The following is a 60,948-nucleotide window of genomic DNA, read 5'->3' as shown; positions in this document are numbered from 1 at the left end:
ATCAGTGGCCCAACTTAATTGTTAGGAGATTTTTCAGAATCAGTAGATCTAGAAGGATTCAAAAAGAGGGATAATTTTACTACAGTAGAAATCAAATCAAGAGTTATCAGCCAAGCTTCTTATTGTTCAAGCTTGTTCAAGCCACTTGGTAAACTAGAGATTCCCATTAAATCTCTAGTTTCAGGGACGTGGAGTCATTTACAACCATTATAAGATTTAGGATTAAGCTTAAGAGAATAGAGTATATGCATAATATCTGTAAAATAAAATTTAAAAGTTCTTATGGTTACGAATCTTGATTTAATACAGCTTAAAAGTAAGTTGAGTACATTCTTTTTGTTTCACCCTTTAAGAGTATTTGTTATGATGTTGGTATAGGGTAAATAGGTTTCACAAATAATTTTGATAACAATCTAACATAATATATATGTAAAATAATTATATCATAATTAACAAATGCTATTTATTGAATTATATGTTTTTTTTATATAAAATTGATGTGTATAGAATAAAGGAATGTTGTTAAAGTTATTTTCTCTTTAATATAAATCTAAAAATAGGAACCGAAGGTATAGTTCAAGTTATCAAATTTTGCAGCTAAATAAATGATGAAATAATCATGCAACCACTATAATGAAATAATCATTAAACAACTATAATTAAATAATAACACTTATAAAATATTTATTTCATGATGTTAATCGGATAATTAAATTAAATTATTTAACAAATAATCAAACACTTACACAAGGATAGCATGAATAAATATTCCTTTTTTTATTTTTTGTTAGCATCTTGTTTATTTTTAATAGGAGGGGGAATACGCTTAGATTGTTGGAACAGTAATACTAAATCAAAATAGATTAAATGTATAGAAATTAAAATAAAAAATTTAGAAGAGGAACATGAAAACGTATTCCTTGATCTCATGCAAGCATTGTTGAGGATTCATCTAAAGTACAATCGGGATGATTCTTCTATGACAATGAGAATGATCATGATCGTAAAGAATATGAAGACGTTTAAGATAAACAAAAGGAATCTAGGAAAATAAACGAAATCATAAAATCTTCTCTATTTTCTTTGTTCATCTGTTTTTCTCAGAATTTTGATAAAATTTTAGTAATATTATTTTTGACAAAAAACGTTGGTAAAATAAACCAAATATATGTCATTCTTAAATCTATCTCCAAATTTAACTCATCAAACTCAAATATATTTAAATCAATTTTACTTCTCAACTTTAAAGAATAAAAAAGTTGAAGAAAAGAATCCTTCAATCCCTGTGAAGGAGAAATTAAAATTTTTTTTTCCCCTTGGGTTGTTCCATGAAGCTTGTTCTGGTTTTGTTCACCGAGGTTTGGTGAAAGAGTTGCTTTCAATCTGCACTAGAGAAACTTTTTGCCTTTAGTTACGTTTATCAACGTAGTTTGGCTCGAGATGGATTTAACATTTGGCACGGAAGAAAAAGAAAAAGACAAGAATGGATATGTTTGGTAGAGTCGACACGTGACGCGTGACGCGAGGGGAAATCTGCAATGCGTGTTGAAATGCCTGAAAGAAACGCAAGCTTCGGCCATTGAGAGGTTGACGACGCACGGCCATTGAGGGTTGGGGTTGGGGTTGGGATTGGGATTGGGATTGGGATTGGGATTGGGGTTGGGTCATACCAACTTAAGGTGATTTTGTCCGGTATTGAGGTCCTCCTGCAGCAGCTGTATGTGGACTTCCCTTTCTGCCAAACCACTCTGCACTCGCCCGCTTTTAATAACAAATTATATGAGTTAGCCTTTTTCCATATTCTCGATAGGGCTCCAAAGTCGTCGTATCTTTTTGCGTTTGCCTACCTTTCCCTCTGTTAAAACAATAGATTTAAACTAATCGGGAATCAAATATAATATACAAATAAAATTAAAAGTGAATGATCTAAAAGAATTCGGAGGCCCGATTCATTATCTTAACACGTATTTCGAACCTCTCGTGAAGGTAATATTGGAATACCACCCCAACATACATTCTGAATGTGAGGAAGATCCTCCAACATTAGCAAAATTAAGAAGAAAAATAAAATAAAATTAGATAAAGTGAAGTAGATAAAATGCTAATTAGACCATATTAGCATCATAATTTTTATATTTAAAAAATTTATATTCACATCCTTATAGTCCTAAAAATAAATAATTTTATTTATCCTAACGACGTCAATTGTATTGATGAAAAACACATGTGATATCATGTGTTGAATTGATATGAAAGTAATAAGCAAAAAAGTAATTTTAATATCCCTTTTGTTTCTGACCATCTTATCGACAAAGAAATAGATAATTTCAACATCTCAACATATTGAAAGTAAAAAGAATATTAAAAGTATCTATTTACCTATCATTTTTATGACGATCTAGCACGTAGTGTGACTTGTTGTGTTTCTACCAATGCAACTGATGACGTTAGGGTAAATTAGGTTCTTTATTTCACTTTCAAAATTATAGAGATCCTAATATAAATTTTTTTAAGTACAAGAATCACGATACTAATATGATCCAAATATAAAAGATAATATATAATTAACCTTAGATTAAAATTGAATGAAAAATAGATAATAAAATATTCTTCCAAACACCTTCATGCTCACACGAAATAAGGTTTTAATAGCCTCCATCCAAATACATGGCCCCAAGAATTTCTTACGCGTAACAAAGTTAAAAGAAAAAGGGTGATATGATAAAAATTATAGATCGATAAAATTTTGAGTTTATCTAACACCATCAAAATTAAATTAAAAATGTAACATGGAGATTTTGTTTAATTGTAGGCACACTACAGCGACAAATCGTGATGTTTGCTTGTCTTAGTTTGAGACCAAGTAATGAAGTAAGGGATTGGTTATTCTCGAGCGAGCAAGTATTTTACTTTAAATGCAGTACTAATATACCTTTTTGGCCTACAATCAACAATTCGTAGTAATGGAGTTTTAAGCTTGCAATCAACAATTGTAGTTTTTTGTTTTTTGTTTTGAAACAACTGTGGTTATAGATCATGCTTTTTATAGAACAAACTGTAGGAGAAATTGATCTTTTTTAAAACAACAATAACTGATAATGTTTTGCCCTATGGATGACAATTGTAATAATATATAAGATGTTTTATATATAATTAAACTTAACAATAATAGTTGAGATACCTAAATAGTAGTTAGTTATATAAAAAGACTATCACATTGTTTCATCAACAATATCAATTTTAGACAAAAAAAATTTATAGTCTCCAATATTCAAGAATGTCCTACTTCATCATATACACATTTTTAAAACAAAAGATTATTTTTATACAAGTTTACAGTAGCATATTATTATCAAAATAATTCTTCATTTGCTCCTCACAATGTGTAGCACCTGAATAAAACAAACAGTGAAAATCAAAATCGGATAACTTTAAAGTCGGTTTCTATAAGATGATAAAACTTTTACTAACTACACAAGTCACACAGCCATTAGATTCTCATTTGGTTGTAAAGAAGGTTCAAAGAAGATGGAAACTTAATGTATTTCCAAATCACAAGAAAATTTCTCATAACAATGGTATTTCTCAAATAATATTATTTATTAAGCAACAATGGTAATTAAGTATCATGAGCTTATTATATTATCATGAGCTACAAGTTGTGGTGCTCGTTTAAGAAATCATAATTAAGTTCCTCAGAGAAATATAATTATTATATTTCCAAAGAAGCATCGTTAGTATTAAAATATTATATTTCTAAAGGAGCACAACAATGTTTCATGAGTTTCTTTTGTAAGAATTGTGTGTTTTTAAGCCAAAAGCTGATTAGAACTTTAAAATACAGACTAGTATATTTTCATTCTCTAGTTAACCGGTGATTGTTCAATGGTGGTGAGCTATATCGTACGTAGACTTTGCCTAGATAAGCTTTCAATATACTTCATCATGCACTACCGATCATAGTTTACGGAATCTAAGATTAGATTATATTATTTGAGGGAGTCATGCCGATGAGATGGATCTACTCCTTGTCAATGTCACAAGCACCTGTAATTTCTCTCTTTGTAATTATTTTTTTTATAAATAATTTCTCTCCTTAATAAAAAAATTTCTTCTTTGTTTGGTAGAGAACCTCTCTCTTTTATTTCTCTCTATAATAATAAGATGTAGGCTCTAATACCATGTTAGATTAAATTCACAAAAAAAATCAAAGAGGAGAGAAGAGAAACCAAATAAGAAAAAGAAACCTTATTATTTGCTCCTTTCTTCTTCCTCTAACCCTCCCTCCTCCCTTTGCCTTGCTGGTATGCACCCTAATTTTATAAACCTAGGCAGAAGAGTCTTCTTCTACTTGAATTGGTTTGGCACCAACATAGACCTCCTAATCAAAGATAAGACTTGTAAACCAATTTAATTTCTAACTCATAATCGAAGTTAAATTATATCTTACGTTGATGACGACTTCCATCCATCGTGAATCTTACGGTCTTTCGGACACACTCGTCGCCCCGCGTTCGAGCGTGTTTGGCGGGCCTCAGTGTAGCTGCTCATTCCGAGTACAGTTATGCCTTTGTTACTGCTCGGCTTGACCAAGTAGCGTGCGTGGAGAGATGGAAGAAGCTATCACGTAGAAAACGAGAAAGATATTGTGCAACATAGGAACGTGCATGCATGCATGTCGAAGCCAAGTCAAAGTTGAGGTGCGAGCCCATCATCTCATTGTCATGAGGTGGATTTCTAGGAAGAGAAATATCTTTGGAAAAAGGGGTGGGTAGTTTTAGAAGAGGTTAATAACCTCTTTCATCCATACAGATAAACAGTGTGCAAATAAATCGATGGTTCTTTTCAAACTTCCATCCGTATATTCCAGATTATGTAGTGAGTGCTGAATTGGTAAGGCTCTTCTATGGTCATAAAATAATAAGTGGTAACTGACATGGAAAAAAACATTGCATCTGTTTGACTCGTATTGAAATACACAGATAAAACAAAAAAAAAAAAGAAGATTTGGATAAACGTGAGAAGTAAATAGTATAAGAGACTCGCATATGTTCTCGAACCCCTTTAGTGTACGTATGTCGTCGTTGGATTGTCAAGAAAGTTCGACTTCGGTTTTATAAAATAATAAAAAAATTAATAAAGAATATTTAAATAATCTTAGTTATATTTATAAAATCAGATCGATTATCCAAAATTGATCGGGTCATTTTTAAGATAACCATTTTTAATTTTTTTTATTTAACCATCCGATTTGATCGTAACCATAACCATGATTCTAATTTTAGTAACGTTAGGAGTTCTTTCAATGGATCATGTTTTCTTTTGTCGTGGCAGTAATGGCGATGACTAAGCTTATCAACCAACAAACATGATGTCCATATCTACTGTGGCGGTGCACAATTCAATGACAGCGCTACTTAACCCATAACCCATCGCCCGCTAACGTTCAAGTTTCATTTACTGCTGACTTAACCCGTAAAAATGATGACTTAGAAGAAAGTGAGGAAAATAATAGAAAATAAGAACAATTATTATAGAAGCTTTATTGATGAAGAAGTGAAAAAGCTTTATTGAAATAACTTTAGCTTGAATACATTAACATGTCCCTCTCTTATCTTCTATCAGAAAAAACACGGGAATGACTCAAAGAGTTTTTTTTCTATGGAATAGTTAGGGTGGGCTTATTTTGCTTCATGATTTTTTTACTTCTAGAGATGATGGTTTAGGAAAAAGAATCGTTCGAGATTATGGCTTAAGGGAAAAGAATCGTCTCTAACTGAGGATGAAGGTGGTAGTTAGCTTTAAAACACTTTAACAATTTATTATAAGATGCGTTATATATAAATAAATAAAATGCTCATAAATGGGCCCTGGTCCGTGTTCAAAGGCATCCTAAGGCCACATTACATGAACAGTATCTACTATTACTCGACCTTCATTAAGCGCTCATATATTACACATTGCAAATATTCAATTGAAGACCCACATTGCATTGAACATTCATGGTAATGTCATAAACTGAATTTAGTACAAGTCAAAGAACTGTCATAAACTGGACAATAATAGATAATACAACCTGATGCTAGTAATAACAAGTTCTTGCAATTCAATGACAAAAAAAGGTAAAGAGTTTGTTGTGATCATGATACAATACATATATGACAGTGAAAAGATAAATCCTACGAGACACACACAACGACTTACAAACTGCACACATCATTTGTTTTTTTTTGTCACAGAGCCACACAACTTATATCAGTGTTTGAAGTACTGCATAGGGAACATTACCTGTCTGAAGTAACTTTGCTAAGCGAACGCTGTGTTTGCTTAAGCCTGCAATGTGCACGATTGATTCAGTGTTTTGGCCAATGAAGTTGCCTCTGCTTTCATGTTCAACTGGTTGTAGCATGAGCCGTTGCAGTCTGTAAATCTGAAGCAGCTGGAGAGATGATCATTAACGATTCCTGCTGCTTGCATAAAAGAGTATATAATGGTTGGACCAACACAATGGAATCCTCGCCGCATCAGGTCCTTGCTTATGATCTCAGCTTTGGGACTCTTGACGGGCACTTGACGGGCATAGCGGAATCCATTGACAACTGGTTTGTGGTTGACAAAGCTCCAACAATAGTTGTTAAAGGACCCAAATTCCTCAATTACCTGCAGTTAAAAGGCATGCATCATGAGTAGATTGAGATCAAAGTTCAGGAAGGAACCTAGTTGACCTACTATGTTTACCACATTTAGCTGAAATATATATCTTTGCAATTTAAGAAGGTGTTCTTAAAATTATATACCACAACTGTACTTAAGATTCGATAATGGAGGATGGACATATAACAGAAACACTTGTCTCATCATCCTCTTGCATTATATGCTATCAAAGTCGTTGCACATAATATCGCCTCCCAGAAGACAAAATTCAAGCAAAATAGTCAACAAGTTGCACTTATCAGCTACCATATATTCTGAACGACTTTCTCGGGAACTTTTTGAATAATACCAAACAGAATACCAAAAAGGTATCTTATAGTCGACAGTTCTTCCAATATGTTGAGGTGCCATAGAGGACAAACATTGCTAGATGGTGAGGGATACTAGTTAGGTAGTTGAATACTGAAATTATGCTTGTTATGCATGGAAATCTACATGCAACTATATTACTAAAATGCAAGAGGTGGCAGTGCCAGACATGTTGAAAACAGGAAATGCTTTCTCTCTCATAAAGAAGAAACTTGGTCATGAGTTTTTGTTCTTCTTCTTCTTCTTCTTTTCCATGTATATGTGGAGGTCACTTCATTTATTTGGAGAGGCAGTGCCAGCTAAGATGCCGTCACTTGGTTGACTGTTCAATTAAAACTGTTGCAACTTATCAGGACCAATGTAAGCGGAGATACAACAATGAACAAACTAGAATGATCAGTGTTGTTGATGTTCATTTGTCGTGAAAAGTAAAATGTTTAAGGATTCTTCCACTACTATTTAATATAATAGCTATAAATAAGCAACGGAGGTTAAATTTCATCAGGAAAGAACTATGACAGTGCTAAAAGTTCAAAGCTAGATAAAGATCTTTTACCTTCAACATCTGTCTTGCATTCTCTACAACTGCTCGCATCTTCTGCTCTGATAACAAACTACCACTAGATTTAAGTGAAAGTATCTTCTTTTCAGTGAATTTAGCAACAGAGGTGGGATCAAAGTTATCAAACAACTTCCTGATGAAAGCAGTGTTAGATAAACTTAAGGCTCAAGTTTATAAAATCCCAAAGGTTCCATTTGTCTCAACTGAAGGTTTAGAAGAGAAAATCGCAAACCTAAATTTCTCTCTCATGTTCAGAATAGTTGGCCAGCTGAATTCTGACAATGCTGCTGATAAACTAAGTAGCTCAAAAAGATTTTGGTCGTCATAAGCCGGCAGTCCCCATTCTTCATCGTGAAAAGAAACATAAAGTGGCTCTGGAAGGAAGACCCAAAAATGAACATAACAAATCAAAGAGAAGTTGTATTTCCGATAAAATGAATCTAAAATAAAATGAAACACAAGTAAGACCATTATAAACATTTATGGTTCTGAATGACTGACTGAGGTCAGAGTAGCTCACTTTGTCCTTGGTTTTCAACCAACAAGTGCCAATCAGTGTGCAGTTAGGAAAACAAGTATCACTCATCAAAAAGAACTCCCAGTATTACTTCTACATGTTGCTTATCTTTGGTAATTCTTGTTTTGCTTTATATGTTTCCAACTAGTGCCAATCAGTGTGCAGTTAGGAAAACAAGTATCACCAGTCAAGAAAAAACCTCCCAGCATTACTTCTACATGTTGCTTTACTTTGGTAATTCTTGTTTTGCATTACATAAATTTCTTTTAGGTAAAAATGATTATTTGAAATATCAGTTGTCTGAAGTTGGCAGATAATTTTCAAGGAAGTCAGAATTTGTTTCAGCTTCATCTCTGCATGATTTATATAACTTATTTATCATGTTTGTTCATGTGGTTTTCGTTTCTATCAACTTTTATGAATTAATTCTTAAGGATGAGAAAATAAATGCAATTAACCGATATCAATGCCGTTGCTTCTATTAAACTGACAAGCCAATGCTGTTAAGATAGGAAGCACATAACAGGGCTCAAACTAGTGATTCTATTGCAGATTAGGAAAACTCAAAAACATATTTTCAACAGACAAAGCAAAACAAACAAGCCACCTAAGAGATGTCTTCTTGATTTTTTTCAGAATGGATCTGTAGCATCTCAATACAACTGCAACCACAAAAATTTCAGTTTGCTTGCATCAAGATTATTTTGGTACTTCTATCAGTACCATGGGTGTGAACTACATACTTTCTGAGATAATCCCATCCAAAGACACGACCACCACAACAGAGATACAAAATTTCAGTCACAAGAGGTTCATTTAGTGGTTTTAGAGAATAACATCATCTTTGTCATAATTAAGTTCATGTTGTGGTTTATCATATTAAACTATATTCAACACTTCGAAAAAAAAAAGAGAAAAGAAAAAAATCAATTAAACATTACAAATCCATTATTCTCGTTTGTGTTGTTCATCTATAAGGGTTTCAATAGATATCCTATGAATTTTGATCATTTGATGCCATCTCCTTTCATGCTAAGGAATTATGTCTAACTAAATTCTGAAGAACATAATTACTTTCAGGTAATTATTTCTGGGTTCCGGTCTCATCAAAATACTTGATGTTGAGGAAGCTACAAGCAATTCCAAAATTCAAACTATTAAGAACATAAATTCAGATCATGTCTCATCTGTTGACTTAAGCTTTTAGATGCAATGATATTGATAGAAAATTGAAGACCAGTCATATTCTCTTTTATGTTGTTCATCTACATATATAAGGGTTTCAATAGATATATCCTATGGATTTTGATCATTTGATGCCATCTCCACTCATGATAAGGAATTATGCCTAACTAAATTCTGAAGAACATAATTACTTTCAGGTAATTATTCCTGGGATCCGCTCTCATCAAAATACTTGATGTTGTTGAAGCTACAAGCAATTCCAAAATTCAAACTATTAAGAATATAAATTTAGATCATGTCTCTGTTGGGCTAGCAGCCTACAAATTCAGCCCATAGTGGGCTTTATCAGCCCACAATCCACCCCCCTTTGACCTAACCTTAGATCAAAGTTAAGGGGGGGGTGCGGGGGCTGCGTTTTTGGTGCAAAAAAAAACTGTAGCCATGAGCAGTTTTTGGCAGCAACAACTTGATTCAAGGAGGAGAAAAAAAAGACAGAAAAAATAAAGAGAAGAAAACAAGGACAACGCAGAGAGACTATTCTCAATCATCTAGCAGTGTTATCATCTCAGGTTAGATCAGATCTACAGAAGATTCTTGTTGTGATTACTTAGGGAGAATTTAGATATTGTGCACAGTGACGTGATCCTAGTATCCCAATTATTTTCTTGTGATTGTTGCTAGGATTTTGGGAAAGAGATTGAGATTTGTATATTCATTATTCTCATAGTGGATTATCTTTAGTTTACCCCATGGTTTTTACCCTTCATATTGGAGGGGTTTTCCACGTATATCTTAGTGTTCTATTTGATTGTGATTCTATTTAATTCCGCTACATGTTATGGGCTGCTAGTATTTGTTCATATACAAAAGTTTATTTCTCTTTACATCCCATCAACTGGTATCAGAGCAGGGTTTTGGTTATTTAATTTTGTATTTGAACATAGAGGTCAGTAATGTTTCTCGCATGATTAGTTTGAATGAAAACAATTGGATGATATGGAAACCAAGAATGAAAGATCTCTTGTATTGCAAAGATTTGTATGGACCTTTGCAGGGGGATAGTGCAAAACCCACAACTATGACAAATGATGAGTGGAAGAGGTTAGATCGAAAAATAGTTGGGTTTATTCGACAGTAGCTTGATGATAGTGTCTTTCACCATATTTCTACTGAAATTTCTACATATTTTTTTTAGAAAAAGTTGGAAAGTCTCTATGAAAGAAAAACAGTTGGCAACAAAGCTTTCTTGATCAGAAAACTTGTGAAACTGAAATATAGAGAGGGTGCTTCTATTGTTGAGCATTTAAATGAAATGCAGAGTATCACTAACCAGTTATCTTCTATGAAACCATTTCTTAATGATGAGTTGCAGGCATTGTTACTTCTCAGTTCATTGCTAGAAAGTTGGGAGACACTGGTGGTTTCCCTCAGTTATTCTACGCCAGATGGTGTTGTCACTATGAGTCAAGTAACAAGCAGTTTGTTGAATGAGGAGTTGAGAAGAAAGAACTCAACAACATCTCAAAATGATTCACAGGCACTTATCTCAGAGAACAGAGGAAGATCAAAGTCTAGAAGCAGTTCACGCATGGGTAGAAGCAAGTCAAGATCAAGAAAGGATATTATTTACTATAACTGTGGTGAGAAAGGACATTACAAGAACCAATGTAAGCAATCTAAGAAGAGCAAGAAAAAAGGAAAAGAAGTGGAATCTACGGAGTCAAAGGATAATATCACAACTACAATGTAAGGTGGTGATTATTTGATTTTGTCTCCTTATGATGATATTTTTTCTTGTGTGTGTCAGGATCTTGACTGGGTGATTGACACATGTGCTTCTTATCATGTTACACCACGGAGGGAGTTTTTTGCTACATATAGGTTTGGAAATTTTGGTATTGTCAAGATGGGCAACTATAGCATGACAAATATCATTGGCATGGGTGATACCCATTTAAAGACCAACATTGGCTATAAGTTAGTGCTTAAGGATGTGAGGCATGTGGTTGACCTAAGGCTGAATTTAATTTCAGTTGGAAGACTAGATGATGAAGATTATGATAGCAGATTTTACAAAGGGCAATGGAAACTCAATAAGGGTTCTCTTATTGTGGCTAGTAGAAAGAAATGTTATACCTTATACAAGTTGCAGGCCAAAGCTTGTGGTGACCAGTTAAATGCTACAGAGAAAGATTTCAGCATGGAGTTGTAGCATAGGCGATTGGGACACATGAACGAAAAGGGGCTACAAGCTCTTTCCAAGAAAGAGGTATTACCAGACCTCAAAGGTACACATTTGAACCATTGTATTGATTATTTGGCTGGTAAACAACATAGAGTTTCATTTACTAGTCCTACTTTGTCTAAAAAAATGTATGCCTTAGACCGTGTTTATACAGATGTATGTGGTCCTTTGAGGACAAAAACTCTTGGTGGATCTGTTGATGTTCCTAGTATTAGTGGTGCAATTTATTTTGTCACTTTTATAGATGATTTTTCAGGAAAGTTTGGGCCTATGCTTTGAAGACCAAAGATTAAGTTATTAATGTCTTCAAATAATTTTATGCTAGGGTTAAAAGGGAGACAAAAAGACAATTGAAATGTATAAGATCAAATAATGGTGGTGAGTATATAGGATTATTTAATGATTATTGCAGGTCACATGGTATCCAACATGAGATGACAGTTCCTGATACACCACAGCATAATGTTATTACAAAGAGGATGAATCGCACCATCATGGAAAAGATTAGATGTATGCTTTCATAGGCCAAGCTACCCAAAAGGTTTTGGGATGAGGCTTTGATGACTGCAGTTGATGTGATCAACTTATCACCATGTACAGCCCTAGATGGTGATGTTGCAGAGCATGCATGGTCAGGGAAAAATATTTCATATAGGCATACATTTGAGAGTGTTTGGTTGTCGTGCATTTGCACATGTTCTAGATAATGAGAGGTCCAAGCTGGATGATAAGACTAAAGAATGTATTTGTCTTGGCTACTCACATGATCAGTTTGGTTATAGGCTTTGGGATTCAGAAAAGCAGAAGGTGTTTAGGAACAAAGACGTGGTCTTCTTTGAGGATCAAACCTTTGAAGATTTGAAGAAGAAGACACTAGCCAAGACTTCTGTAGAAGGATTAGCAAATTGTGACCCAGTTACCCCTCTAGTATATCAGGGTGATGAGGGAGATGTGCAGGAAGATGATGTAGAGCCTAATGTTGATATACCTGTAAGACATGTTGAGCAAGAAGTTGGAGAGCAACTTCCCACAGAACCTCAATTGAGAAGATCTTCTAGATAATGTCAACCTTCCAGAAGATACTCTACAAATGAGTATGTGATGCTTACTGATGCAGGTGAACCAGAGAGTTAACAGGAAGCAATTGAAAGTGAGCAGAAAAAGAAGTGGTTAGTTGCTACACAAGAAGAGATGGATGCTCTTCAGAAGAACCACACTTATGATTTGGTACTACAACAAAATGGAATAAAGGCCTTGAAGAACAAATGAGTTTTCAGGTTGAAAACTCAAGAATATTGTTCTCAACCAAAGTACAAAGCTAGATTAGTTGTAAAAGACTTTGGTCAAAAGAAATGTATTAACTTTGAAGAGATTTTTTCTCCCGTTGTTAAAATGTCTTCTATTCATGTTGTTCTTGGTATTGCTACTAGCCAGGACTTGGAGGTTAAGCAGTTAGATGTGAAGACAACTTTCCTTCATGGTGATTTGGAGGAGAAAATTTATATGGAGCAACCAGAAGGCTTCAAAATCAAAGATAAAGAGAACTTTGTCTACAAGTTGAAGAAGAGCTTGTATGGGCTAAAACAAGCTCCAAGACAGTGGTATAGAAAGGTATAGAAAGTTTGATTCATTTATGATAGAAAATAGATTCAAAAGAACAGCTTCAGATCATTGTGTGTACATAAAATGTTTTGGTGAGAATTTTATTATTCTCTTACTTTATGTTGATTGTTGGGAATTCATTGGGGAGCGACATCATATGCGCAGCAGAAGAACAAGAAAACAAAATCCCCGATTCCCAAAAAGATGTTCGTCGTCGTGCGAAGATTGGTGCGCAAAAATCCGCAAAACACAAAACTGCGTATAGAGATTGTGTTACCTAGGGAGATCGTATATCCCTGTTTCCTTGCAGATCCTTAGGAGAGGGTGAAGGAGGTCAAGCGTCCTCCTCTCTAGCGGTGATCCACACAGTAGGGTTGCGACGACGCTCCTCAAAACTCCAAGCCTACTCTGAGGTGGAGAGGGAGAGGAGAATAGGAAAGGCAAGCAAAGACTCTAGCCTATGAGACTGTGAATCCCTCCTATTTATAGAGATCCCGTGTTAAACCCTAATGGGTCCTTCCCTAGTAGTTATTGGATCTGCATCCAATAAGACAAGGGCTCCGTCGGATATCTCATATCCGAACCTCTACTCATCGCAATGCCTACCATATGTGTGTGACCCTCTAGGCCCAATATCGAGCTGGCCGTGAGTCATACCTGTCAGAACTCCTTCTAACTCAGTGAATTATTATCTCTGTAATAATTCACTCGACTCATCGACTACGAACGTACTAGGCCACTACGCCGTAGTCCCTAGACGATACAGGGGAATCCAATCCATTGGACCTGTCTGTCCTCAGTTACCATGTACCTATAGTCCCTCATCCATCTAATATCCCAGAGACCGTATATCGAGCATGGTGATGTCAGACCCATACGGTTTCTACTCGAGTCTCGCTCTAATCGGATTCTCCCGGAGAACTCTTTCTCTCTCAACCCGAATGACCCTGGCCAGGGATTTGTCTGAGCAAGAACACATAGGATATTCCTCTCATGACGCCGAGAGTGGATGATCCTCTATTGACACTCAATAGCCCTCGTAAGGTCGACTACCACTCCCAATGACCAGCTGTACTAGATCTGGGGACAGCCAAACCTATAAGTCTGGTATCAAAGAGTGGAGCACTCATACAGGACATCCTTGGTGTCTCAAGTCTAAGGACCAGATACACCACTAGGACTACGGAATCGCTGTCTGACAATAAGGCATCATCAACCATCCAGCATTCCGTAAGCGGATCAATCAGTGAACTCATTCTCCAATGAGCACATGTACTGTATCCCTAGTGTCCCTACACGAGCAGCTATGAGACCAACTGCATCCATCATATGGACGGGTATACAGCACACCAGTCTATCCGGTTATCACGATGTCCTTCTCGAGTAACCTATGACCGGGATTATTTAGGATATGTGTTTAAAGGTGAATCGATCTCATTATCGTGATCTCATCACGATCCGATTCCCATTGCACAAATCCAAGGACATCACAATATATATATGCATTTATGCAATAGTTATAAAGTGATATACGCCAAAATATAATAAGCAAAAAGATTCTTTATCAAGTCACACGTGCCATCACTCACGTGATTGGCTTGTTGGGCACCTATGACTAGCAATCTCCCACTTGACCTAAAGCCAATCACCTATGTGTCTGATCCCCATCAGACCCCTGTGACGCTCAAAGACAATCTGAGACAACGACTTTGTCAGTGGATCTGCAATGTTATCTTCGGATGGAACTCTTTCCACTACTACATCTCCTCGGGTTACGATCTCTCTGATAAGTTGGAACCTCCTCAGAACACTTCTGATGAGACCCGGGTTCCCTTATTTGAGTAATCGCCCCGTAGTTGTCGCAATATAAGGAAGTCGGCTCCTCGTTACTCGGCACGACTCCCAAATCTGTGATGAACTTCTTCATCCAGACTCCCTCCTTTGCTGCATCTAATGCAGCAATGTACTCCGCCTCTGTGGTCAAGTCAGCAGTGATATCTTGCTTGGAACTCTTCCAGCACACTGCTCCTCCATTCAAGGTGTACACATACCCTGAATTCGACTTGCTATCATCGACATCAGACTGAAAACTTGAGTCAGTGAAGCCTTCAATCTTAAGGCTATTACCTCCATATACTAGTAAAAGATCCTTAGTCCTTCTCAAGTACTTAAGGATACACTTTACTGCTTTCCAGTGCTCCAAGCCTGGATCCGCCTGATACCTGCTCGTGACACTCAGAGCATGCGCTATATCAGGCCTAGTACATAGCATGGCATACATGATAGACCCTATTGCTGAGGCATAAGGTATCATATTCATGTTTGCCCTTTGGAATTTTCCATGCCAAACCTTTTGACAATGGTTTCTATGTACCTAAACTAGGACAAGCCAAGCATCCTTTTAGATCTATCTCTATAGATTCTAATCCCCAAGATATAGGATGCTTCCCCTAAGTCCTTTATGGAGAAGTGTCTAGATAACCAAGTCTTTATAGTGGATAGCATTCCTACGTCATTCCCAATGATGAGGATATCATCCACATATAACACCAAAAAAGGTGATAGCGCTCCCACTTACCTTTCTGTATACACAAGGCTCATCTTCGTTCTTAACGAAGTCATAAGATCTGATTGCCTCATCAAATCTTATGTTCCAACTTCGGGAAGCTTGCTTTAGTCCATAAATGGATCTAAGCAACCTACACACCTTATCTAGGCAGTTCTTGGACACGAATCCCTCAGGTTGCATCATATACACCTCCTCCTCGAGGTTCCCATTGAGGAATACGGTTTTCACATCCATCTGCCAGATCTCATAATCATAGTGTGCTGCAATAGCCAATAGAATTCTGATGGATTTTAGCATTGCTACGGGTGAGAAGGTTTCGTCGTAGTCAACACCTTGCCTTTGACGATACCCTTTAGCCACTAGCCTTGCTTTATAGGTCTCTACCTTTCCATCTACTCCGATCTTTTTCTTAAAGATCCATTTGCAACCGATGGGTACAATACCTTCGGGCGCATCAACTAGGTTCCAAACCTTATTGGAGTACATAGAATCCATCTCAGAATTCATTGCTTCTTGCCACTTCCCGGAGTCTATACTCATAATAGCCTCCTCGTAGGTCTGAGGATCAATATCCTCAGCATCCTCTCCTCTAATATGTCCAACATATCTCTCAGGAGGATGAGATACTCTATCAGACCTGCGTAAAGTTGAAACTTGTGTATTAGGTACCTGAACAGACTCGGGCTGTAGAGTGGTGCTTTAGCTTGGTTCTCTAACTTCGCTCAACTCTATCATTCTCCCACTATCTCCGCCAAGAATGTGTTCCTTCTCAAGGAACACTGCTCTCTTAGCTACAAAGACCTTTTAGTCCTCGAGATGATAGAAATAATACCCACAAGTTTCCTTGGAGTATCCCATAAATATGCATCGCTCTGTCCTTGATTCTAACTTATCGGGGTTGTGTCTTTTAACGTGGGCTGGGCAGCCCCAAATCTTAACAACCTTAAGATCAGGCTTCTTCCCTTTCCATATCTCATATGGTGTAGACACTACCGACTTAGTTGGAACTCTGTTCAGAAGGTAAGCTGCGGTTTCTAAGGCATATCCCCAGAATAAGATGGGTAGGTCAGCGAAACTCATCATGGACCGTACCATATCTAATAAAGTACGATTTCTCCTTTCAGAGACACCATTGAGCTGAGGTGTGTAAGGAGGTGTCCATTGGGATAATATCCCATGGTCCTTGAGGAACTGAGTAAACTCTATACTTAAGTACTCACCTCCTCGATCTGATCGAAGAGTTTTGATACTCTTTCCAGTCTGGTTCTCCACCTCATTCTTATACTCTCTGAATTTCTCAAAGGCCTCGGACTTGTACTTCATTAAGTACACATATCCATACCTTGAGAAATCATCAGTAAATATAATGAAGTAGGAGTAACCTCCAATGGCATGAGTTGACATGGATCCACATACATCACTATGTATGAGTTCCAACAACTCAGTGGCTCTCTCTCCAGTTCCACTAAATGGAGAGTTGGTCAATTTTCCACGAATGCAAGGCTCACAAGTTGTATAAGACACATAGTCGAATGGATCTAGATATCCATTATTTAGCAACTTTTGAATCCTTCTTTCATGGATGTGACCTAGCCTACAATGCCACAGGTATGCATTGTTTACCTCATCTCGTTTCCTCTTAGACACATTTACATTCATGATATGTGGAGTAGTGTCTAACATAAATAAACCATTATGCAATGTTCCTTTCGTGATGATCTTATCATCTAATAATATTGAACAACTATTGTTCTCAAAAACAAATTTATATCCACTAACTGTTAAACATGAAATGGAGATAATATTTTTGATAATAGAAGGAACAAAATAACATGCATCTAATGCAATAAAAGCTCCACTAGGCAGATGTAGGGCGACCTCGCCAACAGCTAATACAGCAACTTTTGCTCCATTACCCATCTTGAGGTCCATCTCGCCTCTCTCTAGTCTCTTAGGCCTTGCCAGAACCTGCAACGAATTGCATATATGATAAGCACTACCGGTATCCAATACCTATGTGTTATCATAAGATTCTGACAAATGGAGACTGATCATGAATGTACCTGAATCTTCATCAAACTTTTGTTTCGCCCTTTCTGCAAGGTACTCTTTGCAGTTTCTCTTCCAGTGCCCATCTTTACCACAGTGGAAGCACTGGCCTTTGTCCTTTGTTGGGTCTTCCTTAGCAACCTTTGCTTTATCTTGTTTGCCCTTGCCCTTTCCTTCTTAAGGGACCTTTCTGCTTTTCTTTTCTTTCTGGTCTCACCAGTGTAGAGAACTGGCTTCTCTTTCTTAATAGTACTCTCTGCTTCCCTCAACATATTGAGGAGCTTTGAGAGAGTCACCTCAAGCTTGTTCATATTAAAATTCATTATGAACTGTGAAAAGGAATCTGGTAGGGACTGAAGCATAATGTCCACACACAAGTTATCCTCTAGGACCATTCCTAGACCTGTGAGTTTCTCTATCCACTCAATCATCTTTAGGACATGGTTCTGAACCGGTGTCCCCTCAGTCATCCTAGCGCGGAAAAGGTTCTTGGATATCTCATATCGTTGAGTCCTTCCCTGTTCCTCAAACAATTTGTGGACATGTAGGAGAATGGATCTGGCATCCATCTTTTCATGTTGTCTCTGTAACTCTGGAGTCATAGAGCCCAACATATAGCACTAAGCAAGAGTGGAGTCATCAATGTACTTCACGTAGCGAGTGATCTCATCCTCGCTTGCCCCTTCTTCGGGCGTAGGCATCACTGTATCAAGGACGTATACGATTTTCTCCGCTGTGAGAACAATTCTCAAGTTACGGAGCCAATCCGTATAATTTGGACCAGTGAGGCGGTTGACATCAAGTATGCCACGTAAGGGATTTGAAAGCGACATTTTCTGAAAATAAAGATGTAGCAGAAATGAATAACATGCAGATTTTGCAAGAAATAAACTATCAAGATATGGACTTCTATCTTAATATGCTCCCACTATTTTCCTAACGAGTCACGCGACACCCTTAGCACGTGAAACGGAAGTCTCCGGCAGACTTCTAGTGGGGATCAGGATCCAATCAGCGTCTTAGTGTAACCTCGAGGGACTCGACCAATCACACTAAGCCTAAAAGGTAGGCAACTCTTGCCGATCACAACTCCTTGTGATTCCCGTCCTGTTCGGCCTCCGAATCACCATGGCCTCGAGGGACTCGACCAACCATGATGCTCGGTTAAGTCAACACCTTCGTTACAAGATGAGTCTGATTTGATGATATACCCTCGAGGGACTCGACCAAGCATACCATGTCCTCAGGTCATCGGTGACATCTCTATGTCGTAAGCAAGATAGCGAATCGCGATATAGGTGAGTCTCGAGGGACTCGACCAACTCAACCTACACCGGGAATCGGTTCCTACTCATAACGATGGAAGGCCACGTGGGTCAATCTAATTGCCTCACGTTTACCGACTTAATATTATCGAGAGATGTTTCTATAATTTGGTCTCCTAATATGACATGTCACACATATACATATTTAATATATATCTACATCGCATGCAAATATATATATATATCTAGTATGTGTATAAGCAATCACACCAGATGATCATGGACTACAACCTAATATGATTAGGCCCGAGCCAGTAGGCCTAATCACTCACATCAAGATCTATGTGTGCAACGGTGCATCTCCATGCCCTGTGATCGTCCATCTCGTCCTCGTCGGTTTCGTCGACATCTTGATGCATCTCCATGCATCACGATCGTCCGTCTCGTGGGTCCCGCTATCGCATCCACGCTCCCGCTGCGCCTCCTCATGTGATTACAACTTAATCATAGGCACGCAGGCCCGACAATAAACGAGAAATATAATGGAGGTTCGTAGACCTCAATAACAATAATCACAAGTACACACATCACACGGTCCATGTTCATCCGTCCACACATCATACATCACATGTATAAATAATCATCATCATGTAGGACTACTAGATAATAATAAAAATAATAATCAACTAAACCTTTTAATTAATTAATATTTTCTGAAATCAGGGACATGTAGGGAATTTCTCAATTCCTAAGGGTATTTTCGTAATTTGGACAAAAGATAGAAATTGGAATTTCTTAAATTCCGAGGGGCAAAACTGTCTTTTTCCCATAAAACCCTAATTCCCTCTTACTGCTGCTGCTGCCGCCGCCGCCACCCTGCTGGCGGCGGCCTGTGCGGCGGGGCGAGGGCGCTGCCCTTGCCTGCAGGCGGCACGCCCGCTGGCGGCGATGCCGCTGCGGGTGGGCGCCCCCTTCGGGCGCCGCTGCCTCCGCAGGCGGTGCTGTACCGCCGGGCGGCCGCCCCTATGGGGGGGTTTCGCTCGCGGGAGCAGCGGCGGCAGGCGTCGCGCGTCGCTGCCCTGCGGCGGCAGGCGCCGCTGCCCTGCGGCGCCTCTGCCCGTGGGTTGCCAGCCCCGCCGGCAGCAAGCCTGCTGCAAACAGGCCGCCGGCCGGCTGCTGCAGACGCAGCCCCTGCGCTGCCCGCCTTCGGCTGCGCTTCACGCACGCAGATCGAGGGCAGCAACTGTTGCTGCCCTTTCTCGCTTTTGCGTCAACGATTTTGACGTCAATATTCTTCCTAAACACAACACACGCAGTTCAAAACCAATCATTCGCACGAACAACCTGGCTCTGATACCACTGTTGGGAATTCATTGGGGAGCGACATCATATGCGCAGCGGAAGAACAAGAAAACAAAATCCCCGATTCCCAAAAAGATGTTCGTCGTCGTGCGAAGATTGGTGCGCAAAAATCCGCAAAACACAAAACTGCGTATAGAGATTGTGTTACCTAGGGAGATCGTATATCCCTGTTTCCTTGCAGATCCTTAGGAGAGGGTGAAGGAGGTCAAGCGTCCTCCTCTCTAGCGGTGATCCACACAGCAAGGTTGCGACGACGCTCCTCAAAACTCCAGGCCTACTCTAAGGTGGAGAGGGAGAGGAGAATAGGAAAGGCAAGCAAAGACTCTAGCCTATGAGGCTGTGAATCCCTCCTATTTATAGAGATCCCGTGTCAAACCCTAATGGGTCCTTCCCTAGTGGGTATTGGATCTGCATCCAATAAGACAAGGGCTCCGTCGGATATCTCATATCCGAACCTCTACTCATCGCAATGCCTACCATATGTGTGTGACCCTCTAGGCCCAATATCGAGCTGGCCGTGAGTCATACCTATCAGAACTCCTTCTAACTCAGTGAATTATTATCTCTGTAATAATTCACTCGACTCATCGACTACGGACGTACTAGGCCACTACGCCGTAGTCCCCAGACGATACAGGGGAATCCAATCCATTGGATCTGTCTGTCCTCAGTTACCATGTACCTATAGTCCCTCATCCATCTAATATCCCAGAGACCGTATATCGAGCATGGTGCTGTCAGACCCATACGGTTTCTACTCGAGTCTCGCTCTAATCGGATTCTCCCGGAGAACTCTTTCTCTCTCAACCCGAATGACTCTGGCCAGGGATTTGTCTGAGCAAGAACACATAGGATATTCCTCTCATGACGCCGAGAGTGGATGATCCTCTATTGACACTCAATAGCCCTCGTAAGGTCGACTACCACTCCCAATGACCAGTTGTACTAGATCTGGGTACAGCCAAACCTATAAGTCTGGTATCAAAGAGTGGAGCACTCATACAGGACATCCTTGGTGTCTCAAGTCTAAGGACCAGATACACCACTAGGACTACGGAATCGCTGTCTGACAATAAGGCATCATCAACCATCCAGCATTCCGTAAGCGGATCAATCAGTGAACTCATTCTCCAATGAGCACTTGTACTGTATCCCTAGTGTCCCTACATGAGCAGCTATGAGACCAGCTGCATCCATCATATGGACAGGTATACAGCACACCAGTCTATCCGGTTATCACGATGTCCTTCTCGAGTAACCTATGACCGGGATTATTTAGGATATGTGTTTAAAGGTGAATCGATCTCATTATCGTGATCTCATCACGATCCGATTCCCATTGCACAAATCCAAGGACATCACAATATATATATGCATTTATGCAATAGTTATAAAGTGATATACACCAAAATATAATAAGCAAAAAGATTCTGTATCAAGTCACACGTGCCATCACTCACGTTATTGGCTTGCTGGGCACCTATGACTAGCATTGATGACATGCTTATTCTTGGGAAAGATATATGTACAATTGACAGGTTGAAGAAAGAACTAAGTGAGTCCTTTGCAATGAAGGACATGGGGCTAGCAAAGCAAATACTGGGCATGCAGATTTCCCGTGATAGAAAAACTAAGAAGATTTGGTTGTCACAGGAGAAATATATCGAGAAGGTATTGGAAAGGTTCAGTATGAGCAATGCAAAGCCAGTTGGTTCTCTTCTTGCAGGTCACTTCAAGTTCTACTCAGAACAGAGTCAATTAAGTGATGAGGAGAAGGAAAAAATGCAAAAGGTTCCTTATACTTCAGTAGTCGGAAGTTTAATGTATGCAATGGTATGTACGAGGCCGGATATCATATATGCAGTGAGTGTTACTAGCATATTTCTTGCAAATCCAAGTAAAGAGCATTGGGCAGCAGTGAAGTGGATATTTAGATATCTCAGAAGGAGCTTTAAGGTTTGTTTAAGCTTTGGAAGTGGATCACTTATGTTGACAGATTACACAGATGCAGATGTGACAGGAGATATAGGTACAAGGAAGTCCACTTCAGGTTATGTACTTATTTTTGCAGGGAGAGCTGTGTCATGGCAATCCAGGTTGCAAAGATGTATTGCTCTCTTCACTACAGAGGCAGAATATATTGTTGCTACAGAGGTTTGCAAAGAAATGTTATGGATGAAAGAATTCTTATAAGAATTGGGACTGAAACAGGAAAACTATGTGGTGCATTATGACAGCCAGAGTGTTATCCATTTATGTAAAAACATAACTTTTCATTCAAAGTCAAAGCATATTAGATGTCATATACCATTGGATTCGAAATGTACTTGAAGAGAAGTAGTTGCAACTTCAGAAAATTCACACAAATGACAATGGAACAAACATGTAAACAAAGACTTTACCGAAAGAAAGACAGGAGATTGTTAGGATCGGAGCGACACTAAGAGGGGGGCGGGTGAATTAGTGGAGCGGATTAAAACGTTGGTTTCAACAAATCTTTCATACGATAAAAATCGAACTTGAAAAGCTTAACTTGAACATGTGTTCGTAAAGGTGTGCAGCAAAGGTAATGAGGAAATAAAGCACATAAGAAGGTTTGCAGTAATGTAAATGGCAATAAGAAAATACAAACCAGAGATCATGCCAATTTTAAAGTGGTTCGGTCAAATGACCTACATCCACTTGCGAGGCCCTCTTCGATAAGGCTCCCACCTTCCACTAGCAAATCTCTTGAAAGGGAAGGGCAAATATCTCTCTTATAACTTTTTACAAGCGGTTCACTCTCTTACAGATTTTCAGCAAGAAAGAAGGAGGTGAACACTAGCAAATTGAAAACAAGACTTGCTAAGACTTTTCTAAGACCTTTCTCTCAATCAATTGCTTCTCAAAAAGTTGTTCTCTTAGTTGAGAATTGAGGGGTATTTATAGGCCTCAAGAGGATTCAAATTTAGGCTCCAAAATTTGAATTCTCTTTGGTTCCCGATGCTGGCGGTGCCATCGCCTGTTAGTGGCGGTGCTACCGTCTGTCAGTGTCTGACACTGACAGTGTACTGGCGGTGCCACCGCCGGACCTCTCGGGTGCTGGGCGGTGCCACCGCTCAGTCCAACGATGCCACCGCTTGGTTCTCGGGTTCTAGGCGGTGCCACCGCCTACACTATTTCAGCTCACTGGTTGGGCTCCAAACTTGGCCCAAACCAGTCCGAACTCGGGCCCAATTGGCCCCTACTTGAGTTATAGGACTAACACCTAATCCTAACCCTAATTAACATGCTAACTACGAATTTAAAGATATTTTTGTAAGCTATTACAAAGTCCGTAAGTCAAGACTTTTTTCGGCGAGCTTCCGACGAACTCTCGGAAACCATTCTACGGACTCCCGGCAAGCTCCTAGACTTCACAATTTGATCTTGGCGAGTTCTAATGAGCTTCTTCGGCAAGCTCCGATCTTTCTCGGCGAGCTCCATGAACTTCCAACGAACCTTCCGACGAGCTTCCGAAAAACCCTTCGGCAAGCTCCCTACTCATTCTCGGCTAGTTCTGGCAGCATTCCCGACGAACCTTCGGACTTTCGTCGAACTCTTGAACTCACAACAAATCCTTCACGCTTGATTCCGACACTTTGTTTCGCTTTATGTCTTCGTCGTTATCGTAGTTAATCCTGCACACACAAGCCAAAACTCTACTTCGATCTAGACAATTATTACAAAGCGAATTGACATTCTATTGCCCGGCACGTCATTGGTTGGCGCTTCATCCGATTCTTCAGCGCATCGTCCTCTCTTGCGGCTTGTTGCCCAATCGGCGGTTGACCTCCGTAACCCTGATATCCTTGGCTCAATTCCGCTCTTGGCCCGATGCCCGACGTCCGAAGCCTTTTGCCATCCAATATCCTAACGTGATCTCCTCCGGCGCAACGTCAATTCCTCCTGCGTTAACTGTCTAATCCTGATCGAGTAGCCTGCATCACTCAAAATGTAGTTAAACATCTAAACACAATCAATTAGTTTCATCATCAAAATCCGAGATTCAACAGAGATATGTCGACAACTGGTCGGCATAGCTTTACATTGAGGAGTCATGGGACAGCCTCCCTTATGGGCTGAACGGGGAGGTTGTTGGGCTGGCAGCCCATAGATTCAGCCCATAGTGGGTTTTATCAACCCACAACCCACCCTCCTTTGACCTAACCTTAGATCAAACTTGGGGGGTGCGGGGGCTACATTTTTAGTGCAGAAAAAAACTACATCCACGAGCAGCAACTTGATTCAAGGAGGAGAAGAAAAAGACAGAAAAAATAAGAAAAAAAAAGGAAAAAAAACAAGGACAACACAGAGAGACTATTCTCAATCATCTAGTAGTGTTATCATCTAGGTTAGATCAGATCTAGATTCTTGCTGTGATTACTTGGGGAGAATTTAGATATTATGTACAGTGACATGATCCTTGTATCTCAGTTATTCTCTTGTGATTGTTGCTAGGGTTTTGGGCAAGAGATTGAGATTTATATATTCATTATTCTTATAGCGGATTATCTCTAGTTTGCCCCGTGGTTTTTACCATTCACATTGGAGGGGTTTTTCATGTATATCTTGATATTCTATTTGATTGTGATTCCATTTAATTCCACTGCGTGTTATGACCCGTATTTGTTTATATATAAAAAGTTTAGTTCTCTTTATATTCCATCGGTCTTATTTATTGACTTAACTTTTAGATGCAATGATATTGATAAAAAATTTAAGACCAGTCATACGTCTCATAGTTTCTCTATTTAATTCAACATACTAGTTGGTCTACCTCTATGGTTCAAAATTCTCGTGATAATTTCTCAAAATGCAATCACCAGTAGACAAAGATACAACAAGTATGAAACTACCTTACAAGCAAAAGTAAAATAGGATCAACTATTCCCATTCCTGTTCTAGGCTTTTAGATTTAACGACATTGATACAAAATTTAAGACCAACCATACTTCTCATTATTTCACCATTTAATTTAACATGATCTCATACTAATTGGTTTACCTCTAAAGTTCAAAATTATGGTGATACCTTCTGAAAATGCAATCACCAGTAGACAAAGGTTCAACAAGTGTGAAACCACTGTATAAAATCATATCAACTATTACCCTCTTCTTTGAACCAAAATTTCCTTTGTTATAATTGTGTCGTTTGGTGCAAGACAACAGAGAGATCTAGCCTTGATTGCAACATAGCTGGAACCACTGTTAAAGACTCTCTACAGTATTTGACTGCAAAAGATGCACTCCCGTCTGTAGCATTTCTTCAAAGCACAAATTATCTCAAGCATCCGTACTATGTTGGGTTGTGACTAGCAATCATCTCCCATATGCACCCACATATTATCTTTTTCATCAATTTAAGTGGATCATTTTATAACCAAATTACCAGGCTATCATGATTCATACTTGTATTCAACACAATTGAGCTCTGATTGGATCTAAATAGAATTATGGATTTTCTTTTTTCTATAATGCATGGGTACTTCAAAATGTTTGATGTGTTCATGTCATGTTTTAGTGGGACATCAATATATGGATACCTTTTGATATGCGTCAAGAGAGATGAAGCCAGAAAATATTGCTTAAGGGGGCTATAAAGAATATTGAATATGTGTACATCTTAATACATCCAACTTAACAATTGACTGCATAAAAAAAAAAAAATTATTACATGAATGAAAAAATAAAAAAAAATCAAAATTAATTAATATCTGAAAATAAGTAGTTTGGGGAATACTTCATACTGAAGATGCTTAAAAGGGTTGCCTGGGATAATGTATGCATAGTGAAGGTACTTACAACGAAAATGTTAGGATTTCAATGTTTATAATGATTAAATTAGTTTCCATGGTCACTATGGATGTATCTATATGCAAAGCAACTTAAGCACTCATTAGACAAGAAATCAGGAAGAAATTAGAAAATATTTTTGAGAAAGTAATATTTGAATTAATTTGTCAAAATTACTTGTAAGAGCAAAAAAGATGTTATTTTTTCAAACATAACAATAATATCAGAAATTACTTTGGAGAAAGTAATATCTGAACAAATGTGTATCTATTACTGATAGTCATAAAAGAGAAAAATGAAATTACTTTTAAGCCATAACAATTAAATATCACATATAATTATATGGCACAATCATAACTATAGCTCTCTTGGCAATACAGTAGCTTTACTGTACCATGTATAATTCTTTATGTTAATGTACTAAATATGTGTGGGACACTTATATCATCTACATAAGTTTAATTTGTGTTAAATGCTTGCATCTCATATGAGCTATGGAGATAATATACATGTAATAATTGTTTTGTTCATGCTTTGTAGCATAATTTTATGAGATTTGTTGTGTCACAGAGATTGGAGTATGCCATGTTCTTGTGTGTCTATTCATTATTGATATTTGCCTATTCTATGATGCAACCACACGAGCTTTAAGGGAACAAATGGCCCACACAAAATCAGTAAATAAAATATTTCACGTAATTTAGAGAAAAGGACAAGAAGAAAGAAACATATGAATGAGCACCATTTCCTGTCCCACGACTTCCATAAATGCTGACATTCCAACATCCTAAAATCTGACAAAAATGAACAAGATAGTTTCTTACTTTTCACAATTCAAAAGACAAAAGAAAAAAAAAAAAGAAACAACAACAGGGATCGAAACAATTTCTTGGATAGGAAGAAGTAGTTATCATAATATAGCTCGCTAGTTTCACTTCCTATGCACTTCTTTAGGGAGCACCCTCCAATCCTATGTTTAACCTATCTAGGACAGCTTACCATCAAAACCACGTTAAGATTATGGGAAATAACTAAGATCCAAAGGTGTTGACCGTAGAAACTTTCTTCAGAAAGAACCATTTTGACTATTTTGCACCGACTAATTTGTTCGTCGTTTGAAGTACCTACCATTTTGAACTTCTGTTTCAGTATGACAATGTATCACTTCACCATGTACGAAGGCAAGCAGAGGAAATAAGATCCTCATACCATATTATAATTAAGCATTCTCCTATATATTTATTTTCTTAATTAGATGAAAAATTATGCAATGAACAAAGAAAGCTGAAACCACGTACCAGAGAAGGGTGTGATCCAAGTACATCTTCTCTTGCCAATCGTCCGTTCCAACTGCAACGGTGGCACCACCACCGCCTCACCGACACCTTGAAATACTACCTTCACGGGTTTCACCCTACTTTGACTCTTCCTGGTTTCATTTCTGCCAGCCTTCAACACAGACAGGCCGCAAGAAGACTCGGAAGTGCTTGATCCATCTTCCGACACGTTCCAATCCAGTTGCAACGTCTCCTTCTTCCTTGCGCACTCCATCGGCCTCGAGACCCTCGATTTTGCAGCACTGTGTCTCCGTACTTGTCTAGGATTAGAATTGGTCTTCGATTCAGACATCGATTCCATCGCTCCGGAGATCAGAGAACCGCGAACGAACCACCAGAAAACCTACCCACAAGACGTTTCGATCCCAAGGAGCCAAAACCAATACAGAATAATCTCGAAAACCTATTCGGTAAGAAAAGATTTGGGAGGAGAGGACAGATCTTGCCAACCCTAGAAGCTTGTTTAAGTTTCAACGGCGAGTGAACAGAGACGAGTGAAGGCACAGAAAGAAGGAAGAAATTTAAAAGAGTCCGCCAGGTGACCGGCTGTTTCCCGTTGACAGATGCTCGCGTACCGGTTGCCGGCACCGACCCTACCCGATTCGGTTTGAGCACCTTTCCGTCTTAGACCCTATTCTGTGTCAAAACGTCACCTATGTCATCGCGAACGAAGAAGGGCACTCTCCGGCCACCGGAGGATAGAATGATCATTTGTGGTGCGGGGACGGCTTCGTTCACCCGTCCTTGTCGGTCGCAGGTGAATCGGTTATGGGAATCGCTTGGCCCGTAAGTTCCATGTCGTTACGTATAAGCGTCTATGGTTAGCATGTGGTTCCCCACACGAACATAAGTTTGTACGAGCTTCGTCTTAGGCTCGTACACGTTTTACATAGAATATTGCAGTTAATTGTACACCCTGATCCTGGCATTAAGAATTGTGAAGGAAGTTGATTGATTGACCGGACGGCCACGAACGATGAGGATGAGGTTCGCAGCATCCGGGGGTGGGTGCTGTAAAGTAAGGAGAGTGGATGTCGCACAATGTCTGTGGGTGTCTAACGGCTACTTGTATGATGAGGGGGACCTCAGTCGCAACGACATTGCGTACAGAACACTTTTTTTTGTGGAGATGGGCCCTCCTTGGGATCACCAACGACCTAACCATTTCCTCTTCTTCTTAAGACTTTAATGAGTGACCTTTGTGCTTGATTCTTAGCTAGACATAAATATGATAGTGACAATGGAAGTTATATGCATCCCTCAGCTCTCACAAATTGTTTATTTTTGGTTAATACATTTTCTTACATCTGGTTTCTCACTTGATTTGTTATTTGATCTGCATTCTCAAGACAATTTTTATCTCTCCACCGGTGCCGGGAAGGTTGTAATGTAGTGGGCTTTCTCGTGGTGCGAGCTTGGAAAGAGCTCTCTCTCTCATCACAAGAATTGACATGATATTTTCAGCCCTCATCTATTTATCTATCTATCTTATGAACCTTCCATTTCACAAATGATAACATTTACTGAGAAAAAAAGGAAAAAAAGGAGGCTACTATACTATAGGGTGGTGGAGAGAAGGGGATGGGGATTGTGGAGGTATGAATGACTGTGAGTGAAACTCTTGATCATTGCTGTTATTACATGGACAGATAAAATGGCTTAAATTATAAGGACGTCTCACACAATCCTAAAACAAGTGAAACTTGAGATCAAATTTAAAACTGTTTAAAAATTGCTAAGCTCCTCTGTTGGAATTAATGTGACCCACTTATTATTATTATTATTATTATTATTATTATTATTATTATTATTATTATTATTATTATATTTAATAATAATTTAATAAATTATTTAAATTTATTGATTAATGAGGAACACGAATCTGATTTGAATAAGTGTGTCTATTAATTATGAATTAATATCTTTATAAAATACATCTTTTCTATCACTATGAATTATACTCTCTCCATCCATTGATTAAAATATTTTATATATATATATATATATATATATATATATATATATATATATATATATATATATATATATATATATATATATATATATATAACGTATCTCAAGTAAAAAAAAAAAAAGTAAGGAAGAGAAATCAGATTTCTGTCAATTTCATTTGTCTTTTAGGAAATTCATATTTTCCCAATGGATCAGTGTATGATATTTTAATTAAATTTTACTTCATAAAAATTATTAAGTTTAAAGATGCTTTCCTTTGTACAAGAATTTAATCATTTATATATTGGTGCCAGAGACATGATTTAGAAGTTATGTTTTCTGATTATTTAATTTTTTTATTATTAATAAAAATTATGATTTCATTATTTTATATTGATTCCGGTGCCGATCATGAAACTCACGATTCACTAGTTTTTTTATTATGAAATGGATGACTGTAGGTCATATTATGATAACGAATTAGTTCAAGATATTATAGTTTTATTTCATATATCATGAATAATGGTTTTTGTTAGGATCATGAATTCTGATTTTTGTTAGGACTAAGAGCGGTACTAAGATATTATAGTTTTATTTCATATTTCATATAGTTTTATTTAATATTTTATATAGTTATATTTTTCGATTCAATCTGTTTCGGAGAGAAGTTGAACTTGAAAGCTTTCATAAAAATGCAAGAGAAGACTAACAAGGTTTGCAGTAAAATAAATTGCACAAATGAAAAGTAACTTGGAATTTAGAGTGGTTCGGTCAAGGTGACCTACATCCACTTTCGGATTCCTCCTCCGACGAGGTCACCGGCGTCCACTAAAGGCATTCATTGAATAGGTGAAGGCCGAACACCTCTTTACAACAACTTCTCCTTTTCTCAGGTTTAGGAGATAACCCTTACAAGTATCACTCATCTTTCTTGAATGGTTACAAGGCTAAGAGATGAAGGAGGAGAACTCTAACTTTTACAAACCTTTTATGACTCAAGAATTCAAGATTAAGCTAATACTTTTTGTGCCCTTTCATGCAGAAAAGGATGAGGTTTTTATAGGCTTCAATGGCTTTAAAATTGGAGCAAAAAAGTATCACATCTCCGAAATCCGGGGTACTAGCGGTACCACCACCGTTATTGGGCGGTACTACCACCGCTAATCTGACATTGGGCGGTACCATTGTCGAACTGGGGTGGTATCACCACTGGCAGCATTGCTGTCGGTGGTACTACCACCCAGTTTGAGCGGTACCACCATCCAGAAATCCAGGGGTACTGCCTTTTAGGTGGTGCCACCACCGGCCAAGAATTCAGGGGCTGAATTGGGTGCTCATTTTGGCCCAATTCAGCCCTGTTAAGGGCCTAGTTAGCCCCTAAATAAGTTAGTGGGATTACCTCCCAATCCTAACTTAATTTATGCTCTAACTATGATAATTAAGATATAATAACAACACTTCTTATTCCGGTGCGTCAATTGCTCTTCCGACGAGCTTCCGGCATACTTCCGGTGAACATCCTATGAACTCTCGGTAATGTTCCGGCAGACTCCTGGCAAGCTCTTGGACTTCACGATGATCTTCTTGGCAAGTTCCGATGAGCTTCTTTGGCAAGCTCCTGGACTTCTCGGTTGGTTTTGGCATAACTTCCGACGAACGTCTGGACTTTCGTCGAACTCTCGAACTCCCAATGAGATCTCGATCTTGACTCCGGTACAAACCCTGCTTTATGTCTTACAGCTATCATAGTTAATCCTACACACTTTTCTCAATATATAGATTAGATCAAACAATTTATAATTGACTTTATCATCAAAATATGAGATTCAATAATCTTCCCCTTTTTGATGATGACAATCAATTGATGATGTAGTAACCTTAACTCCTCCTATCTATATGCCATACTTGAGAAAAGATATTCTTGAATTCAAGGCCTTTGAATTCAAGAAACAAACTGATAAGATAAGTTGATTAAACTTATCAATATGCACATCATGATTCCAATCATGATCTATCATTCTCAAAATACGATGCCAAGTATTTATCAAAATGATGTCAAGGCATGACATCCATTTTCAACCGGTCTAGTTGCGGTGAGGTATAGTAACTTCCTATCATACTCCTATAAGTTTTTTTATCAAAGCTCTCTCCACTTTCATCAATGTCTAACTTATTGGAGGTACTTATAGGAGTATTGATAGCCTTTGAGCTATCCATTTTAAACCTTTTTAGCAAATCTAAAGCATATTTTGTTTGACTAAGAAAAATATCATTACTTAGTTATTTGATTTGTAAACCTAAAAAGAAAGTTAATTCCCCCATCAAACTCATTTCAAATTCAAGACTCATACTCTTAGTAAATGGCTCACATAGAGATTCATTCATGGAACCGAAAATAATATCATCAATATAAATTTAAACAATGAGAAAATTATTTTCAAAATTTTTGATAAAAAATGTAGTATATGTTAGGATCAAGAGCACACTAAGAGGAGGGTGAATTAGTGCAATGAAAACTTATGCGATTTCAGAAAATATTTCATACGCTCGAAGGAAATCGATTCGAAAAGATAATTACTTTAAAAACGTAAAAAAACGTAAGAGAGTGTAAGTGTAGTGAATGCAAGATGAGGAGAAGAAGTACTTTGTTATAAAATGATTTGACACTACAAAGACTCAAGAACTCTAGTACTTTTACAACTCTTTGACACTGCAAAGACTCAAGAATGTATCAAGTTTTCATGCTCTTTCATGCATAAATGAGTGGGGTATTTATAGACCCCAATGACTTTCAAAAATGGAGCTAAGAAGTGTCTCATCTTAGATTTTCAGGATCCTAGTGGTACCACTGCCATTACTGGGCGGTACTACCGCATGACATCTGATATTGGGTGGTACTACCACTCAGTCTGGGCGGTACTACCGCCTGATAGAGCTTGAAGACCGAGCTCTAGCAGTACCACCGCCGGCAACAATAACTGCCAGCGGTACTACTGCTTGACAGGGGCGGTACTATCGCCTAGAATTCCTGGGAGATCGATTCTCCCAGGCGGTGCCACCGCCGATCGAAAATTCTAGGTTCTGGTTGGGCCTTGAATCCGGCCCAAACCAGCCCATCTTAGGGCCTAGTTGGCTCCTAATTAAGTTAATGAGATTACCTCCTAATTTTAACTTAATTTACATTCTAACTATGATAACTAAGACATGATTACTATAATTTATGTTTCGGTGCGTCAATCGCACTTCCGGCGAGCTTCCGGCGTACTTCCGGTGAATATCCGACGAACTCTCGGCAATGCTCCGGCGGACTCCCAACAAGCTCCTGGACTTTACGATGATCTTCTTGGCGAGTTCCTATGAGCTTCTATGGCAAGCTCCTGGACTTCTTGGTTGGTTCCCATAGAACTTCCGACGAACGTCCGAACTTCCAACGAACTCTCGAACTCCCAACATGATCTCGATCTTGACTCTAACACAACACATGCTTCATGTCTTATTGCCATCGTAGTTAATCCTGCATACTTTTCTCAACATATAGATTAGATAAAACAAATTACAATTGACTTCATCATCAAAATCCGAGATTCAATATTCTCTCTTTTTTTGATGATGACAAATAATTGATGACGGAGTTAACCTTAACTCCCCCTATCTATATGCCATACTTGAGAAAAGTCATTCTTGAATTCAAAGCCTTTGAGTTTAAGAGATGATAAGTTAAGTTCATTTAAACTTATCAATACACATATTATGATTCCTATCATGATCTAACATTTTCAAAATGATGTCAAGGCATGACATCCATTTTCAAGTATGATATTTCAAATATGAAAGATGACAAATATAGCAATTCATTCTATGACAAGATATCAATTTGTAAAATTACAAGTTAAGCTCTAGATATCTTATTATAATGAAGAAAAGTTAACATGCAAACTTTTCAAGTGTAAAATTACATACATTTATCATCAATAAATTGTAAACTTTTATCATCAATTTACCACATTTTGGTATTATTTCTCCCCCTTTGTCATCAACAAAAAGGAGAACGATTCAACAATAAATGCAAGTGTGGTAAAAATTCATATCATATTTCAAATTATAAAGAAATTCATATAAATCATATTTCAAGCATTTATGATATGATATTTCTCACATTAAAAGTTATAAATATTTAATGAGATGGCTTCCATCAATTTCTCCCTTTTTATTTTTCATTAAAACTTCACATGAAGGAGGAAAGTAAGGAGGAAAAACCACTGAGAACCAACTTTGAATGAAGTTAAAAACGATAAAAGAGTGTCATTAAATCATGCTTCATTTTTCATAAGGATCAAGATATTCATGTGAAATTAAATCCTTACGAGTGTTCATCTAAAAAAAATTCTTCCTTCATTAAAAAAGAATTCATGTGAAAGAATTATCATATCAAATCCATTTCTCAATTAAAAATTGACAAGAGATAAATCTATGAGAGATGCATTTGTCAATGACTTCTATGTATCAAAAATCAACTTGATATGACATAGACTCATGAAAGCTCCATTCAAGAAATACATTAAGTGAAAGATAGTCTGGAAAGAAAATATACATCAAATCCATGCATTTATAAAGTGTTTTGTCATAGCTTTTTATCATTACTTGCATGAGGCAAAATCATTAGTGCTTTGTAGTACTCAAAGATTAAGAATTCGATGTATGATTAAAACTTCTCAATATTCAATAGAAATCATGATCATGAAAGTACACATGATATTGCATCACACTCATCATCATCGAAATTTTTAGCATCAAAGCACAAAATTTCCAATATTAAAGTAAATATGTTATTGAAGCACACAACCTTATCATTATGTAAGATTCACATCATACAATTATCGGCACATAATTTAATTGAGTGATCAAAGAATTATGAAAGTCTAAAATTTAACAAATTCATGCATTCGGACATATTAACATTCCTAACTCTCTTCTAATAAAATCAAATTTTTCTTCACTTAAAAGTTTTGTAAAAATATCAACTAATTGATGTTTTGTATCGATAAACTCTAGGATTACATCATGAATAGTGACATGATCTCGTATAAAGTGATGCCTAATGTCAATATATTTTGTTCTAGAGTGTTAAATGAGATTCTTTGTTAAACATATTGCACTTGTGTTATCACATTTTATGAGGATATTTTTAAGATGAATCTTATAATCCTCTAAAGTGTTTTTCATCCACACAACTTGTGCACAGCATGCACTAGCTGCAATGTACTTGGCTTCAGTTGTAGATAGTACAACCGAATTTTGTTTCTTGGAAGTCCAAGAAACAAGTGGGTGTCCTAAAAATTGACATGTTCCTGAAGTACTTTTTCTATCTAATCTACATCCAGTAAAACCATATTAGCATAAGCAATTAGCTCAAAGTTTTCAGATTTTAGTTACCATAATCCTAGATTTATGGTTCCTTTAAGATATCTAAGTATTCTCTTAAATGCTTTAAGATGAGATATCTTAGGATTAGATTGAAACCTAGCACAAAGTCTTATACTAAACATGATATCCGATCTAGTTGCGGTAAGGTAAAATAAACTTTCTATCATACCCCCCTATAAGCTTTTTGATCAAAGCTTTCTCTACTTTCATCAATTTCTAACTTAGTGGAGGTGCTCATAGGAGTGTTGATAACCTTTGAGCTATCTATATTAAATCTTTTTAGCAAATCTAAGGCATATTTTGTTTGACTAAAAAATATACCATTACTTAGTTGTTTGATTTGTAAGCCCAAAATGAAAGTTAATTCCCTCATCAATCTCATTTCAAATTCAAGACTCATACTTTTAGCAAATGATTCACAAAGAGATTCATTCGTAGAACTGAAAATGATATCATTAACATAAATTTGAATAATAAAAAAATTATTTTTAAAATTTTTGATAAACAATGTAGTATCAACCTTGCCTTTAGAGAAATTATTTTCAATAAGAAATGAACTAAGTCTCTCATACCAAGCCCTTGGGGCTTGTTTTAAACTATAGAGAGCTTTAGTTAATTTAAATACATGATTAGGGGGACTATCATTCTCAAATCCGGGAGGTTGTTCAACATAAACTTTTTCAAAAATAAAGTCATTAAGAAAAATACTTTTAACATCCATTTGAAACAACTTAAAATTATTACTACTAGCATAGGCAAGGAGCATCCTTATGGCTTCTAATCGAGCCACAAGAGCGAAGGTTTTTTCGTAATCGATACTTTCTTCTTAGTTGAAACCTTTGGCCACTAATCTAGCATTGTTTCTAACCACGATACCAGATTCATCTTGCTTGTTTCTAAAGACCCATTTAGTACTAATAACTAAATGGTCATTTGGCCTAGGAACAAGCTTCCACACCTCATTTTTCTCAAATTGATTTAACTTATCTTACATTATAATGACCTATGAATTATCTTTCAAGGTTTCGTCAATGCATTTTGGTTCAATTTGGGAGAGAAAAGCGACGGCGGCATAAAATTTTTTAAGAGAAGAATGTGTTTGAACCCCTTTAGATGTGTCTCCTATGATTAGCTCTTTAGGATGAGTATTTACATACTTCCAATCCTTGGGTAAGGATGTTTCGGAAGTAGATGCATCCAAGTTGCTAGATGGAGAAAGGGTTTCATTTAAATTCAAAGTATTAAAATTAACATCATCATCATCAAAATCATTTTTCTTAATTTTGAAAACCTCATTGAAAATAACATGAATGGATTATTCTATAATCAAAGTTCTTTTATTAAATATATGAAATACTTTAGAAATAGAAGAATAGCTAAGAAAAATTCCTTCATCGGATTTAGCATCAAATTTTCCTAAGGCATCTTTTTCATTCAAGATAAAACACTTACACCCAAAAACTTTAAAATATGAAACATTGGGTTTTTTATTGTTCCATAACTCATAAGGAGTTTTGGTGAGTAAGAGTTTTACTAGAACCCTATTCATGACATAGCATACTGTGTTTATGGCTTCGGCCCAAAAATATTTGGGTAGGCTATGTTCATTCAACATAGTTCTTATCATTTGTAAATTTCTATTTTTTCTTCCTACTACTCCATTTTGTTAAGGATTTCTTGGAGTAGAGAAGTTGTTGTTATATCTATTAGATTCACAAAATTCTTGGAAATCATGGTTTTGAAATTCACCACCGCGATCACTTCTAATTGATGAAATCATAAAACCCTTTTCATTTTGAACAAGTTTACAAAACTTAGAGAAACACCTAACGCATTTACTTTTGTGTGTCAAAAAATAAGTCCATATGTATCTACTATAATCATCCACGATGACAAATACGTATTTGCTACCTCCTAGGCTTGATGTAGAAATTGGTCCAAACAAGTCCATATGGATTAATTGTAAAGGTCTAGAGGTGCTTATTTGGTTCTTAGGTTTGAAGCTACATTTTATTTGTTTCCTAGTTGACACACATCACACATATTATCTTTGATGAACTTGATATGAAGAATTCCTCTTACAAGTTCTTTAGATGAAATTTGAGAGATTAGTTTCATAGATGACCTAATCTCCTATGCCAAAGTCAAGAATCGTCATTTAAAACCGAAAAACACATTTCATTACAAAGATCGTTGCTATTAATAGTGTATACATTATTTTGTTTTAATGCCATCATAGATGCGTTTTTGTGTGGTTTTTCAATAATGCAAGCATTAGATTCAAATTTAACAGTATATCCTTTATCATACAATTGACTAATGCTCAAGAGGTTATGTTTTAAGTCATCAACTAACAATACATCTTCAATAAAGAAGTTGGATTTATTACCTATGGTTCCTTTGCCAATGATTTTACCCTTATTGTTGTCTTTGAAGGTGACATATCCTTCGTCTATGCTAGTGATCTTAGAGAATTTGTGTGGTTTTTCAATAATGCAAGCATTAAATTCAAATTTAACAGTATATCCTTTATCATACAATTGACTAATGCTCAAGAGGTTATGTTTTAAGTCATCAACTAACAATACATCCTCAATAAAGAAGTTGGATTTATTATCTATGGTTCCTTTGCCAATGATTTTACCCTTATTGTTGTCTTCGAAGGTGACATATCCTTCGTCTATTCTAGTGATTTTAGAGAATTGAGATGGATCTCTGGTCATATGCCTTGAGCATCCGCTATCCAGGTACCATCTCTTGCTCCTAGCTTGTGATGGTAAACATTTCTACTAAAAAGGATGATTTTTAGGTACCCATTTGACCTTAGGTACCTCAAAAATCGATCTAAATTGCTTATCATGTTGTATTGAGTTATTTAAGGTTCTTTTAGGAACCCAAATCAATTTATGTGGACTATATTTCTTGAATGGACAATGATAAGCTACACGCCCAAATTTATAACAAAAGTTACATTTCTTTTGGGGTGAAACATGCAAGGTAGGGCCTTTAACAAAGGTAGTTAGATTATAGTAAGAACTACTCATAAATCGGATTCCACCTTTTCTATGAACGTGACCCTTATTGGTAAGGATCATGTTCAAAGATTTGCTACCAACTTCAAACTTCTCTAAGGTTTTTTTAAGTAGCATATTTTCCTTTTGAAGTATTTCTAAATCATGTCATTTCATACATGGAGCTAAACTATCATTATACTTAATTTTTAATTTATCGAAATTACTAACAAGAGAATCATGCTCCTTTTTTAATAATTTATATTTTTTACTAATTGATTTGCATTCATCAAATAAATCATGAAAAGTATTTAATAGTTCATCAAATGATAAATTTACGTCTAATGAACTTGTTACCTCATCTCCAATAGCCATTAGCACATAGTGAGCAACTTGCTCGATGTTGGTTGGCTCCTCTTCTTCGGATGCGCTTGAGTTATCCCATGTTGCTTTGAGCGCCTTCTTCTTTGGTGTACTCTTCTTGGCTTGGGGACATTCACTCTTGTAGTGTCTCGGTTTCTTGCATTCGTAACAAATTACTTGATCTTTTTTGAGTTCAAATTTATTTTTAGTATCATTTTTAAATTTATTTCTTTTAATGAATTTTTTGAATCTCCTTGTTAAAAGTGCCAAGTCATCATCAAAGTCCTCATCACTTGAGTTTTCTCTCAAGTGATCTTTTTGTGTTCTCAATGCCATGTCCTTCCTGTCCTTTGGAAGGGTGTCCTCAAGCTCTTCAAGAGCTTTACATGTCATTTCATAGATCATTAGTGACCCAATTAGTTCTTTAAGAGGAAAATTATTTAAATCTTTGACCTCTTGAATAGCCATGACTTTAGGGTCCCAACACTTTAGAAGGGATCTTAAAACTTTATTAATGAGCTCAAAATCCGAGAACCTTTACCAAGTTCTTTTAGACCATTGATGACATCAGTAAATCGGGTATACATGTCTCCAATGGTCTCACTCGGTTTCATTCAAAATAACTCATAAGAATGAACTAAGAGATTAATTTTTGACTCCTTCACTCTACTAGTGCATTCATAAGTCACTTCGAGTGTGTGCCAAATATCAAAAGTCGTTTCATAAATCGACACTCGATTAAACTCGTTTTTATCTAATGCACAAAATAAGGCATTCATAGCCTTTGCGTTTAAAGTGAAAGTCTTCTTCTCCAACTCATTCCAATCGTTCATTGGAAGAGAAGACTTTTGAAATCTATTTTTTACAATATTCTAAAACTCAAAATCCATTGAAATCAAGAAAATCCTCATTCTTATCTTTCAATATATGTAATCCGTTCCATTGAACATGGACGAACATGTAATTGAATGACTCTCTTGGTTGTTGGCAAATGCTATCTCTCTTGGGTTTTAAACCAAACGAGAGTGAACCTCGCTCTGATACAAATTGTTAGGATCAAGAGCACACTAAGAGGGGGGGGGGGTGGGAAGGTGAATTAGTACAACGGAAAACTTATATAATTTCAAAAAATATTTCATACGTTCGAAGGAAATCGATTCGGAAAGATAATTACTTTAAAACATAAGAGAGCATAAGTGTAGTGAAAGCAAGATGAGGAGAAAAAGAACTTTGCTATAAAATGATTTACAGTTAAAGAAGATTGCTCAAAATGAAATGCAAACCATATTTAGAGTAGTTCGGTTAATTGTGACCTATATCCACTTTCGGCTTCCTCCTCCAACAAGGTCACCGGTGTCCACAAGAGGCCTTCCTTCAATAGGCGAAGGCCAACCACCTTTTACAGTTTTTCTCCTTTTGCTGAGTGTAGGAGACAACCCTTACAAGTTTCACTCATCTCTTGAATGATCTCAACACTTAGAAAAGGAGGAGGAGAACTCTAGCACTTTTACAACTCTTTGACACTTCAAAGACTCAAGAATGTATAAGTTTTCATACCCTTTCATGCAAAAAAAGGTGGGGTATTTATAGACCCCAACGGCTTTAAAAAATGTAGCCAAGAAGTGTCTCATCTCGGATTTCCAAGGTCCTGGCGGTACCACCGCGATTATTGGGTGGTACTACTGCCTGACATCTAACACTAGGCAATACTACTGCTTAGTCTGGGCGGTACTATTGTTGGGAAATCTTGGGGGCAACATCACATGCGCAGCGGAAGAACAAGAAAATAGAATCCCCGATTCCCAAAGAGATGTTCGTCGTCGTGCGAAGATTGGTGCGCAAAATCCGCGAAACTGAAAAACTATGTATAGAGTAGATTGTGTTACCTAGGGAGATCGTATATCCCTGTTTCCTTACAGATCTTTAGGAGAGGGTGAAGGAGGTCAAGCGTCATGCTCTCTAGTGGTGATCCACACAATAGGGCTACGACGACACTCCTCAAAACTCCAAGCCTGCTCTGAGGTGGAGAGGGGACGGAGAATAGGAGAGGCAAGCAAAGGCTCTAGCTTATGAGGCTCTGAATCCCTCCTATTTATAGAGGTCCCTTATCAAACCCTAATGGATCCTCCCCTAGTGGGCATTGGATATGCATCCAATAACCCAAGCCTTTTAGATTAGTGGATCTCTATCTAATAATCTCTCATGGGCTCTTATTGGATCTCATCCATAGGATCCAATAATTCAGGGGGTTATTGGATATCCAATAAGACAAGAGCTCCATCGGATATCTCATATCCGAACCTCTACTCATCGCAATGCCTACCATATGTGTGTGACCCTCTAGGCCCAATATCGAGCTGGCTGTGAGTCATACCTATCAGAACTCTTTCTAACTTAGTGAATTATTATCTCTGTAATAATTCACTCGACTCATTGACTACGGACGTACTAGGCCACTACGCCGTAGTCCCCAGATGATACAGGGGAATCCAATCCATTGGACCTATCTGTCCTCAGTTATCGTGTACCTATAGTCCCTCATCCATCTAATATCCTAGAGATCGTATATCGAGCATGGTACTGTCAGACCCATACGGTTTCTACTCGAGTCTCGCTCTAATCGGATTCTCCTAGAGAACTCTTTCTCTCTTAACCCGAATGACCCTGGCTAGGGATTTGTCTGAGCAAGAACACATGGGATATTCCTCTTATGACGCCGAGAGTGGACAATCCTCTATCGACACTCAATAGCCCTCGTAAGGTCGACTACCACTCCCAATGACCAATTGTACTATATCTGGGATAGCCAAACCTATAAGTCTGGTATTAAAGAGTGGAGCACTCATACAGGACATCCTTGATGTCTTAAGTCTAAGGACCAGATATACCACTAGGACTACGAAATCGCTGTATGACAATAAGACATCATCAACCATCCAGCATTCCGTAAGCGGATCAAATAGTGAACTCATTCTTCAATGAGCACCTGTATTGTATCCCTAGTGTCCCTATATGAGCAGCTATGAGACTAGCTGCATCCATCATATGGACGGATATACAGCACACCAGTCTGTCCGGTTATCACGATGTCCCTCTCGAGTAACCTATGACCGGGATTATTTAGGATATGTGTTTAAAGGTGAATCGATCTCATTTTCGTGATCTCATCATGATCCGATTCCCATTGCACAAATCCAAGGACATCACAATATATATATGCACATATGCAATAGTTATAAAGTGATATATGCCAAAATATAATGAGCAAAAAGATTCTGTATCAAGTCACACGTGCCATCACTCACATGATTGGCTTGCTGGGCACTTATGATTAGCAATCTCCCACTTGACCTAAAGCCAATCACCTATGTGTCTGATCCCCATCAGACCCCTGTGACGCTTAAAGACAATTTGAGACAAGGACTTTGTCAGTGGATCTGCAATGTTATCTTCGGATGGAACTCTTTCCACTACTATATCTCCTTGGGTTATGATCTCTCTGATAAGGTGGAACCTCTTCAGAACATGCTTAGATTTCTGATGAGACCTATGTTCCTTCGCTTGAGCAATCGCCTCGTTGTTGTCGCAATATAAGGAGATCGACTCATCGCTACCCAGCACGACTCCTAAATCTGTGATGAACTTCTTCACCCAGACTCCCTCTGTTGCATCTAATGCAGCAATGTACTCCGCCTCTGTAGTCGAGTCAGCAGTAGTATCTTGCTTGGTACTCTTCCAGCACACTGCTCCTTCATTCAAGGTGTATACATACCCTGAATTCGACTTGCTATCATCGACATCAGACTGAAAAATTGAGTTCGTGTAACCTTCAACCTTAAGGCTATTATCTCCATATACTAGTAAAAGATCCTTAGTCCTTCTCAAGTACTTAAGGATACACTTTACTGCTTTCTAGTGCTCCAAGCCTGGATCCGCCTGATACCTGCTCGTGACATTCAGAGCATGCGCTATATCAGGCCTAGTACATAGCATGACATACATGATAGACCCTATTGCTGAGGCATAAGGTATCATATCCATATTCGCCCTTTCTTCTGGAGTCTTTGGGGACATACTCGTAGAAAGCGATATCCCATGTCTCATCGGTATGAGACGTATTTTGGAATTTTCAATGCCAAACCTTTTGACAATGGTTTCTATGTACCTGGACTGGAACAAGCTAAGCATCCTCTTGGATCTATCTCTATAGATTCGAATCCCCAAGATATAGGATGCTTCTCCTAAGTCCTTCATGGAGAAGTGTCTAGATAACCAAATCTTTACTGTGGATAGTATTCCTATGTCATTCCCAATGATCAAGATGTCATCCACATATAACACCAAAAAGGTGATAGCGCTCCCACTTACCTTCCCGTACACACAAGGCTCATCTTCGTTCTTAACGAAGTCATAAGATCTGATTGCCTCATTAAATCTTATGTTCTAACTTTGAGAAGCTTGCTTTAGTCCATAAATAGATTTAAGCAACCTACACACCTTATCCGGGCAATTCTTGGACACGAATCCCTGAGGTTGCATCATATACACCTCCTCCTTGAGGTTCCCATTGAGGAATGCAGTTTTCACATCCATCTGCCAGATCTCATAATCATAGTGTGCTACAATAGCCAATAGAATTCTGATGGATTTCAGCATTGCTATGGGTGAGAAGGTTTCATCGTAGTCAACACCTTGCCTTTGACGATACCCCTTAGCCACTAGCCTTGCTTTATAGGTCTCTACCTTTCCATCTACTCCAATCTTTTTCTTAAAGATCCACTTGCAACCGATGGGTACAATACCTTCGAGCGCATCAACTAGGTTCCAAACCTTGTTGGAGTACATAGAATCCATCTCAGAATTCATTGCTTCTTGCGACTTCCCGGAGTCTATACTCATAATAGCCTCCTTGTAGGTCTGAGGATCAATATCCTTAACATCCTCTCCTCTAATATGTCCTACATATCTCCCAAGAGGATGGAATACTCTATCAGACATACGTAAAGTTGAAACTTGTGTATTAGGTACCTGAATAGACTCGGGCTGTAGAGTGGTGCATGAGCTTGGTTCTCTAACCTCGCTCAACTCTATCATTCTCCCACTATCTCCGCCAAAAATGTGTTCCTTCTCAAGGAACACTGCTCTCTTAGCTACAAAGACCTTTTGGTCCTCGAGATGATAGAAATGATACTCACAAGTTTCCTTGGGGTATCCCACAAATTTGCATCACTCTGTCCTTGATTCTAACTTATCGGGGTTGTGTCTTTTAACGTGGGCAGGGTAGCCCCAAATCTTAACAACCTTAAGATCAGGCTTCTTCCATTTCCATATCTCATATGGTGTAGACACTACCGACTTAGTTGGAACTTTGTTCAGAAAGTAAGCTGCGGTTTCTAGGGCATATCCCCAAAATGAGATGGGTAGGTCAGCAAAACTCATCATGGACCATACCATGTCTAATAACGTACGATTTCTCCTTTCAGAGACACCATTGAGCTAAGGTGTATAAGGAGGTGTCCATTGGGATAATATCCTATGGTCCTTGAGGAACTGAGTAAACTATGTACTTAAGTACTCACCCCCTTGATCTGATCGAAGAGTTTTGATACTCTTTCTAGTCTGGTTCTCCACCTCATTCTTATACTCTCTGAATTTCTCAAAGGTCTCGGACTTGTACTTCATTAAGTACACATATCCATACCTTGAGAAATCATCAATAAAGGTAATGAAGTAGGAGTATCCACCAATGGCATGAGTTGACATGGGTCCACATACATTACTATGTATGTGGACCAATAGCTTAGTGGCTCTCTCTCTAGTTCCACTAAATGGAGAGTTAGTCAGTTTTCCATGAAGGCAAGGCTCGCAAGTTGCATATGACACATAGTCGAATGGATCTAGATATCCATCATTTAGCAACTTTTGAATCATTCTTTCATGGATGTGACCTAGCCTACAATGCCATAGGTATGCACTATTCATCTCATCTCGTTTCTTCTTGGACACATTTACATTCATGATATGTGGAGTAGTGTCTAGCATAAACAAACCTTTATGCAATATTCCTCTCGCCAATCTCCCATCGGCTTTGTTAGAATTTACAATAAATTGTAGATATGATAAGCAATACTGGTATCCAATACCAATGCACTATCACAAAAATCTGATAATTGGAGATTGATCATGAATGTACCTGAAGCTTCTCCAAGCTTCTATTTCGCCCTCTCTGCAAGGTACTCTTTGTAGTTCCTCTTCCAGTGCCCATCTTTGCCATAGTGGAAGCATTGGCCTTTGTCCTTTGCTGGGTCTTTCTTAGCAACCTTTGCTTTACCTGGTCTGCCCTTGCCCTTTCCCTTCTTAAGAGACCTTTCTGCTTTCCTTTTCTTTTTGGACTCACCAGTGTAGAGAACTGGCTTCTCTATCTTAATAGTACTCTCTACCTCCCTCAACATATTAAGGAGCTCTAGGAGAGTCACCTCAAGTTTGTTCATATTAAAATTCATTATGAACTGTGAAAAGGAATCTGGTAGGAACTAGAGCACAATGTCCACACACAAGTTATCCTTTAGGACCATTCCTAGACCTGTGAGTTTCTCTATCCACTCAATCATCTTTAGGACATAGTTCTGAACCGGTGTCCCCTAAGTCATCCTAATGCAGAAGAGGCTCTTGGATATCTCATATCGCTGAGTCCTTCCCTGTTCCTCAAACAATTTGCGGACATGTAGGAGAATGAATCTGCATCCATCTTTTTATGTTGTCTCTATAACTCAAGAGTCATAGAGCCCAACATATAGCACTAAGCAAGAGTGGAGTCATCAATGTACTTCACATAGCGAGTGATCTCATCCTCGCTTGCCCCTTCTTCGGACGCAGGCATCACTGTATCAAGGACGTACATGATTTTCTCCGTCGTGAAAACAATTCTCAAGTTACGGAGCCAATTCGTATAATTTGGACCAGTGAGGCGGTTGACATCAAGTATGCCACGTAAGGGATTTGAAAGCGATATTTTATGAAAATAAAGATGCAGCAGAAATGAATAACATGCAGATTTTGTAAGAAATAAACTATCAAGATATGGACTTCTATCTTAATATACTCACACTATTTTACTAATGAGTCATGCGTGTCACGCCCCTCAAAAAATATCCATGATATTAAAAATTTTCAACACATACCAATCCAGGATCCAAACTAACATTTGAGGACACTGAAAATCATTCTATCAAATTCACATCTATAAAACATGTGCAGTTTATAATCATATATCACATCACTCGATAATTCACATTTATGGCAACCCAAGCCAAACTTGACATACATGAACAATATTTATAAATCCACAAGCTAAATAAATTATACAATCAGAACTCCAATTATTCACCACAAGTTCATATCATCGTAAACTAGACTTAACATTCCGAAATTCTAAATAAGAGAGATCTTCTAACACTTTTACATAGAATATCTATTTCGATTCATCGACAACATTTCATTACATACAAAATATGCTTATACAACAATAACATAATAACCAACAAGACTTGCCCATAATTCAGAATAGCTCTCCACTGCCTCAGCCCAATTCAAACATCTCAAAGAGTGACAAGCTGACCTGAAAGATTTATATAACAACGGAGTGAGCTAAAAACAGCTCAGCAAATAACAAAGCATATATAGCACGAGAAGGGACAGTTTCAAACAAACAAGATATCACAATGCAAGATAAAATCCAAGAGATTCAAGGATATCATCTCATTAGATATAGAATCGCAAATGTCATTTCATTCATAACATATTTGGTTCATAACAAATGGAGCATAGAGTAATTGGAGCATATCAATAGCGTATGAAATGTTCCGGAGCATATCAACTACATATGGAATATTTCGAAACATAACAATAGCAAATGAGATATTTCGGAGCATATTAAAGGCGTATGAAATGTTTCGGAGCATATCAATGATAAATGAAACATTTCGGAACATATCAATGACGTATGGACCATTTCGGAGCATTTCAAAGAACGAATACGAAACAGAAGCTCAAACGTCGAATTGACGTTGTCTTCATTTCATTCTTATCCAAAGCATGTATAGAAACACATACCCAAAGCTCTGGATACCATATCAAACATACAGAAGGTGAAGTGGGACCATAACATAATATGGTACATCCATTTCTGAATGACCACCAAACATAAGTCTCCAACGTTTGGGAGCTCCATCCACCCACGTCTGAGTATCACAAGCTCACAAGCTCTATGCATAACTCCCTTCACCATTTCTGACAAAGGTTCACAATATCCCACAAACACCAGAGTACAAAGGGACAGTATGAACAATAAATAGCACATATCGGAAGCACACGCGGAACAACAAAATATACATGTGCCTTTACGAGTCAATACGAAGTAAACAATAATCTTTCACAATTATATTCAGATTTGAAAGGAAATGAAAGCAAGAGCATTCAAGGATTCCAAGCAATCACATATAACTCAATTCAAATAAGAAGGTTAGATAAATTTAATGTCCAAAGGAATGAAACTGGAATAGGCACATATCGAAAGCAAATGCAGAATAATGGGATATACATGTGCCTATATAAGTCAATACGATATAGCATAAACATTACAAAATAGTTTTCAAGAATGCAAATAACTTTAAGGACAAGAGCATAGAAGAATTCAAAGCAGTAATATAAAGCTCAATTGAATAAGAAAGCTAAAGGATATCAATTTCCAAAGGAATGAAACCAGAATATGCGAAATCGACCAAAGCTCGATTTCTAGTAGAATTCAAGAGGCACATTGAACAAATGATTCAAACTATCAATTGTGCTCCAATATACTCAAGAAAGCTATTGTGGAAAGATATTTCAATCTAGTTTCTGATGAAATAAGTTTCATATGAATTGAATTGTCCAACAGAGAGAGTTACAAATAATTTGGTAAACAAGGGTCGTAGAACAAAATCTCTATTTGGCAGAATTCATAAGGTCATATTCAACAGATAACTGGATAGGTGTTTGGACTCCAAATCTTTCAATCCATATATCAAAAGAAAGATCTACGAGTCTAGTTTCTAATGAAATCAGTTTTGAATAAATCGGAGTTTCCAACAAAGACTTATAGGCAGCTCGGTATCAAAAGGTCAGAATCTCAAAAGTTGCACAGATTCGAATCGTTACGTCTAAACAGGAGATATATCAAATGCAAGGCTAGAACAATTCAAAGTTTCTCATATTCCAAACAAATGTAGAGATAAAATTGCAGTAAGGAAAGATCAGGACACTTGCAATAGAAAAGATTAGAAAGCTTACAATAGGAAGGATTCGGAACACTTGCAAAAAAGGAAATGCAATAGGAAAGATAAGAACACTTGCATGAGGAAGATCATAATACTTGCAATAAGAAAAATTAGAACAATTATAGGAGAAACGATCGGGAAACTTGCCTTTTGAAGGTTTTGATCCAAAGATTCGAAGAAGGTGTACGCTCGAATCCTTTTTCTACTTTTCCTCCGTCCCCTCCCTGTTTCGTTTTGTGCACTCGTTTTCTTTCTTTCTTCGCAACTATACCACGTGTCGAACATCGAGGCACAGTCACCTGCTCTCTCTTACTCTCATTCCTTCTTTTTCTTTCCCAAACACAGCTGCCACAGCCACCGCCGCTGCCGCTGCCATAGTCGCAGCCCCTTCCACCGCACTACCTTCCTTCCTCCCTTCTCTCGTTCCTACTTTTTCTTTCCAAAACACAGTTGCCGCAGACGCAGCCGCCACCACCGCAGTCACAATCACAGCCACAGCCCCCTTTTTTTTTCCCTTTCCTTTCTTTCTCTTTCCCAAAAGCAGCTACTGCAGCCACCATCGCTGCCGCAGCTACCGCAGCCAACGTCGCAGTCGCAGCCGCAATCGGCGTCGCAGCCACGGCCGTAGCCACCACACCCGTAGCCTCTTCTTCCTCCCCTGCTCTGTTTCCTCTCCTTCTCTTCCAGCTGCAGCTGCCACTGCCACAGCTGCCTTCCCTTCTCCTCTTCCTCTCTTCTTCCCTTTTCCTTTCTCTTCTTCTTCCTTTCCTTCTCTTCTTTCTCAACTGCACTGCTGCAGTCGCAGCCTCAGCCACGGCTGCAGCCTCTTCTTCCTCCCCTGTTCATCTTCCTCTCCTTCTTCTCTTCCAACTGCAGCAGCCATCGCCGTAGCCGCAGCCCCTTCTTCCCCTTCTCTTCTTACTCTCCTTCCCTTCTTCCTTCCTCTTCCTCTTTCCGTGCCACAACTGCAGCTGCCACAGCCGCAGCCGCAACTACTTCTTTCCCTTCTCCTCTTCTTTATCCTTCCTTTCTTCTTCTTCTCTTCTTCTCCTTCCTCCCCTTCTTCTCCCCGACGAACAGCACCTCCTTTCCTCTGTTTCCTCCTGCAGGAAATAGAGGTGCCACCTCTTCACCCGCTTCTACTTCTTCTCTTCCTCTCTTCTTCCCTTCTTCCTTCCTCTTCCTCTTTCCCTGCCATAGCTGCAGCTGCCACAGCCGCAGCCGCAGCTACTTCTTTCCCTTCTCATCTTCCTTCTCCTTCCTTTCTTCTTCTTCTCTTCTTCTCCTTCCACCCCTCCGGTATCACTATTGAATCTCGTATTTTGATGACGAAACTACTTGATATATGTTTATGATTTAATCTGCGTTTTGAGTGACGCAGGATGCTTCAATCAGGATGAGAGAATTAAAGCAAGAAAATCATGTTGTGCCGGAGGAACATGTCAGAAGATTGGACGTCGGGCCGGTGGATCGGTCGACGTATCGACAGAAGGCTTCGGGCCGTGGACTCGGGCATCGGGCCAAGAAGAGCAGGTATTGTGCTAAGGATATCGGAGTTGCGGAGTCAACTGGCCGATTGGGCAATAGGCTGCAGGAGACGACGATGCGTCGAAGAATCGGACGAAGCATCGAGGGACCAATGACATGCTATACAACTTGGTTAATTGCTTAAGATTAATTGTCTCGATCGAAGTTTTGTTTTAAGTGTGCAGGATTAACTACGATGGTAGAAAGACATGCAGCAGGAGTTGCGCCGGAGTCAAGACAATGATCACGTTGGGAGTTCGAGAGTTCGACGGAAGTTCGGACAGTCGTCGGAGGTTCTGCGGGAACAAATCCGAGAAGTCCATAAGCTTGCCAAAGAAGCTCGTCGGAACTCGCCAAGTGAATCGTCGCAAGTCTAGGAGTTTGCCGGAAGTCCGCAGGAGCATCACCGAGGGTTCATCGGATGATCGACGGAAGTTCACCGGAAGCTCACCGGAAGAAGCGATTGACGCATCAGAGCAAGTTGCAGTAAATGTCTTAGGGAATATCGTAGTTAGCACAATGATTAAGTTGGAAATGGGAGGTGATCCCATTACTTAATCTTGAGGCAATTGGGCCCCTGAAAAACCCAAATTGGGCCGAATGGATCAACCCATTCGGACCCTGATTTCTGCTAGGCGGTTGAACCACCCAAGGCAGGAGGTTGCACCGCTTGGGCTCAGTCTCCGAGCGAGACTGGGAGGTGCAACCGCTCAAGCCAGGCGGTGGCACCGCCCGGGCTCAGTCTCCGAGCGAGACTGGGCGGTGCAACCTCCCCTGACAGGAGGTGGCACCGCTTGAGCTCGGTCTTCGAGCTCTGCCAGGCGGTGCAACCGCCTTAGTCAGGAGGTGCAACTGCCTGAGCTCGGTCTTCAAGCTCTAGCAGGAGGTGCAACCACCCCTGACAGGAGGTGGCACCGCCTAGAGGCTCAGTCTTCGAGCTCTACCAGGCGGTGCAACCGCTCCAGTCAGGAGGTGCAACCGCCTGATCCCGGAATTCCGGGAATTGACAGTTTTGAGCTTCAAATTTGAACTGGGTTGGGGCCTATAAATACCCCACCCATTCAGCACTAAAAGGGCAAGAACTTACACCGAAATCTTGATCTTTTTCTGTGATTCTTAGAGGTCAAAATTGTTGTAAAGGCCAAAAGTTCTTCTCCCTCTTTTCTTCCAAGTTCTGAGTTGTAAAGGGAGGAGAGAAAATTCTGTAAGGGTTGTCTCCTAAGCCCGTCAAAAGGAGTGAAACTGTAAAAGGGTGGTTGGCCTTCGCCTATTGAAGGAAGGCCTCTAGTTGACGTCGGTGACCTCGTCGGTGGAGGAAGCCGAAAGTGGAGTAGGTCAAGATTGACCGAACCACTCTAAATCTTGGTTTGCATTTACTTTGAGCATATTATCTTTACTGCAAACCTCCTCAATAGCTTACTGCCTTCTGTGTTTTTACGAACGTGTTTCAAAGTTCAGTGCTTTCCGAATCGGGGTTTAAGACGCAAATCAATTTTATCCTACGAACGTCGTATTTCAGTTTGCGCTTACGTTCTGATTTCCATTATAACTATAAACTGCCTTTATATCTTTGCTTTAACTGCATCTCGCCTTATCTCAAGTTAAAGTGGTTTACGAATAAGCTTTTATACCGAAATCGTTTTTATCGTACGAACGTCGTATTTCAGTTTGCACTTATATTCTGATTTCCATCATAACTGCAAACTGCGTTCATATCTTTGCTGCATCTCTCCTAGTCAAATGTTGAAGTGATTTACGAATCGGCTTTCTTACCAAAATCACTTCTATCGAATGAACGCAGTTTTCGATTTTAATCGCAGAAGGTTTTTCGCTACACTAATTCACCCCCCCCCCCCCTCTTAGTATTCTTGATCCTAACAATTGGTATCAGAGCGGGGTTAACTCTCAAACGGATTAAAACCCAAGAGAGATGGCATACGCCGAAAACCAAGATGGCCATTCTATTACACGTCCACCCATGTTTAATGGGATGGACTACACTTATTGGAAAACTCGAATGAGAGTTTTCTTGATTTCTATGAATTTGGATTTATGGAATATCATTGAAAACAGTTTTCAACTTCCCTCTAAACCGATGAACGAATGGTAGAATTTGGAGAAGAAGCATTTTTCTTTGAACGCAAAGGCTATGAATGCCTTATTTTGGGCTTTGGACAAAAATGAGTTCAATCGGATTTCTACATGCGAAACAGCTTTTGACATTTGGCAAACACTTGAAATCACGCACGAGGGAACTAGTAGAGTCAAAGACTCGAAAGTTAACATTTTATTGCATGATTTTGAGCTTTTTCGAATGTAACCAAGCGAGACTATAGGCGACATGTACACCCGTTTCACGGATATCGTCAATAGTTTAAGAGCTCTTGGAAAATATTTTTCAGATTTTGAACTCGTAAACAAGATTTTGCGTTCTCTTTCTAAGAAGTGGGACTCAAAAGTAACTGCAATACAAGAAGCTAAAAACCTAAACAACTTACCACTTGAAGAACTAATTGGTTCATTGATAACATATGAAATGGTGCACAATGCACATGATGAACAAAATCACCTTCCAAAGAATAGGAAGGATTTGGAACTCCGGACAAATGAATATCACTTGAGCGATGACTCAAGTGATGAGGACAATGATGAACTTACCTTCGAACACTAAATCTTAATAAGTTTATTAAACAAAAATCTAAAATAAACAATAAACTTGAATAAAGGAAGAGGCCAAAGAAGAAGAACACAAAGTGGGATGAATCGAGCTCCTCTTAAGATGAGGAGAAAATCAAGAAAGGCGAGGTGGCAAACTACGCCTTAACCACTTTCAATGATGAGGTAATCGAAATCCCCCTAATTTATTTTGAAATTACTTGATGCTTTCATGATGTATTTTCTTTTTTAATTTAGAATTAATGTTTTAAAAAAATATTATGATCATGCTAGTAATTTCGAAAATGATAATATTGCATATTTTATGATAAACAAACAAAATGATTTTGATTGAAAATATGAAATCATGGTTAAGAAGTAATAATGTGTATCATGTTGATGTCCATTGTTATTTCTCGATTTTGAGTATATTAAATCATGTTTAATTTGAAGTTATGATTAATGAGTATATATTTTTGAAATTATGTATGATGATTCTTGATAATTATAGATTATCGATTTTCATGATAATAACAATGGCTTTAAAAATTGATGCATGTTTTGATTTGACATAAATGAAAAGGCATGCTTACATGAAATCGATCACTTAAGATGAAACACTTAAAAAAGGGGGAAAAATATATTATCAATGAAATCATGAATCTATTTATGTTATAAATTTTGTGAGCCATAAAAATGATTTTGATGATTTAAATTTGAAATGAGTTTTATCAAAATCATGATCATGATTTGTCAAATTGAATGAATTGAAAATGAATGATGATTTTTCTCTTGAATGATTGTGACCTGTATTCCTTGTTTTAATGATATGATTTTTATGTAATTCTTTGTATTCATGAAAGATTTATCTCATCACCCAATTGTTTTCTTCTTGATATTCTTTATGTGATGATATGAATACATGAAATATTCATTAATTTATTTTGATGTATACAAATGAAAAGTTATGATCATGCATGGTAGGATATAATTTAACAAAATTGATACCATCATGATATGAAACATCTATGATTTGCAATGATGCATGCAATACTTGAGCTTTTTAATTATGATGTGATGTATTGCATATGATGTGAATCATGATTTAAAATGCTATGAGTTGTTGCTAAAATGAAGTATTATAAATGTTGATTTAATGTCATGAATGTTGGTATCATGATCAAAATGAAGTAATAAATATTTAAAAAATATTGATTTAATGTTCGGTATCATGAACACTTTATTATCATACATGAAAATAGTGATAAATACTTTGAAAATAAATGTTTGTATCATGTTAGATGGTTTGACATATTATGCATGATAAGCTATAAAGATGATTGAAACAATGATTGAAATAATAGGAATGATGATTTGGAATCATATAATAATGAGTTTATATATGATGATAATGATGCATGCAATGATGAAATATTCATGATAAATTAATTGTTTTGACATTCAAGACTTGAATTTTCATCAATGCTATTTACCTTTGTCATAATTTAGAAATTAACGTAAAGGGTCTTCCCTTCTTTTTGACAATGATAAAGGGGGAGCAAAACATGCTTGAAAGCTAATTTGCTAGCTCATATAATTAAAAAAAAAATGAGAAAGAAAATAATTACACTTCTCAAAAGAAAAGGAATTGCTATCTTGAACATCACCAAGAAGTGCTATCTTACAAATCTCAAGATGCTCAAATGCAAACATGTAAAATTTGTAATTTTGCACATCATTAAAATTTATGATGCTTTGGTGATTATGCATGTTCTAAAATGTTATAAGATTCACTAGCTTGCATGATGTAGAACTTGCTATATTGAACATCACCAAGGAATGATATCTTGTAGAAGCAAAAAGTTAACTTGCACATGTAGCAAAACTTATATTTCAAGAAGCAAGAGTTGCCTTCTTGAACATCTCAAAATTACTAGCTTGCGTGTCTTAAAATTGTATACTTGCCATCGTACTACCATGATGATGAGCATGCCTTATCTTCATGATTGTATTTGAAAAACTATGGCAAAAATACGTCTTAATGATTGAACGTGTTAAAATTATTTTTTTTGAACTTTCTTGATTGAATGATCAAATCACTTGATTGGCATAATGATTTTACACAATTACATGTTGGAAATTATGTGCTTGAATACAAAACTTCCATGATAACAAGCATGCTTTACCTTCATGATTGTAATTGAATATCTATAACAAAACCCTATCCGAATGCAAGAAAGAGTCAAATTTCATCTTCGGATTTTCTTGATCCTAACAATCAGATTTTCTCAATACATTACTCTCTTCCGAACTTAACAAGCATATGTCATATCAAGTTTAGTTTATATCATTGATTTTTGACATATGTAATCAACTAGCAAATACATCTCTCACACACATATCATGTGAAAAATATTTTTTTGAGAAATGGATTTGATGAATATGGATGAAAGTGTTTTTACATCTCTCACACACATATCATGTGGCACCGCCCAGCCTAGGCGGTGCCACCGCCTAGGCCAAATCAGCTCACTGGTTGGGCTCCAAACTTGGCCCAAACCAGTCCGAACTCGGGCCCAATTGGCCCCTACTTGGGTTATAGGATTAACACCTAATCCTAACCCTAATTAACGTGCTAACTATGAATTTAAAGATATTTTCTAGGCTATTACAAAGTCTGTAAGTCAAGACTTCTTCCGGCGAGCTTCCGGCGAACTTCCGACGGTCTTCCGATAAACTCTCGAAAACCATTCTGCGGACTCCCGGCAAGCTCCTAGACTTCACGATTTGATCTTGACGAGTTCCAACGAGCTTCTTTGGCAAGCTCCGATCTTTCTTGGCGAGCTCCGCGAACTTCCAACGAACCTTCCGGCGAGCTTCCGAAAAACCCTTCGGCAAGCTCCCTACTTATTCTCGGCTAGTTCCGGCAGCATTCCCGACGAACCTTCGGACTTCCGTCGAACTCTTGAACTCGCAATGAATCCTTCATGCTTGACTCCGACACTTTGTTTTGCTTTATGTCTTCATTGTTATCGTAGTTAATCCTGCACACACAAGCAAAAACTCTACTCCGATCTAGACAATTATTATAAAGCGAATTGACATTCTGTTGCCCGGCACGTCATTGGTTGGCGCTTCGTCCGATTCTTCGGCGCATCGTCCTCTCTTGCGGCTTGTTGCCCAATCAGCGGTTGACCTCCGCAACGTCGATATTCTTGGCGCAATTCCGCTCTTGGCCCGATGCCCGACGTCCGAAGCCTTCTACCATCCAATATCCTAATGTGATCTCCTCCGGCGCAACGTCAATTCCTCCTGCCTTAATTGTCTAATCCTGATCAAGTAGACCTGCATCACTCAAAATACAGTTAAATATAAACATAATTATCAATTGGTTTCATCATCAAAATATGAGATTCAACAATCTCCCCCTTTTTGATGATGACAACCAATTGATGACGGAGTTAAACTTGACTCCCGGAGTTTAAACAAACTCCCCCTATCAATATGCCATATTGATAGAATCTTGAATTCAAACTGAATTCAAGTTATTGCAATATTCATCATGAATACTTGCAACACATCATCATGAACATATGCATAAAACTTATGCATCACATATCATGTCATCAACATACTTCTCCCCCTTTGTCATCAACAAAAAGGAGAAGTACCACAATCAAGTGTTTGTTATATGGGTTCAACTTATTGCATGAAAAACATAATATCAAGTTTTATCATCATGCAATCTAACGATTAAAGATGTGTAAGTTTAGCATGTTTGGTCTTCTTGAGATAGCTATTGATTGCTTCTCTTTAGACTATAAGCTAGCAATTTTTATGATATGCAAGTTTTACTACATACAAGCTAGCAAAAAAATTACGAAAGCAAATACAAGATAGCTTTCTTGTGTAAGCTCATGATTCTTGCTTCCTATTGCAATGTGCAAGTTTTCAAATTTTACATCTTGAGCGAGCAATATTTCTCCCCCTTTGTCATTGTCAAAAAGAAAAGAAGAATACAGTTTTGTAGTTCTTTTTCCTTTTACAACGATTTCAAAATCATGACAAAGGATGAATAATCAAGTTATAAATGTCAAGACAATTTTTCATCATGAATATTTTATCATTGCATGCATCATTATCATAAGTTGAAATATTACATGCATAATATCATATCATCATTCATAATTACATTAATGTTTCAATATAGCAATTTCTTCTCAGAATGTGTAACTTAGCACTCATTGCTTCTCTTGATATTTGCGAGCTAGCTAGCAAAATTTGCTCCCCCTATGTCATTATCAAATAGAAGGGAATAACAATACAATAGTGTAATTCATTTCCCTTTACTATAATCTTCAAATCATGACAAGGGTCAAGTGTCAATCTTATTTGTGCATCATTATATTTTTAAATTAAAATATACATATTTTCAAAAGCCTTATATTTCATTCATGCACGATATTGAATAAATCGATCGACATTATGAGGATATCATATATGATACTAAAATTTTTAACTATTTATCAATATTTTGATCATGGTACCAAACAATCATCATTTAGAGCATTCATGATACAAAACATTAAATCAACATTTATCATTTTAGCAACAACTCATAGCATTTAAATCATGATTTACATCATATGCAATACATCACATCATAATTAGAAAGCACAAGTATTGCATGCATCATTGCAAATCATAAATGTTTCATGATGGTATAAATTTTGTCAAATTATATCCTACCATGCATGATCAAAACTTCTCCCCGTTTTATCATTGAAAACAAGAAAGAAGTAGGGAAGAGCATAAAAGTGTAAAATATTTCAATCATTTCAAGGCATTTATATCATAGATATAAAGAAATCATATCATCAAAGATAAAACCATTTGAATACTAAAAGACATGATTCATTTTATCAAATCTCTTCCTTTTATAAATAACAAAAATTGTAGGTGTACAAAGAAGAGATTGTGATTAAAAAAGAATCTCAAGTAGTAAATCCAAGAAATCAAGATCATAATTTAAATACAAACTCATTCAAATTCAAATCGTCAAATTCATCAAAATCTCAACATTACTTTCAAGAGATTCAAAATGATATACATAGATTTATCATAATAATCATCAAGATCAATAAGATAGAGAAAAATAAAATTTCAAGGAAAAAATATTTTTCTCTTTTTAGTTGTTTCAATTCATATGATTTTATTTTATTTATGCCAAATAAAAACATATATCATGTTTAAAACCAAAAGTGTAAGATTTATTACAACAAAGATCAATAAGGCACTTCCATTATAGTAAAAACCAATAATCCGTAATTCGCAAGATTAATCATGCATAATTTTAAAATTTATTAAGCATGATCATTATGCATGACACTAAAACATGGTTTCAAAATGTTTAATATTTTCATTGCATAATTTCATCATTATGCATCATCATATTTTCAAATTCGAACATGCACAATTTCAAAACTATATCTTTTATTTTTCATGCATGATACAAATAACTCAATCATCAATATCGGCATATCATACATGATATTCAAGCATTCATGATAAATCATTTTGGCAACATGATCATAGCTATTCAAATGATAGTATCTAAATGTCAAAATTCATTACATCCTATCATTCATGATCATTAACTTCTTATTTGAATTTCATGCATTATTTGGTTTCATCACATAAGGAATATCAAGAAGAGTTATTGGGTGATGAGATAAATATTTCATGAGTACAAGGAATTGCATAAAAATCATATCATGAAAAGATAATAATAGAAGACACGTTTTGTTTTGAAAAATCTCCTCTTAAATAATCAAGGAAAAATCTTAGGAGATCATGATATAGATAAAATTCATTCAATCTTAATTCAAGTATATAAAATTTCTCAATTCATTATGAATCATAAAAAGAATTGTGGTTCCGAAATATCACGATTCATTTAGGAAAATTTTCTCTTTAGTGCATGATAAGAAGAAATATAGCAATGATACCAATCATAATTCATTTGGATAATAGATGCTAAAAAGGAACATTGAGGATACAAGATCTTGATTTTTATAGAGTAAATCTCAAGTTATAAATCTCGAAAAATCAAGATAAAGCTCATTCAAATTCAAATCATCAAATCAAAAATTGTTTTCAAGATATTCATAAAAAGATGATAAAATAGATTCATCAAACAAAGAATTTTCAAGAAAAATACTTTTATCTATTTAGTTGTTTCATATAAGTATGCCTTTGTCCTTTTTGTGCCAAAAAATATATATATATCATCAATCATTTAGGATCGAAAAATAAATTTCTTCATAATAACCATCAAGATCATTATGTATAACTTTTAAAATCTCATGCATAAAATGGTATTAAAACATTTAATATTTTCATTCCATCATTTTGCATTTTTTATTGAACATAATTTTGAATGATTCTTATAGATAACTAAAACTTCTTTAGTTTTAATTTATATGATTGAGTTTATCTTAGCATGCTCAAATTTTGTTCATATGTCAAAACCATACATCATGTTTGAAAACCAAAGACAAGGTTCATAAAAAAAATCATCAAGCCTTCCTTTGAAAAGTTATGCATCGTCATTGAAAATCAATATAGAAATCGTCAAAATACACATTCTTGCTTCTCAAGCACATACATAAGATTAATCTTACTAGGTGTATAAGAATTAGATTTATATCTAACATTTTATTGCATTAACATAACACATGTAATTTTCAAGAAAATTAATCCTAAACTAAATTAAAAATAACTCATGAAAGTATTATGTAATTTCGAAATAAATTAGGGGGATTTCGATTACCTCATTGTTGAAAGTGGTTGAGGTGTAGTTTGCTACCTCGCCTTTCTTGGTTTTCTCCTCATCTTCGGAAGAGCTCGATTCATCCCAATTTTTATTCTTCTTACGTTCAAAGCAAGTAGTTCCATTCTTTTTTCTTTTTAATTTTTGTTTCATTTGTAGTTTAAGTTCATCATCACTTGAGCTTATGCTCGAGTGGTCTTCATGTGTTCTATGTCTGAAATCCTTCCTGTCCTTTGGAAGGTTATTCTCGAGTTTCCTTTTTATCACATTGTTCATTTCATAGGTCATTAGAGACCCAATAAGTTCTTCGAGAGGGAATGTTTTAAGGTCCTTGGCCTCTTGAATGGCCGTAACTTTTGGATCCCAACTTTTTGGAAGGGATCTTAAGATTTTAGTGACTAATTCAAAATTAGAAAAACTTTTACCAAGAGCTTTGAGTCCATTGATGACATCCGTGAAACGGGTGTACATGTCTCCGATGGACTCACTTGGTTTCATCCAGAAAAGTTCATAAGAATGCACAAGAATATTGATTTTGGACTCTTTCACTCGGCTAGTGCCTTCATGAGTGACCTCTAGAGTTCTCCAAATATCAAAAGCCGAGTCACACATCGAAACACGATTAAATTCATTTTTGTCAAGTGCACAATATAAGGCATTCATAGCCTTTGCATTTAGAGAAAACATCTTCTTCTCCAAATCATTCCAATGGTTCATTGGGAGAGAAGACATTTCAAATCCATTTTCGACTATGTGCCATAAATTCAAATCCAAATAAAGTAAGAAAACTCTCATTCGAGTTTTCCAATAAGTGTAGTCCATCCCATTGAAAAAGGGAGGACAAATGAGAGAGTGACCCTCTTGAAAGTCGTAAAGAGCCATTTCTATTTGGGTGTTAAACCAAGGTAGAAAAACGTGGCTCTGATACCAATTGTTAGGATCGGAGCGGCACTAAGAGGGGGGGGTGAATTAGTGCAGCGGATTAAAACTTTGATTTTAGAAAATCTTTCGTACGATAAAAATAATATTTCATTTGAAACTATTTCAATTGCGTTGAAAGCGTACGTAATAAGATGAGGGCAGTGAACTTAGCAAAGTAAAGGTTTGCAGAAAGATAAATGCATAAACATAAACGCAAACCAGAGATTACGCCGATTTTAAAGTGGTTCGGTCAAATGACCTACATCCACTTGCGAGGCCCCTCTTCGATGAGGCTCCCACCTTCCACTAGCAAATCTCTTGAAAGGGAAGGGTAAATACCCCTCTTACAACTCTTTACAAGCGGTTCACTCTCTTACAAATTTTCAGCAAGAAAGAAGGAGGTGAACACTAGCAAAATGAAAACAAGATTAGCTAGGACTTTTCTAAGACCTTTCTCTCAAACACTTGCTGCTTAAAAAGTTGTTCTCTCAGCTGAGATTTGAGGGGTATTTATAGGCCTCAAGAGGATTCAAATTTTGGGCTCCAAAATTTGAATTCTCTTTGGGTTCCCAGTGTTGGAGGTGCCACCGCCCAGCCAAGCGGTGCCACAGCCCAGCGCTCGGGTGCTGGACGGTGCAACCGCCCAGCCCAGGAGGTGTCACCACCCAGCTCTCGGGTGCTGGGCGGTGCCACCGCCTAGGCCAAATCAGCTCACTGGTTGGGCTCCAAACTTGGCCCAAACCAGTCCGAACTTGGGCCCAATTGGCCCCTACTTGGGTTATAGGATTAACACCTAATCCTAACCCTAATTAACGTGCTAACTACGAATTTAAAGACATTTTCTAGGCTATTACAAAGTCCGTAAGTCAAGACTTCTTCCGGCGAGCTTCCGGCGAACTTCCGACGGTCTTCCGATAAACTCTCGAAAACCATTCTGCGGACTCCCGGCAAGCTCCTAGACTTCACGATTTGATCTTGACGAGTTCCAACGAGCTTCTTTGGCAAGCTCCGATCTTTCTCGGCGAGCTCCGCGAACTTCCAACGAACCTTCCGGCGAGCTTCCGAAAAACCCTTCGGCAAGCTCCCTACTCATTCTCGGCTAGTTTCGGCAGCATTCCCGACGAACCTTCGGACTTCCGTCGAACTCTTGAACTCGCAATGAATCCTTCGTGCTTGACTCCGACACTTTGTTTTACTTTATGTCTTCGTCGTTATCGTAGTTAATCCTGCACACACAAGCAAAAACTCTACTCCGATCTAGACAATTATTATAAAGCGAATTGACATTCTATTGCCCGGCACGTCATTGGTTGGCGCTTCGTCCGATTCTTCGGCGCATCGTCCTCTCTTGCGGCTTGTTGCCCAATCAGCGGTTGACCTCCGCAACGTCGATATTCTTGGCGCAATTCCGCTCTTGGC

The 60,948-nt window shown here is 37.6% G+C and overlaps 1 protein-coding gene across 1 annotated transcript; it reads right to left on the bottom strand.

Annotated features, from left to right (window-relative positions):
* Positions 1-5,967: 5,967 nt before the first annotated feature.
* Positions 5,968-28,291, bottom strand: LOC103998382 (uncharacterized). Its single transcript, XM_009419844.3, has 4 exons — positions 27,491-28,291; positions 7,818-7,959; positions 7,580-7,718; positions 5,968-6,660 (listed from the first exon to the last, which is right to left on the bottom strand). Exons 1-4 carry the CDS (start codon positions 27,828-27,830, stop codon positions 6,328-6,330), a joined length of 954 nt encoding a protein of 317 aa, XP_009418119.2. The 5' UTR covers positions 27,831-28,291; the 3' UTR covers positions 5,968-6,327.
* Positions 28,292-60,948: the final 32,657 nt, after the last annotated feature.

This window comes from Musa acuminata, chromosome BXJ1-9, assembly GCF_036884655.1.
Source record: "Musa acuminata AAA Group cultivar baxijiao chromosome BXJ1-9, Cavendish_Baxijiao_AAA, whole genome shotgun sequence".
NCBI lineage: Eukaryota > Viridiplantae > Streptophyta > Magnoliopsida > Zingiberales > Musaceae > Musa > Musa acuminata.
The sequence above is the reverse complement of the archived record's forward strand: the minus strand, read 5'-3'. Positions and strand labels throughout refer to the sequence as shown.

Bases quoted from the DNA above. Each gene is read 5' to 3' on its own strand.
- LOC103998382 (XM_009419844.3), bottom strand. From the start codon at position 27,830: ATGGAATCGATGTCTGAATCGAAGACCAATTCTAATCCTAGACAAGTA. The intron at 7,960-27,490 runs GTACGTGGTTTC...TCTTCCTTCCAG, and splicing joins TTGGATCACACCCTTCTCTG to AGCCACTTTATGTTTCTTTT. The intron at 7,719-7,817 runs GTTTGCGATTTT...TGCTTTCATCAG, and splicing joins AACATGAGAGAGAAATTTAG to GAAGTTGTTTGATAACTTTG.